This window comes from Lycium barbarum, chromosome 8 (genome assembly GCF_019175385.1).
Source record: "Lycium barbarum isolate Lr01 chromosome 8, ASM1917538v2, whole genome shotgun sequence".
In the NCBI taxonomy this organism is placed as follows: Eukaryota; Viridiplantae; Streptophyta; class Magnoliopsida; order Solanales; family Solanaceae; genus Lycium; species Lycium barbarum.
Genome location: NC_083344.1, coordinates 115,038,599 through 115,110,687, shown reverse-complemented (window position 1 = coordinate 115,110,687; position 72,089 = coordinate 115,038,599). Strand labels below are relative to the sequence as shown.

General features: G+C 34.7%; 4 protein-coding genes and 1 long non-coding RNA gene across 5 annotated transcripts; 2 read left to right on the top strand and 3 right to left on the bottom strand.

Moving 5' to 3' along the window:
* Positions 1–14,092: 14,092 nt before the first annotated feature.
* On the top strand, positions 14,093–18,147 carry LOC132606796 (phosphoinositide phospholipase C 2-like). The gene is made up of 9 exons (XM_060320426.1): positions 14,093–14,589; positions 15,314–15,510; positions 15,940–16,075; positions 16,171–16,416; positions 16,508–16,740; positions 17,058–17,175; positions 17,294–17,446; positions 17,537–17,623; positions 17,715–18,147. Exons 1-9 carry the CDS (start codon positions 14,266–14,268, stop codon positions 18,006–18,008), a joined length of 1,788 nt encoding a protein of 595 aa, XP_060176409.1. The 5' UTR covers positions 14,093–14,265; the 3' UTR covers positions 18,009–18,147.
* Positions 18,148–18,334: 187 nt separating this feature from the next.
* Positions 18,335–23,084, bottom strand: LOC132606797 (rhodanese-like domain-containing protein 10). The gene is made up of 3 exons (XM_060320427.1): positions 22,737–23,084; positions 22,090–22,372; positions 18,335–18,680 (listed from the first exon to the last, which is right to left on the bottom strand). Exons 1-3 carry the CDS (start codon positions 22,906–22,908, stop codon positions 18,479–18,481), a joined length of 657 nt encoding a protein of 218 aa, XP_060176410.1. The 5' UTR covers positions 22,909–23,084; the 3' UTR covers positions 18,335–18,478.
* Positions 23,085–25,452: 2,368 nt separating this feature from the next.
* On the top strand, positions 25,453–33,503 carry LOC132606795 (PHD finger protein ALFIN-LIKE 2-like). Its single transcript, XM_060320425.1, has 5 exons — positions 25,453–25,703; positions 25,784–25,816; positions 26,645–26,867; positions 32,602–32,722; positions 32,912–33,503. The coding sequence occupies exons 1-5, from the start codon at positions 25,607–25,609 to the stop codon at positions 33,158–33,160; spliced, it is 723 nt and encodes a 240-aa protein (XP_060176408.1). The 5' UTR covers positions 25,453–25,606; the 3' UTR covers positions 33,161–33,503.
* Positions 33,504–47,109: 13,606 nt separating this feature from the next.
* Positions 47,110–50,901, bottom strand: LOC132606794 (jasmonate-induced oxygenase 3-like). Its single transcript, XM_060320424.1, has 3 exons — positions 49,878–50,901; positions 48,263–48,596; positions 47,110–47,573 (listed from the first exon to the last, which is right to left on the bottom strand). The coding sequence occupies exons 1-3, from the start codon at positions 50,381–50,383 to the stop codon at positions 47,325–47,327; spliced, it is 1,089 nt and encodes a 362-aa protein (XP_060176407.1). The 5' UTR covers positions 50,384–50,901; the 3' UTR covers positions 47,110–47,324.
* Positions 50,902–63,044: 12,143 nt separating this feature from the next.
* On the bottom strand, positions 63,045–66,014 carry LOC132606793 (uncharacterized). The gene is made up of 5 exons (XR_009570078.1): positions 65,856–66,014; positions 64,656–64,721; positions 64,451–64,571; positions 63,730–63,848; positions 63,045–63,564 (listed from the first exon to the last, which is right to left on the bottom strand). It is a non-coding gene; the product is annotated as an uncharacterized LOC132606793 (long non-coding RNA).
* Positions 66,015–72,089: the final 6,075 nt, after the last annotated feature.

Sequence of the window (72,089 nt, the reverse complement as noted above, 5' to 3'; positions counted from 1 at the left end):
ATATCGAACCTATAACCATAAATGTGATGAAATTGGAGAGAAATGGTGGATTTTGCTAAATGCACATAGATGATGATTGTTGATTGTGATGTTGTGAGTAGCATTGGGAATGTTGGGAGTTGATATAGAACATGGGAAAATTAGTATAAACAAAGGAAGTGCTGCCCAATTTTTCCTAGAAATAACGACGCGTTCTCATAGTTATTTAGCTAATGTACCTCGCATTCTTTAATGAAGGTGACGACGTAACATCGGAGGTGAACGAGAGATCGATAGCTTAGCTAAACGACAAAGGTATGTGAGGCTAGTCCTTCCTTCTAATGGCATGAATCTCTTAGCTTGAATTCCTATTCCTTTCATGAGCTCTCACCTTCTAAGAAATTAGAGGCTTATGCCTATGAATGTCTATGTGGGTTAAGCTATTCGATGTGAGGATGTTATTCCTTGCCTACACTCACCTTATGTACTAGTCCTTTCAAGGTGAGGCACAATGTCCATAATGGCTCCATAACGTAACCGGGGGATCACGACCTTACGTCACCCCGATATGGTAAAGTTTATCATGAGTCTTATATACGCATTAGGATAAGATAAGTAATTTATGATGAGCATATTATTATGAGTATTTTGCATTGAGCATGTCATGAGCATTTTACACCGTGCCTAGTTGGCCGGGCAGTCACCGCCAAGGCGGGCAGCTATACGGAGACACCATGACCTTCGGGCATGGACATACACCACTAGTGGGCGGCATGAGATGGTACCCCGGACGCGAGAGGCCTGGACTCGGGCTAATGTTGTTGATTATCACACGTTCCGATATGGACGGGCAGCTTGCATATTATGCATATATGAGATTATGATGAGTATAAGTAAGACAACACGCAATACTTCTTTTATGATTGTCATTCAGATTCAGATGTTTCATATTGATGTTCACATTATATTATCACTGTCTTTCTTCATTGTTTATGTCTCTCATACTCAGTACAATGTTCGTACTGACGTCTTTTTTCTTTGGACGTTGTGTTCATGCCCACAGGTAGGCAGGGAGGAGACGTTACTCCAGATTCCTAGAGTTGCCAGCCGATTAAAAGCCCTCCATTGCTCCGGAGGTTCCTATGACAATCTTTTGTGTACAGTTGTATATGTGTCAGTTCATAGAGGCTCGTAGATACTCGATGTGGGTTGTATGGTCTCAGGGAATGGTCATTTTGCATGCATGTACACATATGTATTATTTTGCTAGCCTATAGGGCTCAAGTATATACAGTACTTTTGTTTCCAAATGAAAATGTTTTTCTTATAAATTAACTATGAAGTGGATAATCGATTGACAAAGAGGCTAAGGAGTAGTAACACGAGTGGTGCTCGGTGGTTAGCACGGGTACCCGTCGCGGCCCTTAGCCGGGTCGTGACAAATATGTTCAATTTGCAGGGGTGGCAGCCACCCTTTACCTACCATCGTTATTGTTTAAGGCATTTGAAGGCAAACTTCCAAAAGGCATATCGAATCCCAGCACTTTGCAATTGGATGTGGGCGGCTGCAACAGAGCATCAAGAGAAGAAGTTTAACCTGCAGATGGACATTATTAGGCGGGCGAATGAGGAAGCCTTCAACTGGTTGAATGCAATTGATAAAGACAAATGGACATTACACCAGGATGAAGGTAGGCGATGGGGTATGCTGACAACAAACAGCTCTGAGTCATTCAATGTCTTGTTGAAATCTGCACGCGGACTACCCGTCACCGCAATGGTGAGAATGACATTTAAGCAGGTTGTGGAGCAGTTCGTCAGTAGATCAAATAAGGCCAAAACACATGCAACAGAAGGTCTAAGATGGATGCCAAAACCGTCAAAACTGTTCGAGTACCACAAATATAAGGCTCAGAAACATCACCGGATGGAGTTCAACCCTGCAGAGCGCATATTTGAACTCATAACAAGTGTGCACCAAGGTAAATGAGGTAACTGTTGACACCCAATTTTGTCCCGCCTCTCCTCCGAAATACCTATTTACGCTTCTAATATTTTTTGAAAATTTAAAAATATATATTTATATTTTTTACCATAATTATTAGCCTCTTATCAATACCGGCGTTTCATTATTCTATTACAGTTACTAGCCATCATTATCATCATCATCTTCATCATCATTATTATTATTATTATTATTATTATTATTATTATTATTATTATTATTATTATTATTATTATAATTCACAATTTTTTATCATTTCGGCATTTTACCAGCTTACGCACACGCATCGCATTTATCTTTGCATAATTAAATAATAGTGTTTATCGCACGGCTATTACAACGCCATTTTTTATTATCTGAGCACTAATGATTGCATATTTTATATTGAGTAATATTTTAACACAAGTTATCTAAATAGGTCTTTTATTTAAATGTAGTAGCCCAATCAACTCATACTATTTTCGGACCAATTCACAAAACCAGTCCACATTTTAATTTACCAGCCCATTTTAATTCACCCCCAACCCATTTTAATGCCCAATCCACATTTCAAATACCAGCCCAATATTTCAAAACGGACCAGTCCAACCCAATACACTACCCGACCCGACCGCCCCTTTCACTTAACAAAGGAAACCCATTAGGGTTTCCTTCATTTTCTCCTCAGCCACGCCGCCACCCCCCATCGCTTCTCTCTCTCTCCCTCGTCTCCCCCCACGTTGCCACTGCCACCCCCACGCCTTCCTGTTCCCCACGCCACTATCACCCCCACTTCGACCTTATCCCCCCGCTCCTCTCTCTCCTCCTTTCGAACGAAAACCCTAATCCACCCTATAAATAATCCGATCTTGAATCGGTTAGCAGGAGGGAAAAAAAGGGAGCAAGGCAAGAATCCCCTTACAAGAAATAAAACGAGTTCTTGAACCCCCAAGAAATCCCCTCCAAAGTTTTTTTTTAGCTGTCACAATATCACAAAATATCGAATCAAAAAAATACTCAAACAATTTTTTTCGTCTGTTCTGTGGTTGTTGTGAATCCGAGTTTCGCAACCTCGAATTTGAAGTGTTTCGAGTGTATATCGAAGGCTTCATACCCACTTCGCTGCACCCGAAGAAGGTGCGTCAATCCCCTTCTGTTTAATTTTTCATCTTCTACATTTTTAGCTTCTTAGCTGTTATATGTTAGCATTAGATATTGTCTTCATGATTTAGCAATTATTATGTTAATTCAGTTAGTGGTTTGTGAGATTTTATATGTTGATAGATTAAATAAATTCCTATGTCTTAATCGCGATTAGTAGTTGACAGTGTCTATGTGTTTATCTCGGAATCGAGCTGTTTAGTTTCTATATGGTCGGTATATGTCCTTTGTGGGGTATGATGAGGTTATATTAAGTCTACAATGCTTTTATTGATATAAACTTGATTATGTGAGTTGATTAATGGTGGTGTTACTCATATTAGGAATGCATAAATGGAGTATGTAGTCCTGTCTATGTTGCGTGTCCTGGCTCAGTAAGTTTTAATCATGTTTAAAGGTATCCAAACCTTGTGCTCCTGCGACATTGCTAAGTTTAGGACCAAATTTTAGTATACGAGTCTGCATTCCTATCGACGTTGCATCTGGTTGATTCCTGTTTTGGACAGATCTGTCATTAACATGTACATGGAGTCTAAACATCTGGTTAAACTTCAGTCTACTGAAATTAATTCTACAGGTTGATCTGTTCGAGTCCCTGTATACTAGTCTAAGAGTCCAAACTTGTGCTATTACTCTGTGTGTTTAGCTTCGGTCCCAATCGGTTGAATCTGCAATGTGTGCGAGTCTAATATTGAACCCCCTACGCAATGATCTTGTTGATGTGATTCTGTGGTGAATTTTTTTAAATTTTTTTTTATATACATTCGTCTTACCCTGTTTGCAATCAGTTGCAACTATGAAGTATGTTGATTAAGATTGATGAACATTTTATCATTAGGACTGTTTCCCTATTAATAACCATTTGAGTGTTTTAGACTACTTACGTGATTTGTTTGGTTAGTTATGTTTTGGTTTCCTGTTTGTAGTTGTTTAGGTTGTATTATGCAGGTTTAATCTCAGATTAATCCTGTTTGTTCTATGAGAATTCTAGATAAATGTTTGGCATTAGCATAAGCTCATCACCTGTGCCTATCCTCAGCAGCATCATCATGTCCTCCTTAAATTACAAGCCTGCACTCAATATGCATAAATTTCGACTGCTAGTGTGTGCCTTCATGTAATTGTATATGCTTGCATTATCCTTTTTTTTTTTAAGAAAAATGAACTTGCTGTTTGAATACTTGCTTGAAGATCCGAGGGTGATATGAACCCTTTTCTATGAATTGAATGTGATTGAGTGCTTTTCTTTTCTGTTAACGACTTTATCTAGATCCCATTAGATCATCATGGTACTCCAAATTAGGTATTTGAACTTTTGGAAATGGACTGACATGAATATTAAGTAGCCTGTTGAACCAAACCTGTTTTGTCCTCTTTTCGATTCTAATTCTGTTTTTATCTCGATATCTTGTTCGAGCTAGGCTTATGTTTCGCTTGTCGAGAACCTGTTTGGTGGCTGTTTGGTCATCTCTCTTTATGCATTCAAATATATGCAAAAATCTCAAACCTGTTTATGTTAAGGGGTTCCATAGTTTGATGACTTCTTTTTCAGGAGTTATCTAAGTATATTTTTTTTAGATTTGGTTGTTTTGCTTAAGAGAAGAAATCTGGAAAACAGTCTCCACCTCATTTATATGTCAAATGGAATAATTTCTTATCTTATAAACAATACATGTTGAAATTGCTATTTATGAACTTGAGAATGAAATCCGGTAGGGAATGTCGTGCATGTTAGCACAGTTAGTTGAAATATTTCAAAACGTGAGCTGATTCTGTGTTTCTCATTGGCTGTTGTATGGTGATTGTTTGGGAATATCCTCAACATACTTATAAGTGTTTCAATTTTGTTAAGGCAATGAGGTATACTTAAAACATACATAGAATATACACAATCTGCTGGCTTGTTTGAGTTTATATTTCATGTGTTTAATATAACTCATTGACCGTATACTAATCCTTCTTTACTTTCATTTTATGCATGATCATCGCATACGAGTCCAAGGGATTCGTTCTTCTTCCGCATTCGGTGTTGGGCTAAAAGCCCAACGAAATCTTCTCTCGGTCCATCCTTGTCCACAGCAAAAAATGGAAAATAAAATTCTGGGCCGAGGCCCAACAGCAGCAAACAGATCCTAGCAGTTCCAAAATGGGCAGAGCCCATTTAATGTTATTTGCTCCTTATTTTATTTTATAAATTTAATTTGTATTATGCAACTAACTCTTTGTTTGTTTTTGTTTTTGTTTTCTTAGTTTAGAAGAATACTAATGAATTAGTAGGTTAGTTTTAGTAATGGGTAGTTAGTTTAAGGGAGATCAATAATTAATTCCATAAATTTCATTTTCTTCTTTTTATATTAAAGTTATTTATAGTATCCATAACATTTACTTCTAGAATAATTGATAGTATAAATTCATATTTTTGAATTAAAGGAATCATATTCTTATTATCTTAATTTCAAAACATCACTAATATGCAAATATAAATTCAAACATATTTTAAATTACTCTTCAAGTTTTGAGTCAATCACGCGTATTCTTAAGTAAGCATAGTTAATAAAGATAATAAAATGGATAAAGAAAATCTATTAGCTATTTTGTATTTTATTCATACTTCTAAAACGTAAAGTCTATTAATACCTCATCGCTTAGTTCGTTTTAAATATTTATTAAAACATTGCATAAACTCGCATTTTCTTCTGCTTATATGCGAATTATCATATTCCACAAATCTTATTCTGAATGGGATTATTATACTTCCATTTGAAGCATTAGCAACATTTATAAGTTTATTTTAATAACATTTAAAATCATCTTTTATGCAAGTCATTGTTTTCTGTAAATTTATTTTAAATAACATTATTATGGTTTCCTTTAAAACGTTAGCAACATTCTTTAGCCATTTTTCTTAAAACTTTAAAATGCCACATTAATATCTTTAGTCTTAATTAATTAACCTAAGTTTGGTCGGATAACCGTAGTTAGCGGATTCTAAAGGATGCCTAACCCCTTCCCTTTAGGATAATATAGAGCCCTTACCTAGAATCACATTGGTTAAGCAGACTATTAACGGAGGTTTGGTTTTAACTTTACCTTAGTTAACATCTAGGTGTCCTAATTCACCGTTAAATTAATTAGGTGGCGACTCCTTAAAACAAAATAAATAGGAATCACCAATATGTTGCACTCTAATTTAACCCGGTTAAAATGGGGTACGACAGTAACGTCCACACAATTTGTGAGATTCCAAGAACATGCACATGCGGCAAGTGCAATCATATCACATACCATGTTCTCATGCCTTCAAGTGTTTTATCGCAATGGGAAAGAACGCCTCCCCGTACATGGCTGAGGAATATACAATTGAAAATTATGCAAAAACGTATGCTGGAAGGTTTTACCCACTTGGCAGTGAGAGTTATTGGCCACCGGATCCATTTTCAATGGTTGCAAATAAAACATTTATCCGTAAATTCAGAAAGAATGCATACTCACGTATTCATAATGAAATGGATGTTCCACCGGGGAGATACACTCGAAAATGCTCATTTTGCAATTATGTTGGTCATGATAAGCGCAAGTGTCCCTTACGGCATGGTGGTCAAACTACATCTCACGGTGGAAGTACCTCTCGTGGTGGAGGAAACTTTCGTGGTGAAAGTACCTCTAGTGGTGGTGGCACATCTCGCGGTGGTGGCGGAAGATCAACTCAAGGGCATTAATTGATGAATGTTTTTTAAGTTTTTTTCTTACTTTGATGATTGTATTTTAAAAAGTTTGGGTTTCTTATTAATGAACAAGTTTAAGTATTTTCATCTACTCAAGGTTATGAATGATGCAATTTAATTAAGTTTATTCTTTTTGTATGAATGCTGCTATTTTGACTAACTTTTGATTAATTATTAATGAACAAGTTTAAGTATTCGTAAAGAACTTCAAGCTAATGTCACCGAGCCTTCAAACGAAAATGGTATTCAAGCACTTTTGAACCACTAAAACGGTCATCCGAACTTTTGTGTATCCTTGATGTATTGATCCTACCTTATTAATCGCACAAAAATAAGTAGGGTTCTATATAAAATATTGAAGTTTCGGGGTCCCGAAGCATGATTAATCTATGATCAAAGTACGTTAAAAAGTGTAATAGAAGAAGGGTTAACCAAAAGGGCCGAAAAAAATGGGAGGGACTATAGCGCAGTAATTTACTGCGCTATAGTAGTTAATGGAGCCGTCCCCGTTAACTGCTTTAGGCATTTTGGTAATATTTTTTTTTTTATTGGAATATTTTGGTTCAAAATATTTTTTTTCGGGGGCATTTTGATTTCGGGCCCACGAATTCAAACGGAGGAAAGAGGCATCTCAACACAACATGGAATGGTAACATGTCATCTATAGACCTTTCTAGTATAGTCTAGTCATAATAACGAAAACTAAGAACATAAAGAAAAAGAAATACTCTTTCCGTTTCATAATAAATGGTGTTTTTAGCTTATGCATAACTCTTAAGAAATTATTTACTCCTAAAAATTAAGAGTGCTTTTACTAACTTACTTACCTCTAATCAAATTTTACCTCTTTCTAAGATATCTCATTCTTAGAAAAGCTATTTAATGTTTTTTGATTATATAAATAAAAATAATTTTAGAAAAACAAGATCAATTTTTTTTTGAATTCTTAAAGCAGCTCTTATTTTAAAATGAAAAGCCTAAAACACTATTTATTTAGAAACGAAGGAAGTACAATTCTAGGCTCTGGGAAGGTTTTCTCCACTTTGGTTATTGCTCAACCTCGTGGCAAGAACCTTTACTGCCATCTACATCGAATACCATAGAAAAGATATAAACTCAGACTGATTTTTTAACGGAAATTTAATTTGGTGTTGGTGATTTGTCAATTCTTGGTTGTCAATGTATAAATTATGTGTCCCTACGGTCCTGTCACCATTAACAGCTATTTCTTGCATAGGTCAAGAACAATTATTAATAGCCACAGGGCAAAAGCCGATGTAGACTTCGATAGAGGGTGCCATCCTGATTAGTATATGTCTTCCATTCCAATTAGGGAAAAGGATATAATGCGGCCTTCAGAAATTTTAATGGCCCAAATTTTATCTTAATGTCGCGAAATGGACTTTCGATTCAAACGGTTGACGAGAATTAACCCAGAAATAATGGAGAAAATTCAGCCTTCAAGAAATATTCCAAAATATATATAATATGTGTAAAATTATTGTATAATATGTGTATAATTAGTAAGTATATGTTGATTATATATTTATTATGCAAAATTATACAATAATAATATATTTTCTAAACACATAATGTACGGATACATATCCTATACAAAAACAATAATGATACAGTTTCTATAAGTATGATACATTTTCTATACACTTCTATACATATACAGTAGTGCTACATATTCTACACAATAATGATACAGTTTGTATACATATGCTGGAATTAGTTGAAAAAATGCTACAAAACTAAATTATTTTAAAAAGCTAAAAATGTATTTTAAGCTTTTTGAACCATTCGATTATCAATAGTTTGGGCCTCATGACTACTTATCTCCTTTTCCCTTCGAATTATGCCCAAGAATTAGTTTATGAGATGACGATTATCCAAAATCATATAAATTGATGAAATTCTCAAACACCCGCGGCGAGCCTAAGCTAGCGTGCCTGCTTACTAGGCAGTGGATAACATAAGACGTGGTCCAACATCAACATTGAAATGAGTCTAATTCTACTATCATGATAAGAAAATGGATTTTTGGTCTAACCCTACAACAAGAATTAATTCATTTGGTGAGGATTGCCGAAGAGGCCATAAGCATATGATTAGGAGACCAAATTCCCATTCCACAATCTATGTTGGACAAACTTGGATAACATATATTTATATGAAGTGCAGAAGTGGCTGTTCCCTCCGTTCACTTTTATTTATTCAATATTTTAAAAATAGATTTTTATTTTTATTTGTCACTTTTAGCATATCAAGAGAAGATAATTTTATTTTTCTGTTTTATCCATAGTATTAATTACTCACTTCAAATCATTTTTCAAATCCAATAAAAATATGCACTAATTAATATGGGCACATTGATAAATTATTCACTTTTTTTTTAAACAACATGAATAGTTCAAAGTGGACAAGTAAAAGTGAACGGAGGGAGTAATTAGCTAGAGTAATTTTCTTCTCCACGTACACAACAATTTTTACCCAATATCATTTGCTGCAACCAACATATATATGAACAATACCTTCAATTTTAATCAAAAATTACAAGACTATGCTATGCTCATATCAGCGGCTAATTTACAAAATTTACAAGTTCAGGCAAGAGAAGAAAGTAATTGTAATTTTAATAATCATTTACATATATATCAATACTTTATGTCAAAATATTGAGTTCAGTTGAACTGGTAATCCATCCTAATAAAAAAATGAATCTTGAACAAAACTCAATTGTTCAAGAACATATAACAAGACAAAATTATCATTTGCCCACTGACGTGAGACTCAACACATCCACCTGATGGTGTTGACCAGTTAATTAACTATATGCTTAATTAATCTCATCAAACTAACAATTGATTGAAACATTAATTAAGTTTGTCCCAACCTGGCGTGGACCATTTACTACTGATGATTCATAGGTGCCTTACAATAAAATCCTCCTTTAATAATCATAAATGCAATAGTTATTTAATACAATTGAACGCATGCTAGCTGAATCACAATGAAAGCAGCAATTAGACTTATTTAACACAATTGAAGGTCTGCTAGCTGAATCACAATGAAAGCAGCAATTAGACTGAAAAAAAGAAATTAAATAAATTAATCCAATCTGATCCCCACTTTAAAAGGTCAACAGCAGGACTAGTCTTTTGCCATGAAAATTCTAAATCTAACTTGAAATTGTATTTCAAATGTGAAAAACAGCTTATAATCTGTTTTTCAACTCACTTTTTATTTTAAAGTTGTATTTAAATATATTCAAATATGAATATTATTTCAAATATTATTTTTAAAACGAAAAAGGCTCATAAATACCCTCCTTCCACCTTTTGGTCTAAAAATACCCTTAAGGTTTGTTTTTGGCTCAAATATACCCCTCAAACTAACAAGTTAAAATTAACTCTTTTAAAAAGCCAAATGACATTTTGTAATTGGTCAATAATAAAATTCCGTAATTTAAAAAAAAATCCAGATTTTAAAAAAAAATTGCCAGTAATTTAAAATTCCAGATTTAAAAAAAAAATTGCCAATAATAAAATTCCGTAATTTACATATTTTAAAAAAAAAAATGTGTGGAAACTTTAGGTTTAAGTATTTTATTTTTTAAGGTTTTGATTCAAGCGTGCTATTTTTTTAATCAAGACATAAGTCAAATGGCATTTTGTAATTGGTCATACATTTTAATTTTAGAATAAGTAAAACCCACCCAATTTTTAAGACGCAAACCCACTCATTTCTTTTCAAAAAATAGTAGAATAATTGAATTAGATTTATGTTCAAAATAAAGTTATGTCTTGATTAAAAAAATAACACGCTTGAATCAAAACCTTAAAAAATAAAACACTTAAACCTAAAGTTTCCACACAATTTCTTTTTAAAAAATATGTAAATTACGGAATTTTATTATTGACATTTTTTTTTTAAATCTGGAATTTTAAATTACTGGCAATTTTTTTTAAAATCTGGATTTTTTTTAAATTACGGAATTTTATTATTGACCAATTACAAAATGCCATTTGGCTTTTTAAAAGAGTTAATTTTAACTTGTTAGTTTGAGGGGTATATTTGAGCCAAAAATAAACCTTAAGGGTATTTTTAGACCTAAAAGGTGGATGGAAGGATATTTTTAGACCAAAAGATGAAAGGAGGGTATTTATAAGCCTTTTTCAATAGGTTAAGGGTATTTATGAGCCTTTTCCGTTTTTAAAAAGTATCACCAGACACAACTACATAAATTCTAAGTAAATTGAAAAATATTTGAAATCTACGGCCAAACGCCTAACTAGGTAGTGAGAAAAAGCGAGTACTAAATTCTCGAGAAACAAGAAATAAAATTGAAAGCTACTGAAAGTTGTCGGCCATTTTTAGGTCTACTTGATCTTTATTATCACACTGGGTTAAGAACATCAATGGACAAGACAAGCAGATGCAGATAGTACGTACGTACCTCCAGTTAAGCGATATATAGCTGTATTCTTTTAAAATGTACCTTCTTCTTTACCAATGTATGTTACAAACTTTTTTTAAATCAATTCCATGTAGCTTTCTAAATTTTGAAGTGACTTAACTTATATTTTTCATTTTATCTTTAATAATAATAATCTTTTATAATCACAGAAATTTATAGTTTGTTGAGTGCACGAGGTTTAAGAAGTTTACACGTAAATATTATGAAATATTTAAAATACAAAAAAAATCATTTTTTCTCTTACTCCGTACTCATTCTAACTTTGCCACATAATTAAAACGAAAAATGATCAAATATACCCCTGAACTTTGAAAAATAGTTCATTCATACCCTTCGTTATACTATTGGGCCAATTATGCTCTTGCCGTTATACTTTGAATCCAAATATACCCTTCTATTATACTTTGAGTTTAAATATACCCTTGTCCGTTAAGTCTAAAGTGGATATAAGATATGACGTGACACTAACAACTCAATGAGGTAGACATCACATGGCATGCCACCTCACTACCCCAACCCATTTACCCCTCTCTTCCCCTTCTTCTTCCACCACTACCATCTCCTCCCCTCCACAACCATTAGCATCACCAAATCTCATCTATCGCGCACCAAAATCCGTAGTCAAATTTTCCAGTCTAAATTGAATACTAAATAGATCCATATTAACTAATCAATAATCTGACATAAAGAAATTTCACATTTTGTTCATCCTTGGAGAAGAGGAAGTGATAGAATAATTAAAACCACAGAAATTTGATAATGGTAGTAAAGTCACCTAATTCCCCAATTTCCCTCCATATCATTCTCATTCTCTTCGGTCCGCTCTTTTTTCCCTACTTTGTCGTTAACGATAATAAAATCAAAGGGAAAATAGAAGTGACTCAACTGAATCAATTGATTGAATTCGAAATATTCTGGATATATCATGATCGATAATTGATTATATTCTGAATCAACCGGTGTGGTGGTGCTAATAGTTGCAAAGGTTGTTGAGGGGAGGAGATGGTAGTGGTGGAAGAAGAAGGGGAAGAGAGGGATAATTGGGTTGGGGTGGTGCAGTGGCATGCCATGTGGTGTCCACCTCACCGAGTTATTAATGTCACGTCATATCTCATGTCCATCTTGGACAATTTTAATGGAGAAAGGGTATATTTAGACTCAAAGTATAAAAGAAGGTATATTTGGACTCAAAGTATAACGTCAAGGGCATAATTGGCCTAATAGTATAACGAAGGGTATGAATAAATTATTTTCCAAAGTTCAGGGGCATATTTGACCCTTTTCCGTAATTAAAATCACCTAGTCAAACTTTGCTTGTAATTTCCGGCAGCTTCTCTCATTCTAACTTACCTTCTGCGACAAATTGTTATACTCCCTCTTGATAAAAAAAAAAAAAAAAAATTCACTTAGCCTTTCTTTTGGATAAAAAAAGAGTCCATTTAGCAAATTAAGAAAGAATTAACTTTGTTTTTTCATATTTGCCCCTATGAAGTGTTATATGATTAAATCTCAATGCCTATTTAATTAGGGGTAGTTTAGTCAAATTACATATTTTTGTCTAGGAATTAGTATTTTCTTAAGAGGTGTACAAATGGCTAAGTGTATTCTTTTTTGAAACCGGAGGGAGTGCTAGCTTTTACTGATGATGATTAATGACTAATATTAGATGCAACTATGCTAATCATACTAATGTTTTAGACTTATCAACTATAGTGATAATAAATCAAAGCCATAACACATTCCGGACTTCAAATTATTCATCGTGAGCCATAGCATCAAAGTACGTTCAATCTGTCTTAAAAGGCACTAAATAAAAGTAAAGACCACGTATATAAAGTCAATGAAGAATATAAAACTGTTCCCTGATTTATACTAATCTTGTCAAGTGTCCATCAAAGCACTTGAGGGTTTGGATTATTGCAAATAGAAAGTAGGACCATTTTCACATGTAATGTGTAACACGTTACCGAGGTTCATTTTGCGAAGTTATTTTGGGCTCGTGCATAGAAGTATTTTCAGTGGATATCTATTACTCTCTCCGTTTCAATTTATGTGATACAGTTTAATTAGATATAAAATTTAAAAAATAAAGAAGACTTATGACACTTGTGATAAAAAAATAATTTATAAATATTCGTGTTTGTGTAAATCATTTCATTAAGGGTAAAAGGAAAAATTTCAATTTAAATTATTTATCTAAATACAAAGATGTATCTTTTTTTAGAACAGACTAAATAGACAAGTGTATCACATAAATTGAGACGAGAACATGCATATATTTAGTGCTATAGCCACATAGAGCGAAGGATGACCAATTTAACATCCATAATAGTAAAATGATACTGAATATATAAAATATCTTACAGCATACATAGGTGAAAAATTCCTTTATATAGTTAAATTTTAAATATTCTTAACGAAATTTCGGATTTCCTATCACTTTTCGGGAGAAACGTCACCTTTCTGCCCTTCAAGCAGTACTGGGAGAAGAAACACAAAGGTTTTTAACCTTTGACCGGTAATTTAAAAGAAAACATAATGTTCTCAAATAGATGGAATAATAATACAAAATACAAAATCCAATTAATTGATATATTTGTCGTGGAGTTTCCACTGTAATCCAAACTTCATGGCAGTGCACATTGCACAATATGACAATATTAGTACATCATATGCACGACAAGTGAGTGACTTTGAACAAGTTGTTTTTTTTCTCTCCAGCTATATGGAGTTTTTTCTTTTCGGATTAATAGGCTCTTCTTTTGGTATCGACATAAAAAATATCTCTCTACTTAAATAGTCAAAAAAGTACAGCAATTACCAACTATGACATATTAGCACTAGCAAGTAGTTAAAAGTTGGCACAAGAGAGGGCCTCTGCATTTCTTTTCCAATTCTCTCTCCCTTTCACTTTGTAAGCAAAGTTGACAGAAATGTCTAAACAAACATACAGAATATGCTGTTTCCAAAGGAAATTCAAGCTAAAAGAAGCTGAGGCACCTGATGAGATCAAGGATTTGTTTGGTAGATATTCAGAAAATAACATCATGACAGCAGAACATTTATACAAATTCTTGAAAGAAGTGCAAGGTGAAGAAAATATTACAAAAGAAGAAGCTGAATCTCTATTCGAATCAGCACTCAAAGTTGTTCATGAACATCTTAATATTGTTTTCCATAAAAAGGGTCTCACTCTTGATGGATTCTTTCGTTACCTCTTTAGTGATGCTAACGTGTCTGTCTCTCCGGACAAAAAGGTATAAAATAGTATAGTACTCTTTAACTTATTGTTTTTCTTGATATATTTATATTTATGTTGCAGAAATCTCAAAGTCATTTTTATATTGGTTGTTGTTCTCTTTGCACAAAGCCAAAAAACAGAATTTGATTTGATTTGGTGCTGTAAGTTAGTACATTATATTGCTCTTTGTTGACTAGTAGTTGTACTAGTATTATCATATAATAGGAAAGGAGATAAAAGTTTACTTTTTATTTGTCTTTATTTGCAGTTTTAAATACTTTGGTCAAATCTTTATTTTTATATGCAATCAATTGTCTCCTGTCTTTTAGAAGAAAAAGTAGTAAATTACTACTCCCTCCGGATAAAAAAAAGTTTTGGGTCAAAAAAATGTACCTTTATTAAATCATTCCAGATTTACCCTTTCCAGTGTTACGTGATCAAATCTTAATGCCTATTTAATTAGGGGTAGTTTAATCAATTTACAATTTTTTTTCTTGGAGTGAGTAGTTTTAAGCATGTGCAAATGGCTAAAGTGAACTCTTTTTTATCCGGAGTGAGTAACTGTTTAAGAGTACTACAGAAGAAATAGCAGCAAATCTAGAAATTGGTTATTGGGAAGACATTCTGATCTTTCTGTTTTTTCTTGCAATTTGATTTTTACTATGATGCATATGTTCTTTCTCCAACTAATTTGATCTCATCATGATGACTATTAATAATTCCATTTTGTTGCATTCCAGGTGCAACATGACATGACTGCTCCTTTGTCTCACTATTTCATTTACACCAGTCACAATACCTATCTCACTGGGAATCAACTCAACAGTGATTGCAGCGACGTGCCTATAATAAAGGCACTCCAACGAGGTGTCCGAGTTGTTGAATTAGACATGTGGCCAAATTCTTCGAAAGACAATGTGGATATCCTTCATGGAGGGTAATGCTTTACTTTCCCCTCGCATATTTGCAAACTTAGATTTGGAGTGTATATTATTTTCTCATATGCTCAAAGAGTGTTCATTGTTCAACAATCTGTTAAAAAAGAAGGGTGGTAAGACGAGATGGTCACACAATTAAATATGGTATCAGAACAGACACTAGTCTTGAGTTTAAGTCTCACTGCCCCCATTATCAAAAAGAAATTCTCACGTGCTTGGCCATGAAAAGGAACTAGATCTACACGTGAGAGGACGCGTTGAAGATATAATTAAGTAAAGAAAAGTGTGTTCTCTTCGATAGCTTAAACTTTTAGATGAGATGGTTAGATAATTCAACATGTTACACTAAAGAAGTACCTATGGACTAGCCTTGATACATTTTTTCTCTTTCCAACTCTATCTTTTATCGAAATGTTTTGAAAATGCAGGACATTAACACCTCCAGTGGAACTTATCCAATGCTTGAAATCAATAAAGGAGTATGCATTTGTGGCATCTGAATATCCTGTAATTTTAACTCTAGAAGATCACCTCACTCCTGATCTTCAGGCTAAAGTAGCTGAGGTATGTAAGCTTATTCCTACCATCGATCATTAAGATCATGTCTCATGGTTCAAAATTTTGTTGTCCGATTAACCGAAATTTAAGTTCATCTATAGATGGTCACTCAAATATTTGGAGATGTACTGTTTACCTGTGGGGCAGAATGCTTGTCAGAATTCCCTTCTCCAGAATCTTTGAAGGGGCGGATTATCATCTCAACTAAACCACCAAAAGAATATCTTGAAACTAAGAAACCAAACGTGAAAGATAGTGGTTCTCAGAAGGGGAAGAACTCGTCAGAGGAAAAAGCATGGGGAGCAGAACTTTCTGATCTTTCACAAAAAATGATGGCTTTAAATGAGGTGATCATCATATAAGTTGTTTTTGTATAAAAAAAATACTAAGGAAACTGAGTCAAATTTCCTATTTAGACTAAATTAAACCACTTTGCAGAATGAAAAGAATGGAGAATGTCAAGATGAGGAAGCCGATTCTCATCATGAGAACCCTAATATACAGCAGAATACAGCTCCCGAGTATAAACACTTGATTGCTTTCCAAGCAGGGAAATCAAAAGGTCCAACAAGGGAGTGGCTAACCGTGGATCCTATTAAGGTGAAACGGATTAGCTTGAATGAAGAAAAGCTCATAAATGTTTCCCTCAATCATGGGAAAGATTTAATCAGGTGAAGGCATACTCACAAGGCAATGATTGCAATCTTTATCATAGTTTAGTTATTCTTGTCAACGTTGTGTCTACGAATGCATGATTGTCTATGATATGATATGCTCCTTCTGCAAAGACAAATTTAAACCTCACATTAACTATAATACATATTTCTGAATTTTGGTGGTCAAATTCTGCTTTACTTTTGAAAATTTGGTTGGAACAGAAACTACTGATGCCTTTAAGCGTGGATGTTGTTATTTGTTCAAGAAAACCTTTCTCGGAACTGACTACTTTTCCTTTCAACATTATGCACTGTCGAATTTCTCCGTAAAGGTTTACTCAGAGAAATTTGCTGAGGGTATATCCAAAAGGTATACGAGTCGACTCTTCCAATTACAATCCGCTAATAGGATGGATGCATGGAGCTCAGATGGTTGCATTCAACATGCAGGTTCCAATAAGTTTTTTTGGTCCTTTATTCTCAATACAACATCAATATTTTAGTGCTGCAAGTTTGTATTTTTACATCTGTCCTTCTAATGTATAATGCGATTGTCTTCTATCACCAGAGACATGGAAGGCCTTTGTGGTTAATGCAAGGGATGTTTAGAGCAAATGGTGGCTGTGGTTATGTCAAAAAACCAGAGCTTCTATTAAAATCTGGCCCAAATAATGAGGTCCATGATCCTAAAAGGCTTTTATCAGTGAAAACTACCCTGAAGGTTGAGCAAATCATCTTTATTTGAGATATGTGAATTCTCTGCACTTACAAAAGAATATGTAATAAACTTTTGCATTCTTTTAATTTTCAGGTGAAAATATACATGGGAAGTGGTTGGCATTTGGACTTTAAACGCACACACTTTGATGTATATTCTCCACCAGACTTCTACGTCAAGGTTGGCCTAATGTATTTGCATTTGATTTTTGGTTTAAGATGGATTTGTTTTTGTTTGTTTTTTTTTCAAATTCTGTTCCCATGTAATGCAGATTGGTATTGCTGGAGTCCCTGCAGATTCAATAGTTAAGAAAACCAGGCCGATAGAGGACAACTGGATACCGACATGGGGTGATGAATTTGAGTTCCCATTGACAGTTCCGGAGATCGCATTGCTTCGGGTAGAAGTTCATGAATATGATATGTCAGAGAGCGATGATTTTGGTGGACAAACTTGCATTCCTGTTTCAGAGCTCAGAACAGGAATTCGAGCTGTGCCTATTTACGATGAAAAGGGAGACAAATATCCCTCTGTTAAACTACTTATGCGGTTTGACTTTGTATAATAAAAAGTTTCAGGTATCGACTAGAAAATTGCACCGCTCATTGTATAATCAAAATATATAATCGATGTTATAAGTCATTTGTCAGACTAACCATATCTTAAAGTTGGAGTTTTTATTATGAAAGAGTGAGGATTGCTTAGTTGGCCAGACGCGTCCATTTCTAAAAGTTGGTCGGGGTTTTAAGTCACACCAGGTAAGTGGGGAATCACTGATGATCTCCTGAGCATAGAGGATAAAAAACCATTCTACTGATGAACTTGAAATTACAGAACTTTTGCATTTCTTGTGCTGGCATTACCTAATAATTGATTTCAGGAAGTGTATGATAGGGAGGACCAACAATCTTGTGTTATTAAACAAAAAGAAGACAAACAAAATGATGAACACTTCAATTCATATAGCCTAAGCTTCAACTGCTAATTCAATATACAATATCTGCTAAAGATAATACACCATTATGGACAATCTTATCAACTTTCCTTCCCCACAGCTTGTAGTAGTATAAGCAATTGAAGGAAGTAATATGACGCACCTCCGATAGTGGCATATTGTAACTTTTCAGGCCCTTCTACTGCTGGAAAATCGCTATCAGAAGCACGATTAAATCCACCAGCTAACCATGCCAAATTCTTGTATTCTCCCTCATGTAACTTCGAAATAGCCATCAAAGACCTGTAGAGAAATATAGCAGAAGAAAAGTAAATTGGGGAAACCTTCTGCTAGCCCAAGACCGTTAACTAAAATTGGAAGATTCAACTACATAAGAAGAAGCTTTGGAAAGGAGAACTTTGTAATGGAAGAAGATTCTCTTGAATTGGCTTGAATGACTTACAATTGGGTTGATTACTAATGATTAAGGCCACCCCTCTTTATACTTGTGTAGGGATGATTCTAGAAATACTTCTAGATACATCCATAAGAAAAATTTAATTATCTCTATCTTCTAGCACGACTTAGAATATCTAGATATTTTCATCCTCTATTATAAATATCTAAGTGTCTAGAATTTCTAGACATTTCCTAAATACAATATATATTAAAGATATTACATTATAACTTTCTAGAAACTCTTCTAAATATCGATGATATTTTTGTTCTTCCAAAAAAATTAACTTTAATTTTTCACACTTCCTCTTAAAGTAATTTTTTTGGAAGCTATCCCGAACTTGTCGTGGAAGAACTCAGACGAAGCTTTTGAGCGTGTCATGGTGAAGATCGCAACAATATTTTCCCGACATTGCTTCCTTCTTCAAATGATGATGGTTTTCCGCTAATAATTGGGTCTCCAAAGAAACATGAATACATCTTGATAAAATTCTCTGTAGCGGCCAGACTTGACAATATTTCTTTTTGGCCTTTGCGAACCACGTGAATCATCTTCATGCTGAGTTTCACATTCTTGAGTTTTCAGACTCCCCCTTTCTCTTAGCTCCTTAACAATTGTTTTAAATGGAGAAGCACCTGAGTAGTGACGATCTGACCATGAATTTCTTTCGAAGCCTCAATACTAGCATAAGATCCACCACTAGATTCCCTTTCCAGCTCCTCAATAAATTGTTTGGCAGCTTTAGAGATTCCAAAAATCATACCGTTTGTATCTTCATATGAAATTGAGCCTTCAAGGTCAATCTCTTCATTTATTTGACCGTCGGCTTCTCCATCTGCTTTCAGTATTTGATCTGAGACTCTGATATGATAGATGATTGACCAGAGACTTCATGACAGATGATTGACCAGAGACTTCAACTTCCACTACAACTTCCTCAATGCTTTCTCCAGAATGGTCACCATTGTCATATATAGTTTCAAAAACTTCCTGCTCAGGATCTACTTCAACATCCTCTACGTCTAGATTTTTATTTCCAATTTCAGGATGTGCTTCGTTGATTTCCTCGATAACAGCTACCACATCACCAGTCTGAGCGTCTTCAGAATCTTTTTGCTTTTTGTTGATGACACCAATGCGTTCTTTCTCCACGTAATAGATTGTATTATCTCCTGAATTCACGAGCCAGTCATTTTCGAAATTGAGGGAAGCTAAGGCATCTACTGCTCGAGTCTCAGCTACGAATTACCTTCCCCAGTCTTCTTCTTCTTCAACAACTTTATCGGTTTGAGCCATGTTGCTTTCTTTGGCTCGGCAAAATCTTTTTATGTGTCCTACTTCACCACATCGGTAACATTTAATAGACTTCTTACCATAATGATTAGAAGAATCCTCCTTCTGTCTTTTCAAGCTTGAACCCTCATGGAATTGAGAATGTGCCATATCTCTTGAGTCACTTCGCTCTTGTATTTCTTTAAAATTCCTCTTGTTAGTAACAAGAGCATTTCCTTCCCCTTCTTTGATAGACATACTAGCCATCTGTTTGGCTAGTAGCTCCTGTGATGACAACAAATTTTCAAACTCCTCCAAGGATGGTTGTTGAGCCCATCCTTGATTTATGTAACAGAAGGAATATATTCTTTCTTCAAACCACAAATGATAATTCTTCTCATTCGTGCTTCAGATATAGCCTCATTCGGATTTAATAATGAGATCTCTGAACATAAGTTCTTAATCTTCAAAAAATATTCGGCAGTAGAAAGATTACCTTGAATGGTGTTAGCCAATTCATTCTCCAAGATCTGTAGCATCGCTTCATCCTTCTTATTGAACAAACGATCAAAGGTCCTCCAAATTTCATGAGCTGATTTGCACCTTATAATATGATCAAACAAGTTGTGCGAGATGGACCTATTTAGGATGAACTCCGCCTTCGCATTAATCTGCTTCCATTTCTTGAATGCGTTGCTATTTTCCGGTCCGTCAGTAGGAGGACTTGTGTAACTACCATTAACAACATCCCACAAATCCTCTCCCACAAGTTTTGACTCCATACATGTCTTTCATACCTTGTAATTGGACTGATTCAACAACTCTATCCCCAGTCCATTAACACGGCCGCTCAAATCCATTTAGAGAAACCAGTTGAATCTACTACTAACCCGATCTTGAAATAAAATCCAAAAGCCAACCACGGCTATGACTCTGATACCATGTAGAGAAATATAGCAGAAGAAAAGTAAATCGGGGAAACCTTCTGCTAGCCCAAGACCGTTAACTAAGATCGGAAGATTTAACTAAAGAAGAGGAAGCTTTGGAAAGGAGAACTTTGTAATGGAAGAAGACACTCTTGAATTGGCTTGAATGACTTATAATTGGGTTATGTTGGGTTGACTAGAAATACTTCTAGATACATCCATAAGAAAAATTTAATTATCTCTATCTTCTAGCACTAAGAATATCTAGATATTTCTATCCTCTACTATAAATGTCTAAGTGTCTAGAATTTCTAAACATTTCCTAAATACAATATATATCAAAGATATTACATTATAACTTTCTAGAAACTCTTCTAAATATCGATGATATTTTTGTTCTTCTAAAAAAATTAACTTTAATTTTCACAAGACCTACAGATGCAGCCATAAAGTTCACAATTGTTCAACATATATCTGAAACTAATGCACATTAGCAGAACTTGTAGGTCTCTGTAATTAGAGTATGGGGCATACTTACATTATATCGTGTACAAAACTTAGAGGAAAAGAGTTGATAATATGACGTCGTTCCTGGAGTTTGAAACTCCAACAGTTTTTCACACTTGAATTGCAAAAACTTGAACTATAGGAATCGTTCATGGAGTTCAATTTGTCAAAACTTCGAATTCCAGCACCATTTGCTGGAGTTGTTCCATGTTTTAGTTAGGAGTATTTTTGTTCAAAAAGGTTTTCCTTGTCAAAAAGGTTATTAAATGTTCTAATAGCATTTAAAATAATGGCTAGTGTTTGATATTAGGTGTTAAAAGTGGGTATTTGGCAATTTAAAACCTGAATTGCTTTGGATTATGGGCCTATATACATTCACAAGCAACGGATAAAAATCACAAATAGTCACTTTTCAACACTTGTAATTGGAAAATAATGTTATGGACGAATTGAAAACTCCACGAGAATGACTAGTTTAGAGATAGTGATTAAAAGTGGTCAGCGGACGATAAATCTAGAAAGCAACAGCTTGATTAATTACATTACTAACCTTAGTCCTTCACCACAAGCCACAAGAACCTTAGCATTATCCTTATCAGGAATCTTCTGCTCAACTTGCTTAACAAATTCATCATTGATCATAGTGAAATTCTGTCCAGTCCAAGCTCCAATATAACCAAAATGCACCCACTTCTTCAACAGAGTAATGAGGCTATTATCCATGTCCTTTAAAAAAAGTGGCACATGTAATGAACCTTTAACACATGCCTTTTCTCTCTCCCATTCTGGCCTAATGTCCAGCAAGATATACCCTTCATCTACCATGGCTGTACCTGTTCAGAATATAATTAAATAGTAAAGGTGTGCTCTTCCTAACAACTTAAGGTTTTAAATGAGCTGTCACACACTTCAACACGGTATTAGTACAGATAGAGGTTCTAGGATCGAATCTCAGGCTTGCACGCACTTAAGGGGGCGTGTTGAGAATATAATTAAATAGTAGGAAAAATGTGCTCTCTCTAATAGCTTAAGGTTTTAGATGAGATGGTCGCACACTTCGACATGGTAGTAGAACAAGTAGTGGTTCTAGGAACGAATCTCAGGCCCACACTTGAGGGGGCGTGTTGAGAATATATAATTGAATAATAAAAGCGTGCTTAAGATTTTTGATGAGATGGTCACATACTTTAACAATACCTGCTTCTTTTGGTAATATGGGACGGACTTTACCGGACTGTATTAGCTGTTGTCCGTTGATGGAAACTGCATTAATTCTCAGAATTGTTGAGCGTTGTGATGGAATTTTGAACTGTTTGTTGTTGTACTTTAAAAGGGAGGATTGTAGTTGGTTCAGTTGAATTAATGCCATCTTTCTTTGTTTCTTGCTTGCTGTTGCAGTCCAGAATTTGCAACCTTATCGTGAAAGAACTTGGTTTTGGACTTACCTTATCATGTTTGATTTTATTTTTTCCTCATATATATGCCCTCCATCTTAATAAAGAATAGAGAGATGAATATATAAGACAATAATGTTTTTGAGTGGGGAAAGGCCAGCATACTTTTGCCCCATTTCCTCCAAGTATATAAGTAAAATAACTAAAAAGTAAAAACACGTAAATACAAAAACACCTATAAGTACTCCCTCAATGTGAAAAATGGAAGTAACAGAAGATTGATACTACCTCCTCCTCAGTCCCAAAATAAGTATTGCTTTTGCTCTTTTCACAATCATTAATAAAAGTAATAAATATAAGGTACTTTCTTCGTTCCAATTTAAGTGTTTTAGGTTGATTGGACATGAAATTTAAAAAAATAAAGAAAAACTTTTAAATTTTATCGTCTTAAATTAAAGATGTGTATAGTTCTTTAAATCTTGTGGTCTTAAACTTACCACGTAGAATGTTGAAATTGAAAAATTTACTAAATATAGCTTTCTTTTGGACAGATCAAAAGAGAAAGCAAGACAGTTTGAGGGCATAATTTGAAACACATGTTAACTTTTGTGTTGAATTCATTTATTCGTATTTTGGAACAAATTTTTTAAGCTAAGGGTGTGCTCCGTAGGGAGGAAAATATTTTCTAGTTTTCTCACGTTCGTTTGGTAAAAGTTTTTGGAAAACATTTATTTTAGGAAGCAAGTTCCTTAAAAATGAAAAAAATGACTTTCCTAATCAAAGTAGAGAAAACAAGTCCACAAGTGACATTTCACTAATCACCCTACCACCCCCAACCAATAAACCCCAACTACTCCCCAATCCCACACACCCCGCCCTCCACCCCAAAAAAAAAAATTAATTTAAATTTATTGTTTTGGTTCTCTACACCCCGCTCCCAGCCCCCTTCAAAAAAATTTAAAACGTTTTTCTTTTATTGGTTTTTTACACCACCCACTCCGCTCCTCCCCCCCCCCCCCCCCCCCCCCCCCCGACCCTTAATTTTTTTTTTAAATTTATTACACCACCAACCTCCCTTTGAGTTTTTTTTTTTGTTTGAAAGTTTTTTTTTTTTTTTTGATTTTCTACACCCCCAACCTTGCTCCCCCCCTCCCGAATTTTTTACTTCATATTTAATTTTACCTTTATAATTTTTTTTCTATATAAAAATGGAAAGTTGGCCTTGTTAAATTTGGTGTGGGATCAGTGGGTTGTAGTTGGGGCGTGGGAGTGGATGGTGGTGAAAAAATTTCTCATTTTTTATAAAAGTAAAATAAAATATATGAAATAGAGAGGGGAGTGGGTGGGTGAGAGGGTTAGAAGGACCGGTGGTGTAGCGTGGGGTTGGGGTGGATGATGGTGCGAGGTAGGGTGGGTGAAGATGAAGTGCGTCCGAGGGTGGTGGAGGGTAAGTGCTAGGGGTGGGTGGTGGGTGGTGGGGGTGGGGTAGTTATGGGAGTTGGTGTCATATCGGGTGGTGGGTTGGGGTGGGGTTAGTGGGGAATATTTTCTACCAACGAACTGAACATGAGAAAATAAGTAACAAATTCACTTATTTTTCACTATCCAACCGAACATGAGAAAATAAGTAAACATTCACTTATTTTCCAAAAACTCATTTTCCGTCGAAAACATTTTCCTCCATACCGAACACACTCTAAAGCGGCACTTATTTTGGAACGGAGGGAGTAAAAGATATGGAGTTTGATCAAGCTTATTACAAATATAGCTGAAAAAAATGCATTCTAGAAATTCTGCAAGTTTAAACAAAATAAATATTACCTATAAATTTATCAAGGCCCTAAAAATGAAGTTTTGCCAACTTTTTTAAACACATCTGGCGAAAAATTGAAATTTCGACTAAACATGATACAAATGATTTTCGAAAAATATGCTAGTTTAAGTAAAGTTAATTTTACTATAAGATATACTGCCATGTAATTATAAATATTCTAAAAAAAAATGCAGCAACGTTTTTCTACAAATCTTATAAATATAAATAGCAAAAAAAAAAAAAAAAAAAAAAAATGGCAGCGATTTTGAAAAAATAGTATATATATAATTTTAGAAAACATCTCGTGTGCTTAAAATTACTTATGACGTAAAAATAATCTTGCCAAAGGCTAATCTAAAATTTAAAGTTTATAGTTCTTACATTTCTCAACAACTTCAAGTTAATATTAAATAATAACTGGGTTAACCTTAAAAAATATATAAATATTTAATAAATTTTTTAATATATACTAAATAAGATTTGAACAAAAATTATTGAGTTCAGGTGAAGCCGTAACCAACCTTTCGATCTGCCACTAATCTCATTCCAAATTTTAGTTGAGGGTGATAATATATAAACACAACATTATAATTCAGAGGTGACAAACTCAACCTATCTAAGGGTTTTTTATTCATAAATATTTTTCTATTAATTGTACATATTTAAAATATAGATAAAATGTACTTAGGAATATATTAAGGCAAGAGTAAGAATCAATAAAAACCGATAGCGTCTATTACACACGCTCTGCTGCCTCTATGACTCCAAATTCAATTTCATTCCATATTTTTTTCACATTAAATCTGTTTATATGAAAATTATAAGATCTTCCTTTACTTTGCTAAAGATCTCAGAAAAAAATGTCAACAATATCATCATCAAGTCCAAGAAGTGTAGAAGAGATCTTCAAAGATTATAATGCTCGTCGTACTGGAATTGTTCGTGCTTTAACTCATGGTACTTCCTTTACATATGCTAATTCATTAAATTTTCCTTTTATTTTTGGATTTGTTGAATAATTGGTTTTTTCTTTCCAGATGTGGATGAATTCTATAATCTATGTGATCCAGGTAATTTTCAGTTAATTTATCTCTGTTGGTATCTTTAATATTTGGAATTGAGGGGTAGTTGATTGATTCGTTTGTAATTGGCAGCATTTTTCGGTTTATGCATTCTTGATTTGTTTAACAAGGACATGGTTTTTTTTTTTTTTTTTAATTTTGTTCTCACTAATTTTTCAGGTTGTTTTTAGTATTGGGATTTGAGATACAGTTACAGTGACTGTTATTGCTATATTCTGAGCCGAGGGTCTATCGGAAAACAGCCTCTCTACCTCCCAAGGTAGGGGTAAGGTCTGCGTACACTCTACCCTCTCCAGACCCCACTTGTGGGATTACACTGATTATGTTGTTGTTGTTGAGATACAGTTAAAGTGACTGAGGATGTACTGCTGTTGAAATAAAAATCATAAGAAATTGGTTTGATTGGAATTTTTAAAAAAATGCTAACATAGCAAACGACAACATACCCATTGTAATCCCACAAGTGGGGTTTGGGGAGTGTATTATTTTCTTGATAATTGAGAAATTCACTGTTTCCGCTTTGAAACTCGGAGAATAATGGGGTCGCTTCTTTGTTCTTTTTCATCACATACCAGACTTGGTTCACCAACTAGGACTTGAATTCATGCTTTGCACCTACTATACATCTTGTGTTATACTAACTTTGTCGTCGAAAGAAAAATGAAATAAAAGTTGGATCTTTCTTATATACACAGAGTTTTACTTGGCCTTCTGTGACTTATTTAATTATTTCAAATTTAGAAAAAAGTAAATTTGTGTCCTAAATTTGTATGGTCTTGATTTTTGTGTTATTCATGTTTTAATACTTGGGTGTAGAGAAAGAAAATTTGTGCCTATACGGACATCCGAATGAAACCTGGGAAGTCAACCTTCCTGCTGAAGAAGTCCCACCTGAGCTCCCAGAGCCAGCACTAGGAATAAATTTTGCGAGGGATGGGATGAATCGGAGAGATTGGCTTTCACTGGTTGCGGTGCACAGTGATTGTTGGTTGCTTTCTGTGGCTTTCTTTTTTGGAACTCGTCTTAACCAAAATGAAAGGTACTCTTCTTGTTGGTTGGAACTGGGATAAATTGGTATATACACAAATGCAAAGTGCTTTTACCTGATCTCCACCAGCTCCCTCTTAACTTCAATAAAAATTATATTTTTCTTAACTCTTAAAAGAGTGAATATGTTAATTCTTCTGTATGGGTTATCTCTCTATGACTCCCCTGTGGTTCCTGCTATTCTTTTGATTCTCAGGCTAAGAAATTAGATTATTGTTTTATCAAGATGTAAGTAAAGTTGCTAACTAGCTAAAATTGAATGTTATACGGTTAAGGAACTGACTTTAGCAGGGTGTGTGTCCCAAAATCCTGCTCTAGGATTCGTTTTTGGTTCTGTGTGATTTTGGAGAATTATTCAATAATCAACTAAGGTGTAATCCCAAACTAGTTGGGCCAGCGATTTGAATCCTCTATGTATTTCATTCTATTTGAGCTTCTTTCGTTCCAACAGTGATGAGTAGTTTGTATCTTAAGCCTTAGGGGTAGGAGTTCTCTAGAACATAAATTCTCTAAATATCACCCTTACTCCACATTTTTATCGCTACCCTGACCTAATAAAAGTTATATATCAGTCTTAATTTTATAAAGAAATATCCTGAAATAAATGTAGCTTTCGTCAGATTTCCTAGATCAGAGAACTCTAAGCAAGACTTGATATAAGGAATCTATAGCATTTGCTTTATGCATCAATAAGTAACATGAATGTGCTGGATCAGATAGCAACATTTTCAGTGTTAAATGCGGATAGCAACATAAACGAATTGGCAGAGTGGATGGGATGTAAAGTTTCAGAAATTTTCTGTTGTTTATTTAGGGCTTCCATTGGGTGCTAAGGTGAGGGATCAAAGGATTTGGCGAGGATTTTTAGATAGTTGTGCTAAGAAGATAGCCCTGGAAAATACAGTACCTATCTGTTGTTGGGAGGCTCACTCTAATCAATAGTGTATTGGATAGAATTCCTATATATTTGATATCACCTTTTCTCATTCCTGACTCTGTTGAAAAGACCATGATAAGTCAGTTTCCTTGGCAAAATTTTGAAAGGAAAAACTTCCATTTTGTAAAGTGGCAGAAAGTTATAAAGGACAAGAGAAGTGGGGGGTTAAAAATCTAAAATTTCATAACGAGAGTTTGTTATTCAAATGGTTGTAGAGGTAAAATGAAAATGGAGCGGAAATGAATGAAGCAGCTTAGCGACGCCACATATGGTAGAGAAGTAAATTGGAAATCCTGTGCAGTGTCTATGCCTTAAAAACTGCATTATGGAAGCACATAAGTTGATTATGGCCTAAATTTTGAAAATTCATTTCATTTGAAGTTGGAAATTGTATCAGAATCAAGTTCTGGACAGATGTTTGGCTGGGAGATGATAAATTGAGTAACAAGATCTCCTAAATTGTATAGTTTAGCAAGGAATAAACACTGTACAGTAGCAGAGTGTATGTAGAAGTGGCATACATGGGAATAATAGAGATTCAATTTCACGAAATTGGTCAACTTCTACATTAGTTGGAGCCGTTGATCATTAATGCTAGTAGATTCTCCTCTCATATTTGGACAGCTGGAAATGGCGTCAAATTCTCAGTAGGTAGGTATTATAGTCTATTTGCTAAATATGTCACTGGGTTTTGATTCGACCATAAAAGATGTTATGAAAATCACAAGCACCCCTGAAGTAGCTTGTTTTATTGGATTGTAGCTAGAAATGCATGTTAACTCAAGATTTGTTGCAAATAGGGGTTCCTTTGTGCAATAGATGCTTTTTCCGTGAAAATTCTCAGGAATCTGCAGAATATCTGTTGGTGTAGGGGAAATATGGTAGAAGACTTAGTTCAGTACACAGATACAGATATATTGTAGTTTGTATGCTTGCACTACCTCCTTGGTGCTTCTGTAACGAAATATACATTTCCTTATTTAAAAAAGAAAAATAAATTATCCATAACTCCCACTGTCTGTCAAGAACGAAACTTTGCCCCATCAGATTTTGCCATATGTTTTATCCTTTGTCATAGTAGTCGCAGTTTTAATCTTCATTTTCTTGTCCTTTGATTCGTGCAACTATATGTTGGTCCGTGTACCACAATTATCGTATTTATCTGTGGTAGCTACTGTTTCTGTTTTCTCATACTGCTTTATCATGGCTTTTTTGCTTTCGTTAGTTTCATTTTCGTATTGCTTTGAACTGTTTCTGCTTATCTGACCTTTTCTCGTCATGTTTTCTCTTGAGCCGAGGGTCTTCCGGAAACAACCTCTCTAACTTCCGAGATGGAGGTAAGGTCTGCGTACATTTTACCCTCCCCAGACCCCACACTGTGGGATTCCACTGGGTATGTTGTTGTTGTTGTAGTTGTTGTTTTATCTTTTGTGATTACCATCTGATTGTGCGGTGATTTTAGCTGTGATTTAGAGTCACAGGAGATGTTGTAAGCTCTTTTGCTCAAACATGGGCTATCTTTGCGGAGACAATTTTCTTTTGTGGACGTGACGTGTGCTCCTGCTTCTAATTTTATTTGCTCTCCTTTGGGATGTCCTTTGCATTTCTGACATCAGGCCATTTATTTGAATTTGCATTTGCTTCTGTGGAGACCATGAAAAGGGATATCTCTGAAATGCTGGCCATTTTATTTGAAATTGTCTATTGTTCCTGTAGATGGCGAAACCATGAAATGGGAGAAGTTTCTCATAATGCAGCTTAAACATGCAAAACCTTTATTGTTTGTCCTTCTTTGCCTTTTGTCTAGTTTTTCTATGCTTCTAGTCTATAGCTCCATAGGCTTGTATTAGCTGCCGCATTACGTTAATTTTATAGTTATAAAAATATAATGATGTTTTTTGTACTTGATTTTTACTTTGGGGTTTCTCTTTCTTTTGGGAACTCATCAAGGGACCAAGGGAGAGCCATAGACTCTTTGTTTATAATTATTGATTGTTGTTTAAGTCGAAGAGAATTCATTTTGTAATATGTTAGAATGTTCTATATTTGATCTATCTGCTTCGGTAAATAGCATAGAATATTCAACTTTACCAGTTAAAAAAAATAGCATAGAATATTCCTCTTAATTCTGTCATAATTAGGAATCACAGTATTTAGGTTGCTTTCCTCATTTCATGTAGTGACTAGTGATGTACCTTAGTTCTAGTAGCCTAAAATGGAGCCCTCCTGTATATTGTCTATAACCAATTCAGGACAAATTCTCTCTCTTTTTTTTTTTTTTTTTCACATCATATGAGAGGTTCCAGCGCTCTTACTAGAGACCAAATAGCTGCATCCAATGGTGTGGCATAGTGGTCAATGAATTGGGTGCAAGTATAGAAGGACACTGTCTTTATCAAAAAAAAGGTAGAGGCATAAATAGCTTGCCCCTCCTTGGGGCAGTCATATGCGACCTACCCAGCCAAAACAAATCTTGTTGTAATATTTCTTTTTCTGGTGATCATCCCAACATGATCGTCTCTTCCAACCACTTTCCAGCTTTATTCCATCTCTCTCAAGCAAAACATTTTTTGGAATTGCTTTTACGTTTTTTTGATAAAGTGATGAGTTTCATTAAAAAAGAGAGCATCAGGTAGATGCAAAACTACACAAGGAAAAGTTACAAGGAGCTGAAATGACAAAAAAGAGAAATTAGCCCGGCTCCTATACACTGTGCTAGTCTAAAGTAAGGGTACCGATAAAAAGGATTAAGCGAACACATAGCAGTCAAAGAGTGATGAGGTGCCATCAAAACATCTTCTGTTCCTCTCTGTCCCATATACTCTAAAAAATAGCTGCAGGAATCATCAACCAAATTTTCTTGATGGCCTTATCAACATTCCATGATTCCATAAACTCCAGCTTAACTGTGCTTGTCTCATGTTCTGTGTCATGACCCAACTAAGGCAAAAACAAAACTGTAGAATATGCTCCATATATCAGTGGCTACTGAGCAGTGCCAAAATAGGTAATTAACTGTTTCCAGATTCTCCCTACTGAAATAGCATCTATTTACCAACGGGAGACATTTCCTGCTAAGGTTATCTTGAGTTAGACAAGCTTCATGTAGGGCAATCCAGTTGAAGAACATTACCTTAATAGGAAGTTTGGTTCTTCATATCAATTTCCAGGGCCAAGAGTCAATCACCTGATTTTGGGAGCATATCTGCTTGTAACAGCCCTTAACTGTAAATATCCCCTTTGTACCCCAACATATGGTGTCTGAAAGGTCTTCAAAAATATTGCTGTTCCCTACTTTTCCTAACAATCCAATCAGACTCCCGATATCCCAGTCTTGGACATGTCTTCTAAGATGAATATCCCAGGCGTGATTGCTTCTGTTTTGGGCAATTGAGGAATTTTTATCCACAGCAATGTTGAAAATGCTAGGGAATACATCTTTGAGAGCAGTGTTAGCTAGCCATTTATCCCTCCAGAAACAGATGAGCTCACCATTTCCTGGTTTGAAATGGATATTTTGAGAGAACTCGCAGCTCAATTTGTTGATGAACTTCCAAGGACCAACTCCATAAGGGGCATTGTTTATATTAGTACTCCAGTTATCTCTACATCCATGCTTAGCCTTGACCACCTCCTTCCATAGGCGTTGTTCACCATTACCAAACCTCCAAACTCACTTCATGAGTAGACACTTGTTGTGAATGGCTAAATCCTTGATCCCTAGACCACCATTGGACTTGGGCTGTCTGACTTTATCCCACTTTATCAGGTGGAATTTGTGAGAGTTGCAGTTCCTTCCCATAGGAAATCCCTTCTAATTTTATCCAGTTGCTCTAGCACCTTTTTAGGAATGGGAAACAAGGACATGAAATAAGTAGGTATGCTATGTTACTCTTGCCCCCATAGAAAAATATTGCATTTGCCATGTAGCCAGCCTTTTCTCAAATTTTTCCACCATACCATTCCAAACATCACTGTTTTTGAAACTGGCACCCAATGGTAGACCCAAGTAAGTGGTAGGAAGAGATCCAATGCTGCACCCCATGATACCTGCCACCATCTTAATGTTATGCACAACATTGACTGGGTAGATAATGCTTTTCAACATGTTGATGTAGAGGACTGAGAGAGCTTCAAATAGCAGAAGAGTGAGATTTAGGTAGAGGAGTTGAGTCCTTTCTGCTTCACAAAAAAATCATCGTGTCGTCAGCATATAATAAGTGGGAAATGGTGACTGTAGTCCTAGTATTACTGCCAACTTTGAATCCCTTAATCCACTATAATTGTCTAGCCTTGTCTACCATCTTGCTCAGATCTTCCATGGCTAATAGGAACAGCAATGAAGAGGGTGGATCACCTTGCCTGATCCCTCTCTGAGGAGAGAAAAAACCAACAGGGGTAGCTGTCCTTACTTTATCTATTTCTTACTTTCTTGTTCTTACTTGTACTATAACATCGCAAAAGATCATGTGTAGTCCCAGACTGGACTATTTGATACCCACAAAGTTTAGAAATAGCTACCATAGCTGGTCAGTGATAGGACAATGTGAAAAGAGATGATTAAGAGTTTCTGGCCCTCTTTCTGTAGGTTGGCTACCGTCAGGCATAAAATCAGTTTTGTCTTAGTTTTGCTACTCAATTAGTCTGTTTGGATTAGTATCTATTACAAAGTTTATCACCTAGTTTCTGCTATTCGACGAAAGGGAATGTGCATGATATGATGTGCTTTAATAATGTTTAAGAAGGAAAAAGGATTTATTCTGGCTTGCAATTGTTGCTTCTTATGTAGGAAGCGTCTATTCAGCATGATCAATGATCTACCAACGGCCTTTGAAGTTGTGGCAGAAAGAAAGCATGTAAAAGAGAAGCCCACTGCTGATAGTGGAAGCAAATCTCGTGGTAGCACGAAGGTATTACCTTCTCTCTGCTGTTCCTGAGCTAGTGGTGCCTTTGTATTAATATGCTTACTGCAAAATCTTCAGATTATTAATGCTCGAGATTAAGACCATACTCTATATGAAGTTCCTTATAGTTTCTTTTTCAGTATGTCCTGATTTATATCTCCCACGGCACTAAAAATTTGCTCTTACATTCTGTAGAAATCTGCTGAAGGTCAGGCCAAAAGCACACCAAAGCTTGCAGATGAAAGTTACCCGGAGGAAGAGGAACATGGTGAGACACTGTGTGGAAGCTGTGGTGGGAATTATAGTGCTGATGAATTTTGGATTGGCTGCGATATCTGTGAGAGGTGGTACCATGGGAAATGTGTTAAGATAACACCTGCGAAAGCTGAGAGTATAAAGCAATATAAATGCCCGTCGTGCAGCTTGAAACGGAGCAGACAGTAGTTGTTTCATGAACAATGGGAGGCCATAAGTGCTGGTGCTCTGACCATTAACAGAATAGTATAGCAATCTTACAATTGTGATTGATATCCTATTGTGATGTTTCCTTACTTGACACTTGGAAAGGAAAATGTAATTTACCTTCTTCCCTTAATCCATGTTCGGATGCTAGCTCAATATATAGAAAAACTCTTTTACGTTATTGTAAAGGTTGCTATAATGTTAGCGGTTTTGTAGTTGAATAAAGTAATTGATGCATTTGGATTCTGTTGACAATATGTATTGGCAAACTGACATATTTACCTTTCTTTTTAGACTCGTCAAATGAACTTTCACTCTTGTTAAATTGTTGATTGCTTTTGGTTATGTAAATTGAACTAAAGGCAGGATTTTGAGCTTAGAAAGTTGACCTTTTTAGCTTGGTCTGTTTTAGAAAAATTTAAGTTCTGTTTTTATTCCTACCTACCATCTTGATCATCATCCATCACCTGGGTAACATTTTCGTGGCGACAACTTTACTGTGTGTGTTAACTATCCTTATCAACCTTGGCTGCTTGGGAAGAGCAGAGATATGCCAACTTGTGACACGGGTTCAAGCTGTTCTTATGTTTTATCAGAGGAGAGGCTGAAAATGGACGCAAGAACTACATCGGTTTGACAAAGCAGTAGCTGAGGTCCAGAGGGTAAGTAATGCTCTTTGTTAACTTCCATACAATTTTTTGCTATTACTATTCTTACTACTTTTTTGAGGGTTATCATTAAGTATTAGAATCACCTCTCTTATATTCAGTCTTTATTATTATAACTGTATTATTTCAACCAAATTGATGACTAAGAGCAATACCAAAAGGAAAGTTTGAAAATTACCACCACCATCATCACAACCACCCCCACCACACTATCATTCACTACCACCCCCTGCGGTCAATCCTTACTACCAACCACCTCTACCATCATAACTATCACCGCCGCCAACTACCGCCAACGCCATCGTCAACCACCACACAATCTTCAGCCAGCACCATCAACATCGCCAACTACCAACATCAACCAACTCCATCATCACAACCATCACCACCACTGCCAAGCGCCACCATCACGCCAATCACTACAACACCAACTACCTCCACCATCACAACTATTGCCACCACTACAAAGCATTTCCGTCATCACTAGCAAACATAAATGTTTCATTTTTTATCAAATAATACTTTTCTTTAGATTTATAGTTATTTTCTAATATTTATTTACTTTTTTATTTGAATAGTATATTTATTATGTTTAAATAAATACATTATGCACATTGAACAAACAATCTTAATTCAGATCTAGAAACAACATCTTAAATGTGCATTCAGATTCACACGTCTTAATCTTAATGAAACAAATGAGGTTAGTCTATTTAGTTGGCACTTTCTCCCCCCTACAAACAGTGTGGATAACTTTTTAGATTTTGTTAGTTCCCTGTCTGTAGCACAATAGAGCTGTAGGGGAACTTTTTGGCTGTTTCACGGGTTTTGCCTAGCTAGCTTCATGTATTTTTGTTTTTTGAAGCTGCTTCACTGTTTCTTTGTAATTCCGCATCTTCTTGATGCTTTTTTAATTCAACTTATTTACTTCAACGAAAAAGTTTGAAAGAAGTACATCTGATAGTTTGTTCGTTGTTGATGCTGAGTGCTTTCTCCAAATTGTGTTTAAGCTTAAAACTGCTCAAAATTTGTTTTTGGATGTTGATTTGCATATGCATATTTGAGGTCACATCAAGTTCCAAACTCTGGAACAATGACACGTTGGTATAATATATACATAGTCAAATTACTTAAAAGAACACAACATCATCAATGGATAACTCTTGGCAATTTTCAGCTTTAATGTCTTTAGTTGGTTTCATGATGATTAATGTATTTTAGACTCCATGAGTACAAATCGAAGTACCACTAGCAAATTGGCGTTCCGTTAAAGTCAAAAACATATCCAGAAAAAAAGTGTAAGTAGTAACGAAGTCATATAAGTTAATGAAACTTCCGGGAAAAGCACGGATGCACTATCTAATATTCCAACCCCATTAATAGAGTGTTGCATTGGCTGTTAAGTAAAATAGGAAAATGTTTTCCGGAGAAATAAGTAACTTTTTTGTTTACATGTTCGGTGTTTGATATATAGGCAGAATATATTTTTGCAAAAATATTTGTATTTAATCTAGACAATACTAGAGGTAGGGGTGGTAGGATCGATAGGGTAATGTTGGATCTACGTGGGTGGCAGGGTGTTCACCCGAACAACCTCGGCAAAAATTATAGTGTATATATAGAGTAGATTTTATGTGTTTATGTACATATATTAACTTTTGAACACCCTAAAAAATGTAAAAGGTTAGCTCTAGTGGTCCAGAGTGTTCAAAATTAACTTTAGTGTCCAAGGTTTGATTCCCGTTGACAACATTATTTTTAATATTTAGCTTTTGTTGTTTTTTTCGACCCCCTTGAGTGAAAATTCTGGATCCGCAACTGTGTTGGAGGATGGGGAAGAGTGGGATGCTATTTAATTTGTGGAACTTGTTTCCGATTTCCACTCTAGCAAGTTTCAAATTTTGTCTCGGTAGGACAATATGTATTTCTATTACTATGAAATTTATATAATTTTACTCATTTATCAAGAAAGTTACTTTTCTAGAGAAATATTTTTTAAAATTTTTGATCAACCAATATGAAAAAATTGAAAAATATTTTCTGAAATGTTTTCTTCCGTACCAAATACACCTACATGCAAAAATTCAGCACGTGCTAAATTGTTGGACTTGTTGGAATATTCAATTGCCCATGTGTTTGGTTTAAGACAAAGTAGAATGGCGTTAAAATGAAAAGTGAATTTGCCTAAATTGGATGACACATTTATTATCACTAAAACCTTACCCTATTCGACAACTCTGAATAGATGTGTTGCAGTACCTAATTGTCAACTAATTTTTCAACCACAGATATAAATCTAATATTAGTTTGATTTTTTTTGTTTTTTGTTCGACTTGCAAACTACTATCAACTTTCAAGATACAAACTAGTAGTTCAACTCAAACTCCTAGATGTTGATGTCCTAGTGAGTGTCCCTACATGTTGAATCTTAATTGGAAAAATTGGATAGTAAATCTTATCCCAAGTGATAATGATCACGTGGTTTAACTAGGATTAATTATTATATCTTGAGTTGAGTGTAATAAACGTATGGTCACACCACGTGGTTTAACTAGGATTAATTATTATATCTTGAGTTGAGTATAATAAACGTATGGTTACATATCTGATCAGATCACCTAACTTTTGAAAAAAGATTAAAAAGTTTAACAAAATATCAAGTCTTCGTGCAATGAGAGAGATTAACAACGGTGTTTTAAAAGACAGTTTCAAGACTCGTTCCGGGGCGGAGCAGTGGCAAAACGTACCGGAACTCACGTGCGGGGCTTAGTTCCTGTGAGGCTTACCCCCTAAGCGCCCGACTGTACGTCCTAAACACGCCTAATGCCTAACGCTCGGGGCTCGCCTAATAGTTCTTACACAAATTATATGTTAAATTCCTTAATTAAAATCATTGATCCTCATAATTCTTTAACAAATGAATGATACTTAACAGTTTTTCATCTATAGATCTAAGAAGATTGGGTGTAACTCAAAGAACAAGTCGTAGCATTGCATATTTACTATTTGAGAACATCGTGAGGGTGAATATCAATTAATATTTCTTTTAAAAATACATAGCCAAATTGTACATTTCACTTATCATTTGTCTTTTGTCCTTTGTATCAATATTATCATATTTTATTATTTCGTTATTTGAAAGTACCTTTATTAATATTCATGAAGGAGTTACATTTCATTATAATACTTATAAAGTTTATTGATTATTTGCTTATAGGGAGATAAAATGAATTGTATGATAGTAATATTGTTTTAAGAAATTTTAATTTTTTTTCATTGTTTGACAGTTAAGATGTTAGAGTTGATTTGCATTTTTCATAATAGCTTTTATTTCATCGTATTGTTTATACTTGTAAAATTATGTTATATATAATTACAAGTTCTAAGTGGCATATAATGAATTGCTTTGATTAGTTTTTGTGAGGATCACACACACACATACACACACATACACAGATATATATATAAAATTTATTTATAGTTTTCTTTTATTTTTATGTAATTTTACCTATTTAAAAAATATTTATTGTAATTATATTATTTTATGAAATAGTAAAAATTAAATACCCATGGGGCTTATGCCCCGTGCCTCGGGGCTTACGCCTCACTGAGGCATATGTAAAACGCCCCGCCTTATGCCCCCGCCTTTTAAAACACCGATTGACAAAAAGAAAAAGATTGATATACTCCTCGCGCGGGCCCGAACATTTGTGGCACACTTCACAACTCAAGACCTAAATTATGTAATTTGATCAACATTTTAAAATGTATTTTTTAAATCATATTGCATGAGAAGAATTGCAACTTATAAGGAATTAGAGAGGGGGGGAGGGGGGGACAAAGGAGAAGAAGAAAAAGAAGAAGGAATTAGAGGATTTCACAAATAGATGTGAAACAATCAATAATACATTTTCTATTTCATGTGACGGTATTTCTTTTTTAGTCTGTTTCTGTTCGATTAGAAACAAGAAGATGCAGAAGCAAAATATTGAAAATAAACCCTAATTCATCGATGGGGAAGAGAGAAAAAGAGAGAAACTTTTATTCCAAAATGATGAAATGTTTTTATTAGTTGTGTTCTGGATCCTTTCGATCCACTTATACATTGGAAACTGCCTTTACATAATTGACCACAAAATAAAACCCAACTGGGTAGAGAAAGTAAAATTGGCTATCTAAGTAGAATGAAAACTATCACTAATGGGCCTGTGTTGCAGGCTTCTATAAATGGAATGGGCCATGGTCAACAGCCCCCCTCAAGCTGGAGGGTGACAACACCCCAAGCTTGTGCAACAAATGATGATGAGGTGAACTAACTAGGGCCTTAGTGAATATATCAGCCAACTGATCAGCACTCTTGATGAAATGAAGAGAAATCAAGCTAGAATTCAAACAGTCCCTGACATAGTGGCAATCGATCTCGATGTGTTTTGTACGCTCATGGAACATCGGATTTTGAGCGATGTGTAGAGCAGCCTGACGATCACAAAAAATGGGAACATCACAGTTAATAGACAACCCCATGTCAGCTAACAAACGAACTAACCAACAAACCTCAGCCACCACTTTCCTCAATGCTCTATACTTTGCTTCAGCAGAGGAAAGTCGTATAGTTGGTTGTTTCTTGCTTTTCCAGGCAGCCACCAAGTGTAATAAAGAAACCAGTAATAGACTTTCAACTAAAAGTGCAGGCTGCCCAGTCAGAATCAGAGTAACCAATCAGAGAAAAGTCATCAGAGTTGTCAAGTAAAATTCCTTGAGCAGGGTCATTAGATATATATCTCAAAATATGTAGAGCAGCCATCATGTAAGGAACTCTTGGGGATTGTATAAATTGACTTAAATGTTGCACTAAATAAGAGATGTCAGTCCTGGTATGTTGTAAAAAATTCAACTGACTAATCAACTTTCTATATACTGTAGGGTCAGGCAGGACATCACCATTATCAGCTGAAAGTTTGATAGAGTGATCCAAAGGAGTAACTACAGATGAAAACTGATCACGATGATACTGTAAAGCAGATCTGAGGCATACTTATGTTGGTTTACAATCAGACCTTGAGGATGAGTAGAAACCTATAAACACAAAAAGTAATGAATGATGCCAATGTCCTTTCTTTTGAACTGAGAATCCATAAATGATTTGAGAGACTGCATTTCTGGTAAATCATCCCCAACCAAGAGAATGTCATCAATATACACAGCCAGGAGAACCAGGGAAGAACCAGAAGACTTGATGAACAAAGAATAGTCATTTTTACTAGAAATGTAGCCTCTATTAAGTAAGGATTCAGACAGTTTGGCAAACCACTGTCTAGAAGCCTGTTTGAGGCCATATAAGGGATTTCTTAGCTTGCAAACCAAAGGAAAAGACGAAGAAGTAGGAGACACTTGAAGCCCTGTGGAATTTTCATGTAAACATCCTCATGAAGATCCCCATGTAAAAAGGCATTATTGACATCAAGTTGGAAAATAGTCCAACCCCTTTTAACAGCTAAGGACAAAAGACATTTTGATTGTAGTAAGTTTGACCACAGGGGAGAAGGTCTCAGTGTAGTCTACTCCTTCTTTTTGAGTGTCACCCCTAACAACAAGTCTTGCTTTGTATCTTTCAACAGATCCATCAGACTTCTGTTTGATTTTATATACCCGTTTACAAGAGATGGCTTTCTTGTTAGGATATAGGGGGACATGATCCCAAGTATGATTTTCTTCAAGTGCCTTAAATTCTTGTAACATTGCCTCTTGCCAAGCAGGGTGAAAGACTGCCTGTTGGTAGTATTGACAAAAGCACTTCAGTAGAAGAAAGCTTTGCAGTTGTAGGACCAGGTGCAATCGGATTAGAAACTGAGGTACAGATGTAGTCAGATAGATAAGATGGTCTCTTAGGGACCCTGGAAGATTCTCTTAAGGGAGGAACTGAAGCAGGAGGAGATTGAGGAATTGGAAGAGGGATTTCATAAAGGACAGGAGAATGAATGGGAAAAGAGAGGATGCATAGGAGGAGGAGAGTGAACAGGAGACTGTGGAGGTGGAAATGTAGTAGACAAGGAAGGTGGGTGAACCGGAGAAATAGATGAAGGTACATCTGTGTAAGTAGAATCAGGAGGAAGAAAAGTAGGGATGGACAGAGAAGAGGAATGATATGGAAAAGCATGTTCATGGAACACAACATCTCTAGAATAGAATATGGAATGTGATTGCAGGTTCAATAATTTATAACCCTTTTTACCAGATGGATAACCCAAAAAAACACAAGAAACAGTCCTTGATTGAAATTTATGCCTACCAGGATTGGGAGAAACAGCATAACACAAGCATCCAAAAGACCTAAGGTGTTCAAAAGAGGGTGAATGCCCATTTAATTTCTCAAATGGTGTGATGTTGTTCAGGATAGTAAAGGGAAATCTATTGATCAAATATGTGGCTGTTAGGATGAAGTTTCCCAGTATTTCATAGGCAATTTTGTTGAAAAAGTAGTGCCCTAGATACCTCTAAAAGATGTTTGTGTTTTCTCTCCACAATACCATTTTGTTGTGGAGAATGAGGGATAGTGGATTGAGGAAGAATGCCATGGGCAGAAAAGAATTGTTGGGCTTCATGACTAGAGCCCAGTTCATATGCATTGTCAGATCTAAAAGTCTGGATAACAACATTAAATTGTGTCCTAATCATGAAGGTGAAAGCTTTAATAATGGACAAAGCATTGCCTTTAGAGGAGAGGAGATGTGTCGAGGTGGCCCTAGAATAGTCATCCACTAAGGTTAAAAAATATCTAAACCCATTGTAAGTTTGAACATTGTAAGGTCCCCAAATGTCTATGTGAACTAATTGGAATGGTGTGGTGGAATGGATAGTGCTTTTAGGAAAGGGAAGTCTTTGTTGTCTAGCCACAGGACAAACAATGCAAAGAAAAGGTTGTTTAAATGAAAGTTTGTTAGACAGAAAAGGATAAGATTTCATCCTATGGTAAGGCATGTGACCCACTCTTTGGTGTCAAAACAAATCAGCTTTATTAACAATAGAGGGATTACAGGGAGAAACTGATGTTGGAGGAACATGATGGGTGTAAATTATTCATGTAATTTTATACATAAAAAAATAAGTTTTAAAATAAAACATGAATATTTATATCTTATTCTCGCATATTTTTTGACAGAATCTTGCAGGAAAAAGAATATCTCGGAAGAATGAAAAACAAGCAAATGCCAAAGAGATAAGAAAATATTTCATGGGTGCAACCACAAGTTCACGTTCACAACCGTGAAATTTCACATGTGGAAATTACATAAAGACAACATTGGGAGAAGTTGTAAAATCCACGGGTGCGACCGCTACTTTCATACTCATACCCGTCAAGTGTTGAAATCCACGGGTGTGACCACCACTTTCATCTTCACACCCGTCAAGTGTTGGCATCAAGAGAGAAGTTGTAAAATCTACGGGTGTGACCGCCACTTTCATACTCACACCCGTCAAGTGTTGAAATCCACGGGTGTGACCACCACTTTCATCTTCACACCCTCAAGTGTTGGCATCAAGAATGAAGTTGTATAATCCACGGGTGTGAACGACACTTTCGTACTCACACCCGTCAAGTGTTGAAATCCACGGGTGTGACCGCCACTTTTATACTCACACCCGTCAAGTAAGGTTACGAATGTGAGCACTACTTCAAGGAATGCATTCGTAGGGGGAGACACTATATTTTTCCTATAAATAGAGGCATCACTTTGCTTAGAGAGAATATAATCCAATCTTGAAAAAGATATAAGAAATAGTCTTCGCTCTATTTCTCTTCTTTTTATTTTTGCAGGAGTAGTATTTTATTTTTAATTTCTTTCTTACATACTCCTTAATGGAGTAGTTTCTTTTTGTTGGGATAGTTGAAGAAGCTTGGTATGATGTTATAATATTATCTTTACTTTAATTTTTTCATGTCTTGTTATTCAAATCTTTGATCTTGCTTCTTTTAGTCCTAATTCTCACGGAGGGATTAATTCAAGCTAGTTTATCGATTCAAAAATCCCAATATTATTTCTTTTAGTCCTAATTCTCACGGAGGGATTAATTCAAATAATTTTGTTGTTTTTAACATTGTTATCTTATTTCTTTCGGTCCTAATTCTCACAGTGGGATTGACTCAAATAAGTTTAATGATTTCAGGGGTCTCTATCTTATTTCTTTCAGTTCTAATTCTCGCGGAGGGATTGTTTCAAATAAGTTTAGTGATTTTAAGGGCTAATCGCAAGAGGTCTTTATTCCTCATAACACAAATCAAGTCAAATAAGTTTTTCTATTCTTTTGTGGAATTTAATAGAATGAGATTTTATTATAATTGTACCAAGTGGATTCAACGACTCCCAACTCTTTTCTCTTTAAATTTTCTAATAAGTTGTTTATTTTATTTTAAGTAATTTATAATTTCAAAACCTCTCATTTCATCAATTTGATTCTCTCAAATAGTACCCAAGACAATACGCATCTGTAGCCTAGGTGGTTCCAATCTCTGTGGGACGATATCTTAAACTATACTATAATTTGACAGAGTAAGAGCGAACTTTACTATGCACTTTGGCCTCGTTAGAACATTACATGAATTTACATTTGTGGAAGAAACATTACAAGAAGAAATACGAGATGAAACTGGACACAAACTAGAACAGTCAGAAACAGAACTAGACAAAGCATTACAAGGAATATTACTGTATACAGAATTGAAAAAATACAATCCACCTGCAACTCTACCAATTTCCAGTGGCCTCCTCGGAGAAGGGCCCTGTACATAGCAACGAGAAGTGGTAAGAATTGCATGACAATTAAGTTGAGAGATAATTTTATGAATAGAAATAAGATTGAATTGAAATGAAAGAACCAACAAGACATTAGGAAAGGTAATGTCTGGCCTAAGCTGTAATGAGCCAGTAGACACTACCTTGATCTTATATCCATTTGGTAAGGTAATAAAGAAAGGTGTTGTAAGGGGTTGAACATTATTTAAAAGCTGTTTGTGAGGGTTCATATGGTTTGTTGCACATGAGTCTAGAATCCAAGGAGTTTTATCTAATAAAGAAGATGCACAAACATTATATCCATCTGGAGTGAAAACAGAACAACTAAACACACCTGCAAAACTAGCAAATGTAGATGCATCACCTGTTGCCTTTTGGATAATATGGATAATGGAGGGAAGACATGTGATTGTTATGCATCAAAGTCATTAGGTGTTGGTACTGTTCTGGACTAAAACCATGTCCACCACCTTCAGATGGGCGTGGAACCTTACTAGCAGATATACCAGAACCAGAGGACTCCCCAATAAAATTCTCAGTCTGAACACATGAAGCAGACTTCTTGTTTCTTGTGAACATAAAGTCTTGAGGGTACCCATGAAGCCTATGTCATTTTTCCATTACATGTCCAGCTCTTTTACAATACCTGCAAAAAAAGAGAATGTTAGAGAAAATGGTGTAGTTGAAGGGTACCTTTTATTGTCAAAGTTTTTATTGTATTGTAAAGGTGAAGGGTATCTTTTGTTGTCAAAATTTGGTGGAGGGTATCTTTTGTTATCAAAATTAATCATTTGAGAAGGTCCTCTACTATTAGATGTCCCAGCAGAGGCAGAAAAGGAGACTGAATCATTTGAGAAACTAGGTACAGAATTACAAGATTCTTTCTGCTTCTCATCATGCTGGAGCATTGAATATGCTTTGCTAAGAGAAGGTAGGGAAGGCATCATGAGAATGTTACTCTTACAGGTAGAATAAGACTCATTCAACCCTCCAAGGAATTGAAACAATTTCTGTTCTTCTAGAAGCTTTGCTAAAGCACCACATGTACATACAGGACCCACATAAGCAGTGCTGAGTTCATCCCATAGGCTCCTCAACTTGGTAAAAAATGATGCAATGTCAGATGATCCTTGAACAAGACTACTTAATTCCTTTTGGATTTGAATGTACTTAGAGCCATTGGACTGACCAAACCTTTCGTTTATGTCTGCCCAAATGTCTTTGGCTGTGCTAAAGCCCATGACACTGGATTTTATGTCTTTGGACAATGAATTGGTTATCCAAGCTATAACCATATCGTTACAACGCTCCCAATAGGGATAATAAGGGGAGTCTAGTGTTGGTTTAGCATCTTTACCCGTGATAAGTCCTAATTTGTTTTTGGCTGACAAATCCATTAACATATTCTTTCTCCACAATACAAATCGATCACCATAAAAAATATCAGCAATTAATTGACTACCATCAGAAGGATGTACGTAGAACGTGTGAGTCTGTTCAATTGAGAAAGGGGCGAAACCCTCAACAGATGTGGAAACTCTAGCACTATTCTCAGTTCCCATGACAAAATATACACAAAATTCAACCACAATAGCGAAAGTATAGCACAAATGCAACACAAAAATACAAAGGATTCCAAATACTCGTCACACTGATAAAGCGAAGAGTAGAAATTTGTTACCGTCCTTCTTCTAACTACTTGAAGAAGTAAAAGCCTTGAATATTGTGATACCCCGAAAATTACTGGATACACTCATCAAATAACACCAGAAATTTCAAAATAACTCCATAGATCAAAGAAACACCTCAAAATTTGCAGAAAACTCGAATTTCGAAATACTAAAACTCAAAATTATCATTTGAGGGTAAGCTCGATCGAAAGAGCAGATTGAGATCTACTCGAATCCATGCTCTGATACCATGTTCGATTAGAAACAAGAAGATGCGGAAGCAAAATATTGAAAATAAACCTTAGTTCATCGATGGGGAAGAGAGAGAAAAAGAGAGAAACTTTTATTTCAAAATGATAAAATATTTTTATTAGTTGTGTTCTGGATCCTTCCGATCCACTTATACATTGGAAACCGTCTTAACATAGTTGACCACAAAATAAAACCCAACTGGGTAGAGAAAGTAAAATTGGCTATCTAAGTAGAATGAAAACTATCACTAATGGGCATGTGTTGCAGGCTTCTATAAATGGAAGTGAAACTTACATAAACAGCTACCTTTTAATAGCTTTTAACAATTTATAGCTGCTTTTTCTATATTTATAAATCATAGCTAATTTTTGTTGTATTCGGTTGTATTTCACGTTTTTGAAATACACGGAAATACAAAATCCGGCAGAGTTCGCGTTTTTGAAATACACGAAAATACAAAATCCGGCAGAGTAAAAATAGGCTGTATTTATGGAATAGATTCTCTTCTTTCATTTTAAATGGTAAGTCAAATTAAATCAACCATGTATCACGCATAACGACTGAAGTTCCATAACAACTCATGTTTCTCTCTCCAAATTACTCCATTCCAAACTGTTTGAATTCAAAGAAACTCAGCACATAATTTTCCAAAAATAAGAAGTCTCTCAGAATACATCATATTGCTGGATTCAGTTGTATTGCAATTTTTTTAAATACACGTAAATACACCAGCGGCTGTATTTCGTCGTTTTGAAATACAGAAAAATACAAATGTCCCAGCAGTTGTATATCATTGTTTACAAATGTCCCATCGTAACATTCACTATATTTACACCAAAAAAAGATGAATACATTGAAATACAACAATATAAAAGTCGTGAAAATAGAGTGGAGTAAAAGCAGGCTTTATATTTGAAACATTCACTATATTTACACCAAAAAAAGATCAAATACAACAAAATATAAAAATCATGAAAATGACATTTAGTTGCCCGAATCTTCATAACGATTTACATGAGAAGCTTAGCGGAGGCGTTAATCTTCAAAGAAAAGAGTGGCGAGTAGGGCCTCTTTTGATTGCTCCGGAGATTAGGTAAGCAATAACTAAATCCTTCTTTGAGGCCAAATTTCAAACATGTGGCGGGCAGGAAGGAATTTTAGTTGAAGTGAACAAATGGGAGTGTCAATTCTTTCCCATTACCAGATTTCAGTCACAGATTGAGTCTCAATTCATATACCAACTGCAGGTGTTGTTTCCTAAGAGATTGACCCAAACAAATATAATCAAAGAAAGTGTGCAGAAGTTCGGCCAAATGACGACTACTTTTTCGGTGAAGATGGAGGAGGGAGGGAGGGGTAAGGGCAAACGAGATCTGGTGGTACCAAAGGACAAAGAAGGTTACTCCAGCAAACGCAAAGCAACCCAAATCTATTAAGTCACCTGCTGCTAAAAGGGCCGGATATAGGAGGAATAATAAAGTCTGTCAGCATTAAAAATGAAGGTTTTACTTTCAGTCGTGTAGGTAGGAGCAAGTTTAACTATATCTTCTTCTAAAGCAACAACATGAAGCATATGGAGTTCAGATATGAAGAGCTAGAACCTTAAGCTTATCGAGTTTAAAGATAGAGATGGTAGTAGTGGTGGTGGTGGTGCTGACGTCGGCGTTGGTGGTGGAGATGGAGGAGGGAGGAAGGGAGGGGTAATGGGAAACGAGCGAGGGCGGTGTTTGGAGGGTTCAGGCAAGGGAAATAAATCTCATAGATTTGGGGGTAGGAGAGGAACGAAGAGAGAGAAAGAAAAGGTGAGGGAGAGGATAGATTTGGGAGGTGAGAGAAAATCAATTTAAAAGAAAAACTTGTGAAATACAGGATACTAGTTATGATGTGTAATTTAAGAAAATATTTTAGCTACAAAAAATTAATAAATAAAAGGTTGTTACTATTCATAAATAGGTCTTAGAGGTAGCTACGACAAGTAAATTTTCCTAAATGGAATGGGCCACGGTCAACAGTTTCAAAGAGAGTGACTCGCTATATATTTGAAAATCAATTAATTTTTAAACTTTTCATATTATCCTCAATGACATGATTATATTTTATAGTTATACAAATGTCATAACATGTTTAAGATAAAAAATCTCAAAAGTCTTTGTTTCATTTTTAATCTTTGTCCCATGTTGGACTCCACATATATAGTTTGTGGGATGGAAATTTGGACTCCTTAATTATACGATCTTGTGCAATTCTCACCTTATTAAGGACGCACACCTTAATTCGATGTTGGTGTCCCATATTATCATATTATCCACGCTTCAGATACAAATTCTAGACGCGCAGAGATGTTACGTTGGAGCCCACATCACTTGTGAATGGGCACTTGAACTCGTTATATAGTCTTTAGCAATAATTATCGCATGAACTCGTCACAAATAATAAAACAGAGGGAGTAGTAAAGATGAACAACCACAATACAAAAAAAGATTACCATTTTTTTCACTGATAAGATGAAATTTCAGTGAAGAAAATGAAAGAAAAATGTTCACACACCATTTTTCGAACCCGAGTTTACCAATATTAGAGAATTTTTTAGGGGAAAATGCAAGTACATATTGAAGTTCCCTTAGTATAAAGAGGCAGAATTTGGCAAAAGCATGAAAGACCTGACATGGAAATATCAAAATACATGTGCAGTAGTAAGCAATATAATGGCATATACATTGCCAATACATTTAATGACCTCCTAGATATAAAAAGGTAATATTAATTATCTTGGGGATTTTAGTGATTCAACTTGAGATTTGCCATAAGGACCCCTTGTTCTGATGAAAGCTCGATACTTGTTGAATGTCGTCGGAGAATATATCTCCGGCTGGTCCTCCGTTACAAGTTCATCTGCAGGTTTGATAAGTATGTCACCTCCTGGATTATAAAACAATGCCATAGAAACACGTTCTTTGACCGAATTAACGATAGCACGGTGCTCTACACTCTTGTACATTCCATTACTTAATACCTGTAAAATGTACAACATTAAATTAGACCACCATATTCAGAATTTAAGTGAATAGAGAAGTTATAAATTAAACAATCACGTAAATAGCCCGTGTAGAATTTTGAAATGATTTTTTAGGTATGATATGGACGTTTAATTTGGTTTTCAATACTAACAAATTTGTGTTGGAAAACAAAATTATGTTCGCTAATGAATATTAACTAGTGCAGCTCCCAAATGCTACTGACAACTTACTGCTTTCAGCTTGAACTAATTTAAGTATCGAATCAATTTCTAGATCCCAAGTACGATGTCACAGGCCGATTTATAGAGACGGTGACACATAAATAACCCGTGGGGGTGCTCATAGTCCCACTTGACACATGCCAACCTTCTAGATCCGAAGTGCTTTTTCATGGGGATCAAAGACGGATTGAAGATTTAAATTTTATAGGTTCAATCTTTGAGGTTCTTAATATGAATTTAAATTTACCATGTACATAAATTTATGTATTGGGTTAAAAGTAAGATGGACCCGATATCTACATTGATGGGCATAGAGTCGTGCCAAAAGACACGAGACAAGCAAAGGCTGGCTTGGGGTCAAGTAAAACTTCATATGCCACATTCGGCACATGACAATTGTTATGAAAGGGTACACTAGAAAATAGCAACAAAGTTATAATTTTTTTTTCCACACATGTATTTACCTGAATTTGATCTCCAATGTTGACAACAAAGGCATTAGGAACAGGTTTAACAGTTATCCAATTATCGCCACGACGGACTTGGAGGCCGGCGACGTTGGTGTCAGAGAGGAGAACGGTCAGGCCACCAGGATCAGAATGAGGAGAGAGGCCCAGTGTTAGGTCCGGTTGTGGACATTTTGGGTAAATATTTACCCTTAAACATGCACCTATTTCTCTGTCTCCTCCATAGCTTTGGTGTAGATAATCTTCATTTAATCCGAGGTTTATAGATAAGATTTTGAGTAACTTTTCACATAGCTTCACTACTTCTTGTCCATATTCTGCAATGGTTTGCCTGGAGAGGTCGTAAAAATAACAAAAAGTGAAAAAACAAAATGAAGATAAAGTACTTAGAAGTTAAAACTATTATTAAGATCTGCAAAACGAATCAATTTTATTAATTTTATATATACATTGACACAATAAGAATTTTTTTATACGATCAGATCACTTAAAATGTCTACGGTGTTATATTGGAGATAATCTTTATAACAAGTGTGGTTTAATGACTTATACTCTTTCTGTCCAATTTATATGATATCATTTGACTTATCATAAAGTTAAAGAAAGAAATAAAAAAAAAAAGACTTTTATGAAATCTGTGGTCTAAAACAAATCTTATTTGTATGACTATAAATAATTTCATTAAGAGTAAAAGGAAAATTTTAAAGTTAAGTTATTTCTAATTATAAAAGAGTCACATTTTCTTTGAGACAGACTAAAAAAGAAAGAGTATAGTGACACATAAACTCTAAAATATGGTAAACACTCATAATCATCGTGTAAAATCCTTTATATTTATACTGTATTATTTAAATCCGATGAACACTACCACGTTGGACGTGTTTCATTGAAAAACGTGAGGAAAGACAGCTAGAGTTTAAATAAATTAAACTACCCAATTAGGACCACATATATAACAACTATCGAAGGACCACACTCACAATCCTCGATATTGATGTACAGAATGTAGGTCTGATATGTAGAGCAAACTTATTGGTACACATGTTGATGTATTCCATTAAGTATTCTAGTGAATGATTGTCTTCATTTGCATAAATCTCTCTCTCAAAAGTTACTGATAAGATCCTGTGCTCGCACAATTTCAATTTACATAGCGCAATTTGATTTAAGAAAAAGGACGAAACTTTTCTGAAAGTTGTGATATTAAACATATTATGAGATTTTTATGGCTACAAAATTATTGTATTAAAGGTAAAATAAAAAATTTAAACTATAATTAATTTTAAATATAGAAATGTGTCCTTTTTTTTTTTGGAAACGAACTAATTAATAAAAAAATAGTATGTATTATCTAAGATGGACGGAGTGGATATATTACTAATTAAGACAAGTTACCTAGCTAGGTTAATCGATCACCGTACTCTTCTTTTGTTAAAAATATAATTAAATAAATAAAAATGTGTTATTTGTAACATCTAGAACTTTTGGATGGTATCAGACAACAGTCATAAGTTCGAGTCTCCCCATTCCTCATTATCAGACATCATGAAGTCTTTCAGATGAGATGGTAATACAGTAAAATAAAATGGGAAAAAGCAAAATGAAAGTTCACCTGCATGAAATAGGAAGACTAGGCCATTTGTCATCGTCCTTCAATCCTTCAGGAAGATAATGAAGGAAGAAATAATCACACCAATCCAATTTAGCACCTTTCTCCACTCCAAGCCTACTTCCATAACCCTCATAAGTAACTGGAGAATTCGCAAACTTCTGCTTCTCCTCCAATGGAAGTTGAAAAAACTCTCGCCAAACACCACGTGCGTTAGCCATGAGTTCATGGCTAACACCGTGATTCACCACCTGGAAAAAGCCCCAGTCCCGACACGCCGTAGAAATGAGTTCCATTGTTTCATGTCGAATAGATTCATCGGTTGAATTCAGGTTTTCTAGGTCAATCAATGGAATATTATTTTCTTCCTTAACATGGGACGTTGTCTCCTTGAAGCATGGTCTGTCCGCTAGCAGTTTAACAAAGTGTTTGGGGATTTCCTTAATGCCACTTTCGGACAGCTCTTGAACTCGTATAATTGGCTCTGGCCAGCTTTCAAACCGACTCATTATTAAGTTGTAGTGACTCGCTTGTTCAGTACTGCTAACTATTATACGAGTTTTGTCAGTCGTGGACAAGGTGGAAGTGGACGATAATGGTTAGAAAAAACAAGATTGACGTGAGCTTGAGAACGTGGTTTTCATGGGGGCCGGGGTTTAGTGCTTTATTCAATTGTAACTGATTTGTTCTGTACTACGTACAATTCCAAGAGGATAATGTCTTAGTGTGGAAGAAGATGCTAAATTTCGTGTAGGTAAGATTGTCGTTTTATTGATCAGAAAGAGAAAAGAGAGATGGAAGGATCTAGAGATTCGAATATTTAATAAATGAGTCTAAAAAATTATAGGTTGTGGACATGGTGTTGATAATGTAGAAGAGCTAGATCATTCAAATGATTTTTTTGTACATGACAAATTATCAAGAGAGTGTAAGACTACTATATATTGTATTGTGTGGAGAGTACAGTGCCACTGCTAAAGAACAAACTAAACACGTGGAAAGAAAAAATATTGTGACTTAGGAGTTTGGATTATCTTGAAGAGTAGGGGAGTGTGGCGATATATACATGAATACAAAAAAAAGAAAAAAAGAAAAAAAGAAAAAAGAAATTAAAGAATTCAATTCCGGCTCCGTGATAGTCTTTACTTCTTCTTTCTCACTCTAGCACGTGCTTATGGAATGGTAGCCATGAGTTGATGTAGGCATTAATTAAGATGATTAGGTTAAATTAAGTTCTAGTTTAAGTTTTGTATATGGTGAGTGTAAATAATTTTTATATCATCAGAACATCTAAAAGATATTAAAATGTAAGTCATATTAAAATGTGTGATTTAAAATTATGAAAATAAAATCATCTTATCTGCTAGGACAGGTAAAAATGACCTAATGATATAAAAATTATTTACACTGACATGTACATAAAACTTAAACTCAATTCTATCAATGTGAGGTATTATAAAACTACTTTAATTGATACAGTATTCACAATTCAATAGTGGAAAGACAAAATTGGGTGGCATAATTTCTCCATAGAAAAAGTATAATTTTTGTTTCCATTCAATATTTCGGCACAAATATGAGAGAAATTAACATTTTAATTTTTAGCGTAGTTCACGTATCGGCGCATTGCATCAAACAAGTCCAAGGTCACTCGTTCACATTATAAGAAATATATTAATCCTCTGTTTTTTATAACGTGGTGTTTGCATCTCATTAATTTAATTGGGAGATAACTGCTTTGCTGGAAAAATTAAGAAAAGAAAAATGAAGATTTGAAATTAAAATTTGTTAGCTACTACACACTTTTTATAATAAATAAATGAAGAATAATACTCTTTGCTCAACTTTAATACTCCTAATTAACTTATTATTTAAGAGTTCGGCCAAAAGTCAATAGATTTAGTGCAAATTTTTATATTTAGATTAAGGCATTTACGAAATACATTTAAAACTTAAATTTAAAATCAAATTGCTGACACCTGATATCATTATTTTAAAATTTGAAACTCATAAAATTCAAATTCGAACTCTATCTGGTCTACTTGTATATAGAAAATAAGAAAAAAAGTTGAGGTGCCGCAAAATAGAGTTCACATGCATGGTGGTAATGACGGCTGATAATACATCGAATCATGGCAGAAAGGAATCAAATTAAATAAATAGTTTGAATTTTGAGAATAAACTAATACGGATAGCCATAGGTGCTAACAAATAATTGTGGATTATAAGGGGAGTGATTTTGGTTGGTTTTACTCTCTATCTATTGGACAGCACACTAATTAAATCTGCAAACATTGTAAAATGTAGCTATTCTAGTAATCTTGATTATTTTGAAATAGGTTTCTTAAGCATGCATACACTTGCTTATATATTCTCCACATCTTAATAAAGATTAAGATAAGTTGCACTAGTTAGTCGAAAAGCTCCACATCAAGCATAGCTCTGAATACACTGGTACATTTTTTTTTTTACGCTCGTTTGGATATGATTTCAAACCATGATTTGAAATTAAAATTGAAAAATTTACTTGTCATACCTACCTCTAAGACCTATTTATGAATAGTAACTATCTTTTATTTTATTTATTGTTCATAGCTAAAATATTTTCTTAAATTACACATCATAACTAGTATTTTGTATTTCACAAGTTTCTCTTTTAAATTGGTTTTCTCTCACCTCTCAAATCTATTTCTCCCTCACCCTTCTCTTTCTCTCTCTCCGTCCCCTCTCTTGCCCCTAGATCTATGATCTACTTCCCTTGCCTGGACCCTCCGAACGCCGCCCTCGATCTGTGAGATCTACTTCTTTTGATTGGCTTATGATTAGCAGAAACTGATCTACGATTGCCAAATTCACTTTTATTCTTTGACGAACTGAATGCCCCATCACAGCTTTTCCTTCCATCAGTTTGCTGATTCCAAGCAGTACCAAAAATCCTTTGAGACCCTCTAAGTTTCTCTGATTTACAAATCTCTGAAGAAAAACTCACTGTTTTTTTCACCAGAAGCAGTTAAAGAAGTCTTATTTTTTCTAAGTGGAACAATTCCAGATTCATCAGTATCCACAGCTCTACAAGTTATCAAATTCCTGAAAATACTTGAAGCCCCATTTATCAAATACTTGAAGTTTTCTTCTTGATTTTCATTGAGCCAAAAGAAGCAGAGGAAGTAGAAGAATTTGATGAAAAAGAAGAAGAATTGTTCTCAAAGTTGTTAACTTTTTCTTCTTCTTGGATTTTTGGTGAATTTGTGGTTAGTGTGGAAGTTGGAGATTCTTCTTCAATCTCTAAAGGCTCTTTGATGAATCCATTGAAGGATCTTGATCTTGTTTGGTTTGTTCCTTACTTTTCCGACACTGTCACTTCTTCTCTGCGGCGGCAGCGGTGGTTCACCGGCCATGGGATTTCTACTGTAAGGATAGTAGTGAAGGCGAAGAAAGCGCAGTGCATCAACACGCCCTCAAATTCCAACGCCTGTCCACCATTAAACTACTATTTTGGTAGAATTGCTCTCTGTTTTTCGTTAATAATTGTTGAATCTCTTCTCTCACTGATAATGGCGCTATTCTACCGCCTCCCCGGCATGAATCCAACGCATACTCCACCTCCGATGAGAGTTGTGGAACTTTATGCCCACCAAGTGTTTGATAAAATGTTTCAGTATATTTCAGTGTAGTACTGTTTCAGTAGATTTCGCTATATTTCAATGTATTTCTAATTTATGAAACAATTTATGATATATTTCATTGTATTCCATTGTATATACGCATACTAGAATTTTATATTTCTTAAACAATCAGCCATATTTCATTGTATTCCAGTGTATATTTTTCTATATTTTGAAGTATTTCTAAAAGTTTGGAATGGAGTAATTTGGAGAGAGAAATATGGGTTATTATGGAACTTCAGCCGTTATGCGTGATACATGGGTTGATTTAATCTGACTTACCATTTAAAATGAAAGAAGAGAATCTGTTCCATAAATACAACCTATTTTTACTCTGTCAGATTTTGTATTTCCGTGTATTTTAAAAACGCGAACTCTGCCGGATTTTGTATTTCCGTGTATTTCAAAAACACGAAATACAACCGAATACAACAAAAACTAGCTATGATTTGTAAATATATAAAAAGTGTCACGCCCCGAACCATGGCCTGGACGAAACACGACACTCGGTGCCTTACTGCATGTGACCGAGCGAACCACATGGCTTGCTGAACCATCATGAGGCATAACATGAGCGGAATATAACGTGAATTCATGATGAGCCTTTATAAAACGTAGTAAGTCATAATACTTAATATAAATACTTGTTTAAATATGAGTGCGGAAATAACATGAATGAGCCAAAATGGCTATACGACTCCGAATGTCTGACATCACATAACTGACTTGTCTAGTCTATGAAACCTCTATCATGAGTCTGACTGAAAAACATACTTACTGGGACAAGGCCCCCAGCATACCTTAGATGCATAACTAATCATAAAACAAAAGTTGACTAAACCCCGAATGAGATGGGGCTCACCAATAAGCTGATACGAATGCTGTCCTACTGAGCAGATGTGTCGTCCTGTATATCAGTACCTGCATCGTGAAATGCAGACCCCCGGGCAATAGAAAGGGGACGTCAGCACTTTGAATGTACTGGTATGTAAAGCAACTGAATGAAATAACATGGGACATGAAATAATAATGATAGGAACTGAAACCTGGTCATGAACATGAATACATATATATATATATATATATATATATATATATATATATATATATATATATATATATATATATATATATATATATATATAAAACATGGTAAAAATATCATAAGTAGGGAAAGCAATAACTTATAACCGATCCATGGTCTGGTTCTTGCGTCCCGCCAGCAGAACACTCAGTCCTTGCCAGGGAACATGAGATTTAATAAAATATGAAAGGATCCAGTCATTATGAGAGATCGTCCGGGACATGGGTGGAGCGATCCTCATCCTACGGTGGCTACGTAGTTTCAGGCTATCTGAAGCCTTCCTCGGTAATTAAAGCAACTCCCAAAATCATGAACATGTAAAATAAGTGGCACTTGCTGCCCATGGTTTTCATGAATATAACTTGCTTGTACATGGATGTCATAAATTATAGCTTGCTTGCATGAACTTGTAAAACATGTATAGTATTTTCTTGAAAATAGCATAATATATCATAAACTAGCATGCATGAACCCATGGAATGAGATATATGGATTTTTCATAGATTACGGACAGATTCTTAATAATCATAAAGAAATATAAAGAACTCAATCATGAAATTATAACAATTCATACATAATATAATCATGGACATGGACCTAGGGTTATCATGAGCATGGTATAGAAACCCTAGTTTTCGTAAAGAATCATAATTTATGGATTATGAGGCGTGGGGAAGAACAATGATGTTCCCACACGTAGATAGTAACTCTACATACCTTAGTCGCTCCAAAACTTGAATTAAAGACTTGAGCTTTGAAGAAGATTTCCAAAATCTTGAATTCTTGAACCTTGAGATAGGTTTTCTTGGAAACCCTAGTTTTGGAATGATGATTTCTTGTTTAGATTACAAGGATATGTATTAGAATTGACTTGGAAAATTAGAGTAGGCTTACCTTGGTGTTCTTGATGATGAAAGAGGATAGGAGGTCGTTCTAGGGCTTAAAGGAATGGAAAATAATGATTTGAACTGATATGGACGAATATATACTGTTCTCGAAAAATTAAATTTTCGGCCCAGTTAAATATTGGCCGTATTTTGAAATAATGGCCATATTTTGAAATACGGTCCGTATTTTGAAATACGGACTGCACTGCGTCTCTTCAGTAAAATGGTCATAACTCTTTGCGCAGATGTCCGTTTGACCCCCATAATATACCGTTGGAAAGGTATTTCAAAGCTCTACAACTTTCATCAAGGAAGTTTTCCAAAATTCCAAATACGTTTTGAAATACGGGCCGTATTTTGAAATACGGTCCGTATTTAACAATGTAGCCTCCAAATGTCAAATTCCAGAATGCTCAGAAATCTTTGGTACTAGTTTACGACTTGAAATACGGCCCGTATACTGAAATACGGTCACTGTTCATGGGCGTAAACCCTTATCTTACAACTGAACAGGGAAATTCCAAATTCCCACATTCTTTATCTGGTTTTCTAAGTCTAGGATCATGGTCAAAGCTTAGGTTAAAGGTACGGGGTGTTACAATATCTCCTCCTTGGGATCATTCGTCCTCGAATGATGGGTCATGGTTAAGAATATGGCTGGACATGGCTTGAATACATGAACATGAAAGAAACATGATATAAAACATAAGAGCTTGACATGGTTACGGGGGAACATGGTCATGGATCATGAGAACTGATTACGTGATTGCATGGAAACATGTACATGGGGAACATAAAACTGAGTAGCACCTACATGAATGAGAATCATGAAACATTTGTCCTCGATTTATGACTATGGTTAAGAATCGCTACTAACTTTGGAATCTACAAAATTTATGGCAGGACTTCCTTCATAATTCAGACCCTCACGACATTTCTCAAATGCCTGCCAGCTAACTAAAGTACCAACATAGAACTCACAGGGTATCTTAATAGGCATGATGTGACATAACGTGATTACTGAATCTTGAATATAGCTAACATAAATACTGAGCTGGCTTGAACACACGGATATTGGCTGAATGATTACATGATTACTATACATGGGGTTTGGAAGAAAATTTGTAGGCACGAATGACATGAGTACTGGAAATAGGCACGAACATGACATGATTTCCTGGGCGTCAGACGCATGACGTGGGACATAAATACATGAAGACTGGATGACATGAATACATGAGTGCTAAATTGTCATGAGATACGAATACGTGTAAACATGGATATCATAACATGGGATCTGAATGTCGAAAACATGATTGTTACAACATGAGGGTTGAATACTAAGAGCGGGTAGGATTTGGATACTTAGAGACTTGATCATAGACGTTCGTATATCACCATGGTAATATGAGATGGGAGTATGACTTAGGCTTTGAATGTAAGCGCAACTCGATGTGAATGCGTCAAACTTGAGTCATATAACAAGAATATGATCCTAACATAGGTATTCATAAAGCTCTAGCATAGGCATGACATGAATACGTCGAATCTGAGTAGAATACTCCTGAGATAAGCACCATAGGGGGCAGGAAAGGAACTCTTGTTTGCTCTGAAACGTAGTTAGGAATACCTTGGCATACCTTGCTTATTATTGTGAGCGGATCATGAAGGATTGAGAGAAAAGGAATTATAGGTACTAATCACATGAGATACTTCTCTTTAGAGCACAAACATGACATGGTGCATTGGACATGGAGGACGTAAGGTGGAACATGCGTACATGGGAACGTGATTCATATGAAATGAAACGTGAATAGCATGACATGGGGCATGGGACCATGAAAAATATGGCGTTTATATGAGTACCTACATACCATGGCATATGGACTTGAGTTCATGAGTATTGAAGTAAGACTAAGGCATTAGTCTGACTTGCATAGAGCATAAGTTGCAGGCTAACTCTTGGGTACTCAGAGACATAAGACATGGATAAAACATTACCTTCAGAATTTAGATATACCGAAAGAATAGGACATGGTTCAACATAGCTTACACTTATCACCGTGAGTAAATGCCCTTGTTATAAATTAGGCACATGAAAGAATGGATTATAGGCATGTATAACTCGTTCCTCGAGCATCTAAGACTTGGGTAGAAAGTCACCTTGAACATAACGAGGCCTTGGTACTTTGCGAAAGGAAAAAGGAATCATGTCATCATGATCGTAAAACATTAGCTAAAGGAACATAAGCACGAATTACATAGAATCATGGGTAGGACATCCATCTTGGTTCACCTTCATTATTATCTCACAAAATAATTGTTACGATAACGCTATAAGTGGAATGCATAGAGAAATGAATTGGGGCACGAGTATGTGGTAACATGGATAACTCAATCATAGGGGTCAAGATCATCATCATATTTGAAAAGCACTTAGATGCTAGAACATGGACATGAGTATAAAAGCATGATACATACGTGAGACCTGAATGCAGTTTTTAACTTTAGACTTGAGCACAACCTGATGTGCAAAACATGAAAGAATATTTCTTTTGCTTGGATTACTATCATTATGGAGTCTTTGTTCTTGAATTATAAGCATGAAGTGTGCAACGCTAACTTGGGCATGAAATAGGTACGAAAGGAACGAGTAGAGTACGCCTGGGCATTAGTACCGCATAGTACATGAATTGCTCTGGAATTGGAACCGTTATACCCTTAAAACTCGCTATTCGATCTAGAACTTTATCTCATAACATAATTACCTAATACTTGATCTTAACAGCATGACAAAAATCACATTCTACGCACCTTATCTTGGCTACATGAAACTGTGATCCTCTGACATAATCTCCTTAACACCTATCAACTTATGAAACACATAGTCTATATCGACACCTTGTCGCACGGTCTCCCCCTTAGTTCAAAAGCTGACGTTTAAAGCCTGTGGATCCCTTGAGTTAGCGATAAGTGGTCATCTAGTGATTTCGCTAATTTCCTCTAACATACTGACGACTCATTTCTTCGACTTACTTGAAGCAAGTCTAACTTACTGGGAAAACTGGATTACTTAAATGAACGGGTTTCTAATGTACGTAACTGGCATACTAGCTTTGTCAGTCTTGAGGAAAACTCTTTTCTGATAACTTTTAAAGGCTCTTCTTCTGTAGCTTGCTTTCTTACTGCTTAGATGGTTTTCTTCTTTCACCAATTTCTATACCTCAAATTTAACTTAAACCCTTTGGATTCTAACACGCTTAAACCCTTTGGTTTCTAACACGCCTTTGGTGTATTCAGACAGTTACCCACTTAGTAGTGCTAACTTGACTAAGTAACTCAAATCATACTTCTACTAATTCTGCTGAAAATTTCTAATTCACTGTATCTATTCAAACTTACTATGCTTCTGTTAACCACTTGCTAGTATCATATTCTCTAATTCTTCTCTGGGTACTAAAGTGAAGCATAAGGTTATTTCTAACTTTTCCTCCTTATCTGACTCTATTCTGTGGTTGTATACCATCTTTCTAAACTATAGACATGGATCACACTTAGGGAAATTTCATCTGTCTCAAATAAGGAATTGGAACAACTAACCCCAAACTCCCTATACACTTTCAAAATTATATCATACTATACACATCAGGGATAAATACTTAATCACATAACCTAAGAGGGAATTGTCATATATTTTATCTCAAAGTAATATCTGCCTCTTGTAGTAACTTACTAACGTCATCTCTCTAGGTCTGATCTGAATAAGCTTAAATAATTTAAAACTAACCCTAAAAAAATTCAGTATTGTCTGCTCGTTATTTTCTTATCGCATCAGTCCCTTTCTAGTCATGTGCATAGATCATATGACAAATATATATATATATCCTAGAAAAGGTCGAGACTTTCTAGTATTACAGGTGGTTGGCTCTTAGGCTATTTCCTGCTCAAAACTACCGTGGACAATTTATGCCTGCTTCTGTTAACTTCATAACATCCTACCTCGTGGGGTCTTAAGTATGAACCATCATCCTTATACTATAGCTCCATGGTCAAAGATTCCAAATAAACTTACTCTATAGGGTATATAACTTACGGGTGCTACCATACCGAAATTTGTCTTTCAACTAGTACTAACACCTGATAAACACACCATGCACTATTTGGCAAGTCTTGGGTCTCGAATTTCCTTCTTGCTGCTTACACATTTGATACATTTATAATTCGATGGAAAAAGAATGTTACTTACAGCTCTAAACTTCATGGCACGAATTAGAATAATTCCTGATGACTCCATCTGAAAGAAACATATCGATGATGATTAGATTTATATCTTTCTCATCCATTGAGACGTGGCGTATTCGGTAGAATGGGAAACAACACACGAGTCCGAGTGATTTCTGAGAACATAGCTCTATTGCACGATCTAGAGTTGAAAGAAGTGAGACAAACTTAAATGTCTTGGTGGTCAACTGTTTATATGTGTGGCGCGCACACACATATAAAAGTGACCCCACTGGACACGGTTTCATAGACTCCCTAAGACACTTGAACCTAGTGCTCTGATACCAAGCTTTGTCACGCCCCGAACCATGGCCTGGACGAAACACGACACTCGGTGCCTTACTGCATGTGACCGAGCAAACCACATGGCTTGCTGAATCATCATGAGGCATAACATGAGCGGAATATAACGTGAATTCATGATGAGCCTTTATAAAACGTAGTAAGTCATAATACTTAATATAAATACTTGTTTAAATATGAGTGCGGAAATAACATGAATGAGCCAAAATGGCTATACGACTCCGAATGTCTGACATAACATAACTGACTTGTCTAGTCTATGAAACCTCTATCATGAGTCTGACTGGAAAACATACTTACTGGGACAAGACCCCCAGCATACCTTAGATGCATAACTAATCATAAAACAAAAGTTAACTAAACCCCGAATGAGATGGGGCTCACCAATAAGCTGATACGAATGCTGTCCTACTGAGCAGATGTGTCGTCCTGTATATCAGTACCTGCATCGTGAAATGCAGACCCCCGGGCAATAGAAAGGGGACGTCAGCACTTTGAATGTACTGGTATGTAAAGCAACTGAATGAAATAACATGGGACATGAAATAATAATGATAGGAACTAAAACCTGGTCATGAACATGAATACATATATATATATATATATATATATATATATATATATATATATATATATATATATATATATATATATATAAAACATGGTAAAAATATCATAAGTAGGGAAAGCAATAACTTATAACCGATCCATGGTCTGGTTCTTGCGTCCCGCCAGCAGAACACTCAGTCCTTGCCAGGGAACATGAGATTTAATAAAATATGAAAGGATTCAGTCATTATGAGAGATCGTCCGGGATATGGGTGGAGCGATCCTCATCCTACGATGGCTACGTAGTTTCAGGCTATCTGAAGCCTTCCTCGGTAATTAAAGCAACTCCCAAAATCATGAACATGTAAAATAAGTGGCACTTGCTGCCCATGGTTTTCATAAATATAACTTGCTTGTACATGGATGTCATAAATTATAGCTTGCTTGCATGAACTTGTAAAACATGTATAGTATTTTCTTGAAAATAGCATAATATATCATAAACTAGCATGCATGAACCCATGGAATGAGATATATGGATTTTTCATAGATTACGGACAGATTCATAATAATCATAAAGAAATATAAAGAACTCAATGATGAAATTATAACAATTCATACATAATATAATCATGGACATGGACCTAGGGTTATCATGAGCATGGTATAGAAACCCTAGTTTTCGTAAAGAATCATAATTTATGGATTATGAGGCGTGGGGAAGAACAATGATGTTCCCACACGTAGATAGTAACTCTACATACCTTAGTCGCTCCAAAACTTGAATTAAAGACTTGAGTTTTGAAGAAGATTTTCAAAATCTTGAATTCTTGAACCTTGAGATAGGTTTTCTTGAAAATCCTATTTTTGGAATGATGATTTCTTGTTTAGATTACAAGGATATGTATTAGAATTGACTTGGAAAATTAGAGTAGGTTTACCTTGGTGTTCTTGATGATGGAAGAGGATAGGAGGTCATTCTAGGGCTTGAAGGAATGGAAAATAATGATTTGAACTGATATGGACGAATATATACTGTTCTGGAAAAATTAAATTTTCGGCCCAGTTAAATACTGGCCGTATTTTGAAATAATGGCCATATTTTGAAATACGGTCCGTATTTCAAAATGGCCATAACTCTTTGCGCAGATGTCCGTTTGACCCCCATAATATACCATTGGAAAGGTATTTCAAAGCTCTACAACTTTTATCTAGGAAGTTTTCCAAAATTCCAAATACGTTTTGAAATACGGGCCGTATTTTGAAATACGGGCCGTATTTTGAAATACGGGCCGTATTTTGAAATACGGTCCGTATTTAACAATGTAGCCTCCAAATGTCAAATTTCAGAATGCTCAGAAATCTTTGGTACTAGTTTACGACTTGAAATACGGCTCGTATACTGAAATACGGTCACTGTTCATGGGCGTAAACCCCTATCTTACAACTGAACAGGGAAATTCCAAATTCTCACATTCTTTATCTGGTTTTCTAAGTCTAGGATCATGGTCAAAGCTTAGGTTAAAGGTAAGGGGTGTTACAAAAAGTAGCTATAAATTGTTAGAAGCTATTAAAAGGTAGCTATTTGTGTAAGTTTCACATTAAAATTCTGCTTGGACATGGGTTTCTTAAATGGTATTTTTTCTCTTAAACATGAAAATCCACAATATTGTGAAAACTATCAAAACTTCATCAACTCTTGTACATCTTACCACATGAGCAAACCATAGTTCATAAACAAGGTATCAGACTATGCTAAGGCGCTATGCATTATTAAATTACGTATCTCCATATTGCTTTTAAAAATAAATGCTTGCCATTACATACACTACTAAAAAAATCGGGATTTTCGACCAAAAATTTCGACCACATGAGGTCGAAAAGGCCTTTATTTCGACCAATTTTTCGACCACACGCGTATTTCGAAATCTTTTTTCGACCACACGTGGTCGTAATCACATTCTACCGAAATTAAGGAAAAATTATTTTCGACCACATGTGGTCAAAAAATTATTTTATATTAAATTATATATTTAACTTTTTCGACTACGTGTGGTCGAAAACACTATTTATATTTAAATATAGAAAAAAAATTATTTTCACAATTTCGACCACATGTGGTTGAAATTGTAAATTAGGCCCAGATTTTCGACCACATGTGGTCGAAATCTGGCAACCATATTGCTAAATTTCAACCACACGTGGCCGAAATTGTATTTTTTTGGTACAATTTCGACCACATGTGGTCGAAATTGTGAAATATCTGGGCTGACTTTCAACCACCTGTGGTCAAAAATCTGGAATATTTTTTCCAGCATTTGCCTGTTTTTGACATCCCACTTGCCAATTTTCAAATAACCAAATTTATCAACCAAAACAGTCATCCAATTCATCAACAATGCAACACAACAACCATAAACAATATTCAAACACTTGAATACTCAAACATTGTCTATTCAAACACTTAAACATCATAAACTACGTTCAACCACTTAAACATCTTAAAATTAAAAGTACTTCTAATTCGAATTAAAACTACATTCAAACTCTTAAACGTAATATACATATCCATTTAAACATAGCCGAATTAGAATCCAAAAGCACACTAATCAAAAAGGTCAACGTTCGGTATTAGAGACATGATCCGTATCCTCCCCAACATCCTGGCCTCCGAGGAATTAAGTGTTCTTGTTAGCGGGTCAACTTGATGCTTCATAGCTTCATACTCCTTAGGATCAACTGCCCTATCATCATCAGCAGCACCTACGACTTCAAGGGCCGACGGGTATCGACGAAAGGCTCCATTGTTTGTTGCATATATAGGAAAGTCCAGCATTAAGACACCGCTTTAAATTGACTTCTTCATTCGATAAACTAAGCTTGATATGTGATATTGAAATTAATGATACTAAATCATCTAACTGCAAGCGAAGAATAGCCCATGTTAATGGATTATTATGTGCGACAGACAACCTTGAAACCTCCCAAAGTAAGATCCTTGACACCTTTACGAAGTATAACAATAACATCTATACGCTTGTTTTATATAATCTTTTTCTAGAATAAATTAAAAAACAATTAAGTACCTGTAGTTCTTTAATGGCATTCATGTTTTTCATATCTACAATAGCAATGTGACCCTTTCGTCCAGCTGCAGCCATGTAGCGACCGCTAGGGGTGAATTCAAGAGTGTAAGGACCAAAATCTGCAAAATACAAGTCAACAACTGATGTGAAGCTACATAAACCATAATCTGTGGAAACATAAAAACAAATCATAGACAGCAGAGCAGCACCAATGCCTCACTTTGTCATCAAAAAGTAATAAGATGGATAATGCAGACTCATCATCATATAAATCACCATCGAATATTCATACTGGTTAAATATTCAAAGCACAATGAAAAACAAGGAGAAGATTCGAAGATAGGCAAAGAACTGAAAGTAAACAAACAGAAGAATATCCACCACCTCTCTTATTGGAGAAAGCTGAGTATGAAATGAAGTATATAGCATGAATGCATCAGATCAAACATTTCATAACTATTTGACTATTTCAAAATTCTGTGATAAAGCATAATAACTAAAGTTTTCATCTTCACCGGCTTCCGTTTACTAAGATTCAAAGAATCATCTGAGCAAAATCTCAAGTCTAAAAGATTGAGTAATGACCAAAACCAGTTACAGTTGGTAGGGATGAAGCATATTAAATTTCACAATTCTGCTTGCAAGTTTAAATGGATAAACAAGCAGTACATGCCCAAATTCAATGCTCCTGAAAATGAAATTGAATGAAATTGAAAGACACCTTCTCAGCCTTCGCGGCAGCTGCTGCAGATTTTCCATACAAATCTTCTTTCACAGCAAGCTGACCCTGTAATTTTTTATCTTTCAATGCTTGCAAATTATTAGAAGTAGCTCTTTAACATCTGATCATCAAGGAAAAGAAAAACTAACCAGCATCAAAGTTTTGAGTTAAAAGAAAGTTTATAAATCTTAACAAACTTCAGTACCTTCAAATCTGTTCCTTCACCTCTAAGATATTTCTTTTTTGTCATATCCATCTCTTCAGAAATGACCTGCCAGTCAAGATATCGAGAAGAATCACAAGGCAGTTGAGTAAGAATAAGAAAGGAAATGATCAAGTTCTAAAGATTTTTATGCATAGTGATGTTTGGTACTTCTAATCAAGAAATATTGGATCTAATCATCAATTGTAATCCTTTTGATCCCTAATACTATTTGGCTTCAAACAACCATGTTAAGAACTCAAAGGTTTCAACATGCCATCGCTTAAGTTCTAAAACTAAGGTCCAATATTACTGTAAAGAAAGCAAAGTCCAGAAAAATACTAAAAACGTAACAAGATTCATCTTCCCAAAATAGGCATAAAGCGAACAATACAGAACAATCCTACTAGGTGTTGATAATGATCAATAACCACCAAATATAACCCGTAGTTTAACCCAACTCAACCAAATCTAAAGAGTGAATGATAGTGGCCGCCGTTTGGCCATGAGAATTATTCACTTTTTTTCCAGAATAGTTTTTCACTTTATTTCAAACTCAATGTTTTTGGTTATAAAAGTTCCAAATCCAACTTGGAGTTGGATTTCAAATTTGGAGAAGTGCTCCAAACATGTTTTCCAACTCCGACTTCATAAATTCCAAATAAAGTGCTCTCTTCTCTCCTTTGCATAAAGTATAACCAAACACAATTCCATCTTCAACTCTAACTTCATAAATTCCAAATAGTGAAAAAACATTTAAAGTTGGTATGTTTCTTCTGGACAGTGAAATTGATTCTAACTACTATTTTCTAGATAATTTCGAAACTTAATCAGTTTGCTTCAAGTAATAGTTCCATATTAGTTAAAAGCTGGTTATATTACACACAACCCAAGCACAGATTCTGATGAAGGAACTCATTCCACCACTTATAACATTCAATTTAGATAAAAAGAATCCAAAAGAAAAGAAAAAAAAACTACAATGAAGCAATAACCTCAGCTATATATAGAAAAAGATGCAGAATTTCTAATTATGAGTGGCAACTTTGACAACTACCCTTTACGCCATTTTGTCTGTAAATTTGAAAAGTAATACAAGAACTACAAATTACACATATCGATAACATGGTATTGAAATATAAGTTTGAGCACTAGTTCAATTTGGGGGTTGTGTTCATGAGATTGGGGAAGAAAAAAAAATACCTGAGCTGGCGGCGTCTGGTGGCGACGATTGCTGGTCGAAAAAAGCGGCGGCGGCGGGTGGCGTTGACCGTCTAAGGAGGGGGTGGGGGCAGTCGGGTGGTGGGATGGTAGAGAGAGGAGATGGAGAGAGAAGAGAGTGAAAGAGAAGGGGGAAAATGAAAGAAAATTAAAGAGACTAGATCCAGATCTGATCTAAATCTTTTGAAATTTTGGACGACATGTGGTCGAAAATAATTAAGTTAAATTTGATCGATTTTGATTTAATTATTTCGATCATATGTAGTCGAAATTAGATTTTTATTTTTATTTTTTAATTAATTGTTTTATATATATATATATATATATAATTTAATTATGTATAAAATGTTTTTTCCCATTTATTATTTGTATAAAAATTAATTTCGATCACACGTGGTCGAAATTCATTTTTCCTATTAAAAAATCGACCCGATGTGGTCGAAATTCTATAAAAAATTAAATTCTTCAAATTTCGACCGCCCGTGGTCGATTTATTTTCGACCAAAAGTGTGGTCGAAATTTTTAGGTCGAAAATGAGCATTTTTTTAGTAGTGATACTATTACAAACTTTCAAATACACATAGTTTTATAAAGATCCACTTTCAAAAAATCAACAATAGTAGTAACTAGTTATTCTTTAATATAATCTTTCCGCATAGTACGGTCAATCTCTTCACGTCGAGCACGAGTCTTTTTTTATAAAATATAAAATGTTGGGTCTTTTTTGTTTAACAAAATATAAACTTATGGGTCAAGTTTTAAATTAAAAAAAATTAAAATCAAAATATGAAATCAGTCTCCCAAATCCTATGGTCAAATGCCTACTTACAGTGTAATTCTACATGTTATAGCGTGTTTAGCATTTATTTGAATGAGATATGTAAACTCATTTGAGGAATGCGATTTACCGTTGCCTGCTTTATTTTCAGTCAAACAGAAATATCTTCTAAGATGGCAATTGGAGATTATAAAATAATCTATCTTGCATGTATTTTTTGTTACAAATCTTTTATTTAAATAGAGTGCCGCAAAAAACACTCGTCGTTGTTTTGTTGTCCTATAAACAATGCAGTTTGGCCGACGTAGAGTCGAACTTCTATATGACTTCTGTTTATTTTAATAGGCACGTGACACTATTTCTACTCTTTTTGCAGTTTCATTTTATGTTTCCCATTGGTTCCTATCCTAGAAAAAAATTATATATTTTTTTAAAGACTAACTAGTTGTTTGTTATTGGACTTACACCTATATTTCTGTCATGTTGTATATACAAGGTAGATTAGGTGGAAGGACGTTTTATTGTTTTGTTGTGATTATGTAATTATCTTTTCCTATTTCTTGGTTTTTGCCATAAACTTCTTCCATGCACACTTTTAATTATATATTGCATCCCAAACCTTTCAAATATTACTCCCCGTCTCATATTAGGTGTCCACATTATAAAAATATTTGTCCCAAAATACTTGTCCACTTACAAAATCAAGTTAGAATTAATTAAAGTTTTCCTATTTTTACCTTAACATTAATTATTTTTTAAAGTAATCATTATTGATTAGAGTACAATTTATTGGAGAGATGAAGATAATGTTGTAAAGTACACTTTTATATATGATTTCTTAAAAAACGTGTAAAAAGAAAGTGGACAAGTAATATGAGACGGAGGAAGCACTGGATAACGTGTTCTATATTCAAGTATTTCCGTTCAAGGTGTAAAGGTTGAGATGCAATCAGCAGAGATTTATCAATGGCTTTGGGGTAAGCTTAATTAAACCATATATTAAAGAATTAAGACGTAAAAAATGTTAGAATAGTTTGTGCTGATGGGAATATTTGAGAGATTAATGAAATTGTCCCTCGTTGGTAAGATGGAAGCCAGGAGAATAGATATGTTTTTAAAAACTTCTTGTCTTATTTGGTTTGAATTATTTGACGGAAATTTTGGAGGGCAATCAAAAGTGGGCAATTTGCAGGATTGCCCTGGGGTTGGTCTTTAATTTTCTTCCCTCAAATCAGTGGTCTTTAATTTTTGTCCTTCGCTAAAAGCCTCTTGATTCCGGGCTCGAACTCTTGTTCTAAAAAAAAAAAAAACTTTGCAGGAATTTTACAAACCTCTGCCTTAAGGCCTAATTTTGGATAAAAATTTGTCTTAAGATAAACTTCTGCCTTAAAGCATAATTTGGGGTTATGCCTTGCGAATCCCAACTTATGCCTTCGATTATTTTTGTATTTTTAATTTTGACTGAGCTTGAATTCGAACCCTGGATCTCTGAGTGTTACGAAGGGAAAATATTAAAGACCACCAATTTGAGTAACAAAAATTAAAGACCACCTCAAAAGAAGGACAATCCGCGCAAAAAAATGATCAAAAGTTTGGCTATAATATTAAATAGCCAAAAATGGGCACTTCGTCACTTGGGCACCTATCAGTTTTTTATCTATTTAACTTAAAACGTTTTTTTCCTTTTAATTAATTATTCAGAACATCATGAATATGTTTTAAAATTCAAAATAGATGAGTATTTATTTTAAATTGCGTGTTGGTAAGGTTGAGTCTGTTAATTTTAATAGACTCTCAAATTATTATGAATACTGCATCTTCTCCAAAACGATAATAAATCATAATTCTTCTCTTTTTCTTTTTCTTACTGCTCACTACAAATCACAGGTTTCGTTCCTGCGGGAAATTTGAGTTAATTGCTGAAAACTCGAATTCATCGGCTTTATAAAATTCTTGAGGAATTCTGTCACCATCCGTGCAGCAATTAAGTGAGAGACTTAAATTCCTTAAGGACAACAAATACAAAATAAAAGCAAATTTAATCATTCCCTATATCTTGAATTTATTTTTCTAGCAAAAATGTGCAAATGTATGTTGTATCGAAATAACAAGGGATCATGCGAAAGCTAACAATTGCAAACTTTCAATGACGCTAAACAGACAAAGAGAACTATACTAAAAGTAGCATAATATTATATATGCTTTGGTTAACTGACCTACATATAAGAAAATTAATAATATAGAAACTACTGAGATAATAATCACCCCTTAAATAAGAGTCTTTAATGACTACATTGTGAATGCTACTTAGTCTATATATGAGATCAAAACTTCTCTCCAAGAAAAGGAAAGATATGGAAGGGTCTTTTTCCACCAAGTTTTTTTTTTTTTTTAAAGTTAAACACAATTATGATATAATTCAAATATATAAGAAATTCAAGGCTAACTCTAACACGTCAGTCTTTAATATAAACCGCAAAAATCAAGTTGAGGGATCCATGTATATGTACTACCAGTGTTGTACATTAGAAACCGATTTATATTTTATTTCCACTTTTACAAGGTGGGAAATGAACTTACTAAAGGACAAAATATTGAAAAATAAAACAAACAAGGGGATAAAATACAAGGAAAATTGCAAAAGGAAATAAAAAAGATGAAGAAAAATAGGGAAAAAAAGGAAAAAAGAGACCAGACGATAAAGATCGGCGCAATTAACGAATGCAATCGTGTAACTAGTTATCTATCTTGTCAAGCCGTCTAGAAAATTAGCTAAAGTTAAATGTGTATGATCCAATAGGATTATGATGTTTTGAACAACTCTAAGATGATTCTGTATTTGTGTTTTGCACCTTTTTTTTTACCTCATCACTAAGTACTAATTTATATTCGTGGCTTGTCAATTATTATCACAACTCTTCATATTCAGAGTTCAGTTTAAATAATATATACTGATTATATAAAAAGTTTTTGGAAGTAGTTCAATTTGTTATAGCAATTTGTTACTACCTACGTCCTAATTTATGTGACATGTTTGACTAGTTACAAAGTTTAAGAAAGAAAGGAAGACTTTTAAAAAAATGGGATCTAAAACAAACCTTAAACATTTGTGTTGACATAAATCGTTTCGTAAAAGGAAAAATTTAAATTTAAGTTGTTTCTAATATATAAAAGAGTGACTTTCTTTATAGGAAAGATTAAAAAGAACACTGTGACACATAAATTGAGACGGAGGGAGTACTAATTTTATTATGTAATCAATTAGTGCTTACCATAAAATTTATTTGTAGTAACTTTATAAGTAACCTGATTATATAAATATTATTTATATTATAAATGCATAAAATTCAATTCTTTAGAATTTATTCATTCACTTAAAAGAGATTATATAGAAAAATTTGACATCGTATCAAGAAAAATATATAACACGGGGGCAAAAAGGACTCTCACAAAACACGTGCAAATAGGGCGACCTTGTTGTGACGAAATAAATATCTTAAATATTAAATGAGCTGGTTCTAGGCCTGTCTTTGTTAGATTGGATTGGTTTGACTGTGGACTTTCTCGAATTACGGTTGCAAATGAGACATTTACATAAACGTACCAAACAAAAAGAATATTTACCACCGTTTAATCATAGAATACTATTTAAGCTTTTTGGCCAACCAAAATTATTTATGATATTCAATACTCAAAAGAACAAGGAAAAAAGATTCTTTTAGTGAGTGTGGTCATTTTCTGCAAATATATGGACGATGCTATATACAAAATTTGAAATGGATTGGAGGAAATTTAAACTTACTTGGAGTCAAAATTCGTAGCTGAAATCGAATATTGAAAAAACATCACTATGCACAGGTATATCATATGTATGTCATTGTATATTCTTGTATATCAATATATGTCATACACACATATACGTAATATACATAGATATATAGGAGATGCACAGATATATGTACATGGGGGATATATATGTGTATATAAATCATGATACACACATATATACACCAATTCTACTATCGAATATGTCCCTACGTATTTAAAATATGATTGTAAGTCCAACTCAACTCCCTCAATTTTGTTCTAAACGAGTTAAAATTTGAAACTAATGGACCAATCAACATCAATATGAAACAATCAATTTGAGGTTACATCCAAGTTAAAAAAATTAATGTTTTGGCTAACAACTGACTTTCAACTTGGCTGATTTTTATATTTGTTTTTCTCCACTGAGAAAATTGACTTTTGAGGATTGTTGTTATTTTGGAAGATCATTGATTTACACTATAATTAAACTTTTAATGCAAGTTCCGGTGCTTTTTATTTTTATAAGAACATGATGAAAATTATCTCATCCTCAATTTAAAGGTAGTGTAGAGAATATGTAAATCGGTTATAAAAGGATTTTTGGTCTCTTAAAACTTAGCTCTGATACCAATGCTGAATTTTGAGCCTCTTTTTCTTCATATTTAGATAAATAAATGGTAAAATTAACAAAATAGCTACCTATTGGAAATTTCCTACCGATTATAGCTACCCTTTTTATATTTACCAAATGTAACTACCTTTCCAGCTTTAAGTGTATGTTTTCGAGTGTATGTTTAACTCACAAATACACGGTCAAACAGTAAAAAAAAAAAAAATAGACGCCTAAAATTATGCCTAATCAACCGTGTACCATTAAAGTTGTAATTAATCCTATATTTGGTATATTCAAATTTTAGTTCCACAAAATCAGCTCAAAACAATTTTCCTTCATCAATCAAATATTCAAAATCAAACGTAACCAAATTCAAATTTCAAAATCTACTGAACCTTCAACTACTCTGTTTTTTTCAAAAAAAAAAAAAAAAAAAAAAGATCACCAAGAAGATCATCGTTTGAGGTAATTCAATCAATATGTATTTGTTATATCAAAAAATTTGTTCATAAAGTTACGTAATCTAGTGTTTAGATTTTTTTACCGTAAGAATCATGTATTTTTAACAATCTGTTGAAATTTATTTTTTTACGAAAATTAAAAAGCTATAGATCAGCGTTTCAGGTTGATCGATCAAATACATTATAGTGAATTTTGAATAGGTGCATGCCAATCATCAAGTACTATTTATCTGTTTTCAAATTTACAATCACAATCACTAGTTTTGAAATTGATGAAAAAATTATTTCAAAAATACTTATCTTAAGGTGAATATGTTCTTAAATTGGTATAATTTCAAACAAAAACATCAATTATAAATCTCTTTAACATTACAGGTATAAATTTCATCTAGTATTTCTGTTATGTATTTGTCAAATACTACCGAGTATAATGTATGTTCGATATTATTTTATGCAAACTGCAAATAAATCCAATTTTTGGAAATTTTGATTGACATATTTAATGTTCTTAATGATTTAAGTTGTTGAAACGAATTATGTATTTGTAGATTGTA

Bases quoted from the DNA above. Each gene is read 5' to 3' on its own strand.
- LOC132606796 (XM_060320426.1), top strand. From the start codon at position 14,266: ATGTCTAAACAAACATACAGAATATGCTGTTTCCAAAGGAAATTCAAG. The intron at 16,076-16,170 runs GTATGTAAGCTT...GTTCATCTATAG, and splicing joins TTCAGGCTAAAGTAGCTGAG to ATGGTCACTCAAATATTTGG. The intron at 16,741-17,057 runs GTGAAGGCATAC...TTCTCCGTAAAG, and splicing joins CATGGGAAAGATTTAATCAG to GTTTACTCAGAGAAATTTGC.
- LOC132606797 (XM_060320427.1), bottom strand. From the start codon at position 22,908: ATGGCATTAATTCAACTGAACCAACTACAATCCTCCCTTTTAAAGTAC. The intron at 22,373-22,736 runs GTATTGTTAAAG...TATTCTGAACAG, and splicing joins CATATTACCAAAAGAAGCAG to GTACAGCCATGGTAGATGAA. The intron at 18,681-22,089 runs GTTAGTAATGTA...ATTTCTCTACAG, and splicing joins GCTTGTGGTGAAGGACTAAG to GTCTTTGATGGCTATTTCGA.
- LOC132606795 (XM_060320425.1), top strand. From the start codon at position 25,607: ATGTCAACAATATCATCATCAAGTCCAAGAAGTGTAGAAGAGATCTTC. The intron at 25,704-25,783 runs GTACTTCCTTTA...TTTTCTTTCCAG, and splicing joins TGTTCGTGCTTTAACTCATG to ATGTGGATGAATTCTATAAT. The intron at 26,868-32,601 runs GTACTCTTCTTG...CTTCTTATGTAG, and splicing joins CGTCTTAACCAAAATGAAAG to GAAGCGTCTATTCAGCATGA.
- LOC132606794 (XM_060320424.1), bottom strand. From the start codon at position 50,383: ATGAGTCGGTTTGAAAGCTGGCCAGAGCCAATTATACGAGTTCAAGAG. The intron at 48,597-49,877 runs GTGAACTTTCAT...CGACCTCTCCAG, and splicing joins AGTCTTCCTATTTCATGCAG to GCAAACCATTGCAGAATATG. The intron at 47,574-48,262 runs GTAAATACATGT...TACATTTTACAG, and splicing joins ACATTGGAGATCAAATTCAG to GTATTAAGTAATGGAATGTA.